Source organism: Pongo pygmaeus, chromosome 3, assembly GCF_028885625.2.
Source record: "Pongo pygmaeus isolate AG05252 chromosome 3, NHGRI_mPonPyg2-v2.0_pri, whole genome shotgun sequence".
Lineage (NCBI taxonomy): Eukaryota > Metazoa > Chordata > Mammalia > Primates > Hominidae > Pongo > Pongo pygmaeus.
Genome location: NC_072376.2, coordinates 33,450,386 through 33,522,474, shown reverse-complemented (window position 1 = coordinate 33,522,474; position 72,089 = coordinate 33,450,386).

Below are 72,089 nucleotides of genomic sequence, written 5' to 3'. Positions count from 1 at the left end.
CATGAGGTGACCATTTTTACATTTTCCAAATTGGAAGAGTTTTGAGTATAAAAGGGTACATTGTCAACAGTTACACTGGCCCAATTGTGACTATTAACTATCCTACCTTTATTGTGAGATGTCACCATGGGGTTAAGTCTCTCTCTCCAAATATATTTGTTAAAACAAAAATATGATACATGTAAGGACCACCTATGACATGATTTGGCTGTGTCCCCACACAAATCTCACACTGAGTTGTGATAATCCCCCTATGTCAGGGGTGGTTCCAGGTGGAGATAATTGAATCATGTGACTGGTTTCCCCCATACTGTTCATGTGGTAGTAAATACGTCTCACAAGATCTGATGGTTCTATACATTGGATTGTCCCTGCACAGGCCCTCTTGTCTGCCCATGTAAGATGTACCTTTGCTCTTCTTTCATCTTCTGCTACGGTTGTGAGGCCTTCCAGCCATGTGAGTCCATTAAACCTCTTTCTTTTATAAATTGCCCAGTCTCAGGTGTGTCTTTATTAGCAGCCTGAGGACAGACTAAAGCAATGTAATTAGCTCACTTGTTTGTATAACTCATTAGATTGAATCATCAATGAGTAGGACTTGAAAGAACCAAACTATGGAATGAGTAAGACTTAGTCTGGAGGAGAGGGATTTGATGAAAATAAAAGTGGTGATGTCGGAAGATGGTAAATTCATGTAAAATGTTTATGTGAGAGATTCTGAAATAAAGGCAGCAGCCAGGGATTATGATAAGGAAGAGGAGGTGAGGGAATAATCGTGAAATAAGAGAGCCTGAAATCAGCCTTGAACCACTACACATTTTAGCCTAGGGAAGATCCTGGTTTTGGTGGACAACTCTGACCAAGATCTTTCCCTGGGGCAGGGCCTCACCCTCAGGACACTTCCAAATACATGCATCTCAGACTCAATGTTTGAATGAGTTCTTTCCTAAGTGGGTTAACTCATTTGTATTTTATATAATACATTTTAGGTCAGGTCTGAGGAACTCAAATTGCTTTCCTCATTTAAACTGACTTCAGGCATGTACTCATCTGTATTTCCTGATAAATTGTACACATCCCATAGCCTTATTTAAGGATCAATTTTTTAAAAATAACTTGGTTTAAAATAATGATGAATTAAAAAGATAGAGTTTTTTTTCACATATTTTACTTGAAACTGAAATGAGACAATCTGAATGCTAATTCCAAATCAGGAAAAAAAAGTAAAGTAGCATAATAGAAATTAGAAACAGTGTAGGAATGGTGATAGAATTTTGTATATTTTTGGACTATAGACCTTGTATCTCTGAAGAACGCTCTAAGAAAGATTATACCTCACTAGTTAAATGGGAAAGGAAGGTTTTATTTATATTACTGTAAATGGAGAGAGAGATTAACTTCAAAGATTAAATTCAACTCCACTGAAACAAAAGGCAGGATGATTTTTAAACACTGAGTGAGTTCATAAAAAAGGGCTGCATTATGGTAGGGCAAGTTTGTTTAATATAATTAGGCCATTAGTCTCCTACATTTCTACAGAGACCAGGAGATAGGGGCCCTATCATTATTACATTTCAAAGAGACAGCTCTTGGGGCCTTGAGAAAGATATTTCTGAGTTTTGAAATATTTACATCTCAAAGAGACAGGAAAGGAATTTTTAATTGGAAGTTTTCTAAAGAAAATGATCTAAGAAAAAGGAGATCAGGAACATTAGCCAGGAACTAGGGAAATTTTAAGTTGGCTTTAGTCAGTCTGTAGCGTGTTGAAACAGTAAACTGTCTGTAGACCAATGTCGCCTCCCCTTTCCTCTCTGATGAAGTAGAAAAGTAAAAGGATGAGGCAGGGACAACACATGTAAATAATCCTCTAGTCACATGCTCAATTAAGGAATTGTTAGCATTTTTATACTATTTTAACTCTGTCCACATTTTGTGGCCATCTTCTAGAAAAGCCTTCCTAAACAAGCTCCTAAATCAGTCTCTTCCTCACCCTACTTGTATCCCCAATTTCAGTTGTATTCCTTTCTCTTTATTAGCAAGGCTTCTGTGCTTATGAATGAATAAGAAAAATAAAGACACATTACAGTGAGTCACATAATAAAGCTATTTGTTTGTCAGAAAAAGCAGACAAACATATATAATTAAAGTGAAAGGAATAGTACTACTACAGAAAAGGAGCCTAGCATAGATATTCACAAAGGGATTACAAAGATAAATTTGCATATTGTTCAGACTTTGAAGACTATAATAAATACTTAATTCTTTAATGCCCAGACACTGATGAACATCCAAAAGCATCAAGACCATTCAGGAAAACGTGATCTCACTAAATAAGTTACCAGGGCCCAATCCTAGAGAGACAGAGATATGTGATATCTTAGATAATTCAAAATAGCTATTTTGAGGAAGCTCAGTGAAATCCCAGATAATACAGAGAAAGAATTTAAAACGCTATCAGATAAATGTAACAAAGAGATTAAAATAATTTTTAAAAATCAGTCAGAAATTCTGGAGCTAAGGCTGGACACGGTGCCTCATGCCTGTAATCCCAGCACTTTGGGAGGTCAAGGCGGATGAAATACCTGAGGTTAGCAGTTCAAGACCAGCCTGACTAACATGGTGAAAGCTCATCTCTACTAAAAATACAAAAATTAGCCAGGCATGGTGGCATGCAACTGCAATCCCAGCTACTCGAGAGGCTGAGGCAGGAGAATCACTTGAACCTGGGAAGCAGAGGTTGCAGTGAGTCAAGATTGCATCACTGCATGCCAACCTGGTGAGATGCTGAAGAAAGAAAGAAAGAGAAAGAGAAAGAGAAAGAAAGAAAAAGAAAGAAAGAAGAAAAGAAAGAAAAAAGGAAGGAAGGAAGGAAGGAAGAAAAGAGAGACAAAGAAAGAAAGGGAAGAAGGGAAGAAAGAAAGAAAGAAGAAAGAAAGAAAGGGAAACGGAAAGAAGAAATTCTGGAGTTGAGAAATGCAATTGACATACTGAAGAATGCATCAGAGTGCCTTAACGATATAATTGGTCAAGCAGGATAAAGAAATAGTGAACTTGAAGATGGTCTGTTTGAAAATACATAGAGGTGACAAAAGGAAAAAGAATTTAAAAAATGAGACTTGCCTGCGGGATCTAAAAAACAAGTGTCAAAGGGGAAATCAAAGAGTTATCGTCCTTAAAGAAGAGGTAGAAAGAGAGAGATGGGGACAGGAGTTTGTTTAAAGGGATAGTAACAGAGAACTTTCCAAACCTAGAGAAAGATAACAATATTCAAGTAGAAGAAAGTTATAAAATACCAAGCAGATTTGATCCAAATAAGACCACCTCAAAATATTTAATAATGGAACTTTCTAAAAGTAATGGATAAAGAAAGGATCCTTCCTTTAGGATTCTAAAGGTGCAAGAGAAAACCAGCAAGAAAAAAGAAACAAAAAGCACATAAACGAGCTCCAATATATCTGGTGGCACATTTTTTAGTGGAAACCTACTGTATTCATTTTCACACTGCTATAAAGAACTACCTGGCCGGGCGTGGTGGCTCACGCCTGTAATCCCAGCACTTTGGGAGGCCGAGGCTGGCGGATCACGAGGTCAGGAGATCGAGACCATCCTGGCTAACACGGTGAAACCCCGTCTCTACTAAAAATACAAGAAATTAGCCGGGCGCGGTGGTGGGCGCCTGTAGTCCTAGCTACTCAGGAGGCTGAGGCAGGAGAATGGCGTGAACCCGGGAGGCGGAGCTTGCAGTGAGCCAAGATAGCACCACTGCACTCCGGCCCGGGTGAAAGAGCGAGACTCCGTCTCCAAAAAAAGAAAAAAAAAAAAAAAACTACCTTAGACTTGGTAATTTGTAAAGAAAAGAGGTTTAATTGACTCACATTTCCGCATGGCTGGGAAAGTCTCAGGAAACTTACAATCATGATGGAAGGTAAAGATGAAGCAAAGCACATCTTACTTGATGACAGGAGAAAGAGTGGAATTGCCATACACTTCTAAACCATCAGAACTCGTGAGAACTCACTCACTATCATGAGAAGAGCATGGGGGAACCACCCCCATGATCTAATCACTTCCCACCACGTCCCTCCCATGACACATAGGACTTGCAATTCAAGGTGATATTTGGTGGGAAAACAGAGCCAAACCATATTATTCTGCCCTTGACTCCCCTGAATTTCCTTCTAACATTACAAAACAAAATCATATCTTCCCAACAGTCCCCCCAAATCTTAACTCATTCTAGCATTAATCCAAAACTCCAAGTCCAAAGCCTTATCTGAGACAAGGCAAGTTCCTTTTGCCTATGAGCCTGTAACATCAAAAGCAAGTTAGTTAGTTCCAAGTTACAATGGGGGTACAGGCATTGGGTACATGCTTTCATTCCAAATTGGAGAAATTGGCTAAAATGAAGGGGCTACATTCCCCATGCAAGTCCAAAATCCAACAGGGCAGTCATTAAATCTGAAAGCTTCTAAATCATCTCCTTTGACTCTGTGACTCCTACCTGACAGGCAAGGAGAGTTGGGCATGACATATTTAAAGTGCTGAAAGAAAAATACTTTTATGCTAGAATAGTATATCCTATGAAAATATCTTTAAAACCTGAAGGACAAATAAGACTTTTCCAGATAGACAAAAGCTGAAGAATTTCATCAGCACCAGACCTGTCCTACAAGAAATGCTACAGGGAGTACATCAGTTGGAAAGAAAAGGGAATTAATGAGCAATAGGAAATCATTTTAGTGTAAATAAGTACATAGACATATAGAATATTATAAAACTCTAACTGTGGTGTGTAAACTACTCATACTTTGAGTAGGAAAAGCTAAAAGAGGAACCTATCGAAAAAAATAACTGGAATAACTTTTCAAGACTTAGACAGTATAATAAGATATGAATAGAAACAAAAAAAAGTTAAAGCTCAGGGGGAAGTTGTTAACAAGCACAATTTTATGAGTTTACCCTTTGTTTGTTAGCTTGTTAATTTGTTTATGCAATCAGTGTTAAGTTGTCACCAGTTTAAATTAATGGTTTATAAACTGTTATTTGCAAGCCTTAGAGTAACCTCATGTCAAAAAACATACATCAATTATACAAAAGATAAAAAGCAATAAAATAAAACATACCACCAGAGAAAATCATCTTCACTAAAAGGAAAACAGGAAGGAAGGAAAGAAGGAGAGAAAACCAGAAAACAAGTAACAAAACAGCGGGAGTAAGTTCTTATTTGTCAATAATAACATTGAATGAAAATGAACTAACCTCTGTATTCAAAAGATATACCATGGCTAAATGGATAAAAATAAGATCCAATGATCTCTTGCCTGCAGGAAATAGACCTCACTCATAAACACACACATAGACTGATGATAAAGGGACGGAAAAAGATAGTCCATGTTAGTGGGAACCAAAACAGAGCAGGAGTAGCTATACTTCTGTCAGACAAATAGATTTCAAGATAAAAACTATAAAAAAGGCAAAGAAGTTCATTAAACGATGAAAAAGTAGTCAATACATCACAAGGATGTAACATTTATAAATATATACTTACTGAACACTAGTGTGCTTAGATATATAAAGCAAATAATATTGGAGCTAGAGAGAGATAGATCCCAACATAATAATATTTGAAGATTTCAACACCCCGCTTTCAACATTGGACATATTATGCACACAGAAAATCAACAAGGAATATCAGACTTAATCTGCACTATAGACTCAACAGAACTAACAGACCATTACATCCAGTGGCTGTGGAATACACATACTTTTCCTCAGTACCTGAATCATTCTCAAGGATTGATTATATGTAAAGCCAGAAAACAAGTCTTTAAATATTCAAAAATAATTAAAATAATATCAAGCATCTTCTCTGACCACAAATGAATTAAACTAGAAATGAATAACAAGAGGAGTTTTGGAAACTATGCAAACACATGAAAAGGAAACAATATGCTCTTAAATAAGCAAAGGGTTAAGAAATTATGAAGAAAATTTAAAAATGTATTGAAACAAATGAAAATGGAAACACAACACATTAAAACCTTTGGGATATAAGAAAGCAGTAATAATAGGAAAGTTTACATCAATAAAAGCCTACATCAAAAAATTAGAAAAAATTCAAATAAACAACCTAAATATGCATCTCAACTAGAAAAGCAAGAACAAATCAAACCCAAAATTACTAGAAAAAAAGAAATAATAAATATGAGAGCAAATAAATGAAACAAAAATTTGTGCTTTTGAAAATATAAGCCAAATCAACATTTAGTCCATATAACTAAGAAAAAATGAACACCCGAATAAATAAAATCAGAAATGAAAAGGAGACACTTCAACTGATACTACAAAAATTCAAAAAATCATTAGAGGTTACTAGGAGCAACTATAAGTCAATAAATTTAAAAACCTAGAAGAAATCGGTAAATTCCTAAACACATAAAACCTAACAAGATTAAACTATGAAGAAAATCAAAACTTGAAAATATTAATAACAAATAATGAGAATAAAGTTGTAATGAAAAGTCTCCAGGTTGAAAAAAAAAAAAAAAAAAAAAAAGCTTGGATCCGTTGCATCCAGCGGCTTCACTGTTTAATTTTACCAGATATTTAAAGGAAAAATACAATTTTATTCAAACTATTTGGAAAAATAGAGGAGGAGAGAATACTTCCAAGCTTTCTCTACAAGGCCATTATTACCCTGATATGCAAAACAGAAAAGGACACATCTAAAAAAAGATAAGAAAACTAAAGGCCAATATTCCTGATGAACATGATGCAAGGACATTTAACAAAATGCTAGAAAACCAAATTTGACATTGTGTTAAAAAGATCCTTCATTGTGTTCAAGTTGAATTTATACCAGGGATGCAAAGATGTTTCAACATATGCAAATCAATCAATGTGATACTTCGTATCAATAGAATGAAGGATAAAAATCATATGATCATTTCTATTAATACTAAGAACAAATTTCATAAAATTCAACATCCTTTCAGGATAAAATCCCTCAAAAATAGATATGGAAGGAATATACCTCAGTACAATTAAGCCATATATGACAGATCCACAGCTAATACCATACTGAAAAGAGAAAAACTGAAAATCTTTTCTCTAAGATCTGGAACAATACAAGGATGCCCACTTTCACCATTGTTATTCAACATATTACTAATGGTCCTAGCTAAGGCAATCAGACTAGAGAAAGAAACAAAAGACATCCAAATTGGAAAGGAAGAAGTCTTATTACCCTTGTTTGCAAATGATGTGAGCATATGTTTGAAAAAAAACCCTGAAGACTTAACCCAAAAATTATTAGAAATGATAAACTAAATTCAGTAAACTTGCAAGATATAAAATCAACATACAAATATTAGTAGCATTTCTATCTACTAACAATGAACAATCTGAAAAAGAAATCAAGAAAGTAATTCCATTTATATTAGTCACAGATAAAATTAAATGCCTAGGAATAAACTTAACCAGACAAATGAAAATTCTCTACAACAAAAACTAGACGCACACACACACACACACACACAAACACAAACACACACAAAGGAAATATTTTCCATGTTCATTGATTGGAAGAATCAGTGTTAAAATATCCATACTATACAAAGCAATCTTTAAATTCAATGCAATCCCTATTGAAATATCAATGACATTCTTAACAGAATTAGAAAAAAAAATCATAAAATGTATATAGAAACACAAAAGAACCAAAGCCATCCTGAACAAATAGAACAAAACTGAAGGAATCACATTATCTAACTTCATTCGCACTACACTACAGAGCTATTGTTACCAAAGTGGCATGGTGCTCTAATAAAAAAAATACATATAGACCAATAGAATGGAATATAGAACTCAGAGATAAATCCATACGTCTACAGTGAACTCATTTTCAACAAAGGTGCTGTGTTAGTCCATTTACACACTGCCAGTAAAGACATACTTGAAACTGGAAAGAAAAAGAGGTTTAATTGAACGTACAGTTCCAAATGGCTGAGAAGACCTCAGAAGAATGGCAGGAGGCTAATGGCACTTTTTACATGGCATTGGCAAGAGAAAATGAGGAAGATGCAAAAGTGGAAATCCCTGATAAAACCACCAGATCTTGTGAGAGTTATTCACTACCATGAGAACAGTATGGGGGAAACCACCCCCATGATTCAAATTACCTCCCACAGGGTCTCTCCCACAGAACACGGGAATTGTGGGAGTGCAACTCAAGATGAGATTTGGGTGGGAACACAGAGCCAGACCATATCACTCTGCCCCAGGCCCCTCCAAATTTCATGTCCTCACATTTCAAAACCAATCATGCCTTCCCAACAGTACCCCAAAGTCTTAACTCATTTCAGCATTAACCCAAAAGTCCACTGTCCAAAGTCTTATCGGAGACAAGGCAAGTCCCTTCTACTTATGAGCCTGTAAAATCAAAAGCAAGTTGGTTACTTCCTAAATACATTGGCGGTACAGGCATTGAGTAAATATAGTCATTCCAAATGGGAGAAATTGGCCAAAACAAAGTGGTTACAGGGCCCATGCAAGTCTCAAATCCAGTGAGGCAGTCAAATTTTAAAGCTCCAAAATGGTCTCCTTTTACTCCAGTTCTCACATCCAGGTCACACTGATGTAAGAGGTGGGTTCTCATGGTCTTGGGCAGCTCTGCCCCTATGGCTTTGCAGGGTCCAACCTCCCTCCCAGCTGCTTTCATGGGCTGCCATTGAGGGTGCAGCTTCTCCAGGAGAATGGTGCAAGCTGTCAGTAGATCTACCATTCTGGGGTCTGGAGGACGTTGGTGCTCTTCTCACAGCTCCATTAAGTGGTGTCCCAGTAGGGACCCTGTGTTGGAGCTCTGACCCCACATTTCCCTTCTGCACTGTCCTAGCAGAGGTTCTCCATGAGCTCCCTGTCCCTGCAACAAACTTCTGCCTGGGCATCCAGGTGTTTCCATACATATTCTGAAATCTAAGCAAGGTTCCCAAACCTCAAATATTGATGTGTGTGCACTTGTAGGATCAACACCACATGGAAGCTGCCAAGGCTTGGGGCTTGCACCCCCTGAAGCCATGGCCTGAACTCTGCATTAGCCCCTTTCAGCCATGGCGGGAGCCACTTCCATGCAGGGCACCAAGTCCCTAGGCTGCACACTGCACAGGGACCCTGGAACCAGCCCAAGAAACCATTTTCTCCTAGGCATCTGGGCCTGTGATGGGAGAGGCTGCCTTGAATGTCTCTGACATGCCCTGGAGATATTTTCCCCATTGTCTTGGGGATTAACATTCAGCTCCTCATTTCTTTTTTTTTTTTTTTTTAATATGTCGCAAATTTTATTTATTTTATTTTTTTTTCTTATTATTATTATTATTATTATTATTATTATACTTTAGGCTCTATGGTACATGTGTGCAACGTGCAGGTAAGTTACATATGTATACATGTGCCATGCTGGTGCGCTGCACCCACCAACTCGTCATCTAGCATTAGGTGTATCTCCCAATGCTATCCCTCCCCCCTCCCCCCACCCCACAACAGTCCCCGAAGTGTGATGTTCCCCTTCCTGTGTCCATGTGTTCTCATTGTTCAATTCCCACCTATGAGTGAGAATATGCGGTGTTTGGTTTTTTGTTCTTGCGATAGTTTACTGAGAATGATGATTTCCAATTTCATCCATGTCCCTACAAAGGACGTGAACTCATCATTTTTTATGGCTGTGTAGTATTCCATGGTGTATATGTGCCACATTTTCTTAATCCAGTCTATCATTGTTGGACATTTGGATTGGTTCCAAGTCTTTGCTATTGTGAATAATGCCGCAATAAACATACGTGTGCATGTGTCTTTATAGCAGCATGATTTATAGTCCTTTGGGTATATACCCAGTAATGGGATGGCTGGGTCAAATGGAATTTCTAGTTCTAGATCCCTGAGGAATCGCCACACTGACTTCCACAAGGGTTGAACTAGTTTACAGTCCCACCAACAGTGTAAAAGTGATCCTGTTTCTCCACATCCTCTCCAGCACCTGTTGTTTCCTGACTTTTTAATGAATGCCATTCTAACTGGTGTGAGATGGTATCTCATTGTGGTTTTGATTTGCATTTCTCTGATGGCCAGTGATGGTGAGCATTTTTTCATGTGTTTTTTGGCTGCATAAATGTCTTCTTTTGAGATGTGTCTGTTCATGTCCTTCGCCCACTTTTTGATGGGGTTGTTTGTTTTTTTCTTGTAAATTTGTTGGAGTTCATTGTAGATTCTGGATATTAGTCCTTTGTCAGATGAGTAGGTTGCGAAAATTTTCTCCTCATTTCTTATCTAAATTTCTGCAGCTGGTTTGAATTTCTCCTCAGAAAATGGGTTTTTCTTTTCTGTCATATTGTCAGGCTGCAAATTTTCCAAATTTTTATGTTCTGCTTCCCTTATAAAACTGAATGCCATTAACAGCACCCAAGTCACCTCTTGAATGCTTTCCTGCTTAGAAATTTCTTCTGCTGGCTGGGTGCAGTGGCTCATGCCTGTAATCCCAGCATTTTAGGAGACCAAGGCGGGCAGATCACAAGGTCAGGAGATCGAGACCATCCTGGCTAAGACAGTGAAACCCTGTCTCTACTAAAAATACAAAAAATTAGCCAGGCATGGTAGCAGGCACCTATAGTCCCAGCTACTCGGGAGGCTGAGGAAGGAGAATGGCATGAACCCAGGAGGCAGAGCTTGCAGTGAACCGAGATCACGCCACTGCACTCCAGCCTGGGTGACAAAGCGAGACTCCATCTCAAAAAAAAAAAAGAAAAAAAAGAAAAGAAATTTCTTCTGCCAAATACCATAAATCATCTCTCTGAAGTTCAAAGTTCCACAAATCCCTAGGGCAGGGGCAAAAGGCTGCTAATCTCTTTACTAAAACAAAGAAAGAGTTACCTTTGCTCCAGTTTCCAACAAGTTCCTCATCTCCATCTGAGACCACCACAGCCTGCACCTTATTGTCCATATCGTTATCAGGCTTTTTGTCAAAGCCATACAATGAGTCTCTAGGAAGTTCCAAACTTTCCCACATTTTTCTTTCTTCTTCTGGGCCCTCCAAACTGTTCCAACATCTGCCTGTTACCCAGTTCCAAAGTCGCTTCCACATTTTCAAGTATCTTTTCAGCAATGCCTCACTCTACAGATACCAATTTATTGTATTAGTCTAGTTTCATGCTGCTTGTAAAGATATACCCGAGACTGGGAAGAAGAGGTTTAATTGGACTTACAGTTCCACATGGCTGGGGAGGCCTCAGAATCATGGTGGGTGGTGAAAGGTACTTCTTACATGGTGGCCGCAAAGAAAATGAGGAAGATGAGAAAGCAGAAACCCCTGAAAAAACCACCAGATCTCGTGAGACTTATTCACTACCATGAGAACAGTATGGGGGAAACTGCCCACGTGATTCAAGTTATCTCCCACCAAGTCCCTCCTACAACACATGGGAATTATGGGAGTACAATTCAAGATGAGATTTGGGTGGGGACACAGAGCCAAACCATATCATTACAATAACATACATTGGAAAAAGGCTAGCCTCTTAAATAAATGGTGCTGGGAAAACTGGATATCTGTATGCAGAGAGATAGAAACTAGACCCCTATCTCTCACCATATACAAACATTAAATTATAATGAATTAAAGACTTAGGTCTGGGACTTTAAACTATTAAGTAGTAAAATAAGACATTGGAAAAACTCTCCAGGATATTGGATTGGGCAAAGATTTCTTGAGTAATACCCCACAAACAAAGGCAACCCAAGCAAATGTAGACAAATTGGATCACATCAAGTTAAAAAGCTTTGCACAGCAAAGCAAACAATCAGCAGAGTGAAGAGACAACTGATATAATGGGAGAAAATATTTTTGCAAGCTACCCATCTGACAAGGGACTAATAACCAGAATATATAAGGAGCTCAAACAACTCTATAGGAAAAAGTTTAATAATTCAATTTAAAAATGGGCAAAATATTTGAATAGACATTTCTCAAAAGAAGAGATATAAATGGCAAACATGTATATGAAAAGGTACTCAATAACATTGATCAACAAGGAAATGAAAATCAAAACTACATTCAAATATTATCCTACCCTAGTTAAAAATGGCTTTTACCCAAAAGACAGACAATAGCAAATGCTGGGCAGGATGTGCAGAAAAATGTACTCTCATACACTGTTGGTGGGAATCTAAATTACTGAGAACAGTTTGGAGGTTCCTCAGAAAACTACAAATAGAACTGCCAGATGACCCAGCAGTCCCATTGCTAGGCATATATCCAATAGAAATTAACTCAGTATATTGAAGAGGTATCTGCACTCTCATGATTATTGCACCACTATTCCCAATAGTCAATATTTGGAATCAACCTAAGTTTCCATTAATAGATGAATGAATAAAGAAAATATAGTAAATCTATATAATGAATGCTATTCAGCCATAGAAAGAATAAGATTTTGTCATTTGCAACGGCATGGATGGATCTATAAGTCATTATGTTAAGTGAAATAAGCCAGGCATGAAAAGACAAACTTCACATGTTCTCACTCATTTGTAAGAGCTAAAAATTAAAACAATTGAATTCATGGAAGGACAGTAGAAGGATGGAACCCAATGCTTGGAAGTGTAGTGGAGATTGGGGAATGGGGATGGTTAATGAGTACATAAATATATTTAGATAGAATGAATAGGAGCTAGTATTTGACAGCAGAATAGAGAGGCTATAGTCCATAATAATTTATTGTACAATTAAAATATGCAAAAGAGTAGTATAATTGGATTGTTTGTGATACAAAGAAAGGATAAATGCTTGAGGTAATGGCTACCCCATTTACCTTGATGTGATTATTAAGCATTGTATGCCTTTATCAAAATATCTCATGTGCCCCATAAATATATACACCTACTCTGTACCCACACAAATTAAAAATAAAAACAAAAAAATAATTGAAACCATATAACTTCTGAGATAGGTTCTGGCAGGAATGAGGCTGGAGAAAAAGATAGAAAGCATGCTATTCATATCCCCATGTGTCAAATTAAGGAGTAACTTTCAGTTTAGGATCTGCCAGAGAAGGATAAACCAATAAAACAGTAAGAAGCCTAAATAATCCATTCTCAGGTGACTAATTTTCAATTACATCCCTAAAGTGGGGAAAGCCTTCTACAACACGACTGAGATATAGATTCTTTTGTTATCACTATCATGAAGTTTCCGCCGGGTATAGATGAAAAGGATAGGAGTAAGGATCAATGGTTAATGAATCAGGGCTGAATAAATCAGGGAAGTTAGGCAGCCAGACTAAGATACTAAATAATAAATAGAGGAAAGGGGAGATGGTGCTTCCCTTTCCTTAGTGGTGGAAGTTACAAGATAGAAGGTGAGGTTAGGACTAACCTCAGTCTCCCAAGAGTGCTTCAATGATTTAATGATCAGGAACTAATAATATTTGAGTCACAGAGGATGCTAAATGCCAGAATGAGGGACTTTGTTACAAATACCTTTGAATGGAAAATACGAAGTCAGATTTTAAAGGACATTAAAAGAATAGATAAACACAATCACAAGAGCTAAATTTATTTAATATTTATTACAGGACATACATTCCTTTAATTTTTATGCATATTGAATTCTTTTATTCCTGCCATCATGCTAGGGAATAGGTAGTATTATTTCTTTCATTTTACTGTTTAGGGAATTTGGTACAGAGCCGATGAGCAACTTGCCCACGGTCATACAGGTAGCATGTTTTAGAGCTAGGATTTGAACACAAAGAGTTACATTAAAAACAATGTAGTTTTAAACATTATTTCTTGATTCACATGGAAAAAATTTTGAACTACCTTTGTCTTTGTTAATAGAAACTCAAAAATATTAAAATTTAAAAATGACTTCACTCCCTTCAGTTAAAACAAAAGGATTTTTCTCCCTAAAATTGAAACCTGAAATATACATTCAATTTACCATGTGAGCCCTATACCTTGCAAAACTCTTTTACTCTCATCGTGTTCTAAGCATCTAGATATACGTTCAAAATCATACATGCAGAAAATCTTTGTTTGCTTCTTGTTAAAATGAACATTGCAATAATGATAGTTGCTAGTGGAAAATTTCAGAGTAGGAATGGAGGGCTGCTTACTAAACCATGCTCTCACATACACAACGGGATATACTGTGTTTTAGGAATTTACTCTCCTCTGTCACATATAGCAGTTTCTTGGGGTTATGTCAGTATATTATTAACGACGTTGCTGCAATAGCTGTAAGCATGAAGTGCACCTTGCTTTGCAATAAATTTTCTACACTCTGTGAGGTAGTGAGCAGTATAGTTGAACTGAGACTGATGGCAAAAAGACTGGCTTTGTCAACTGTGACTGTGACAGGCAATAAAACTAGAGCAAAGCTGCAGCTCATGGTACATGACATTTTCTAAAACAAAGAAAACCAAAAAAGATACAGTATCCAAAGACAACATTGAAAATGACATCTGGTGTACTTTGCAACCTCAGAGATTATCTTTGTTTCCTTTTTTTCCCCCTCTTCTTCCTCTTATTTTCCTATTTTTATTCGCTTTTTAAATATGGTGCTTAAATCATCAGTTCATGTTTGAACACTATGTTATGAAACCCAAAGAACACACATATATTCCATACTTAAGATTTTTAAATATAAAATTGACATAATTTTGACAGATTTTGTCAGGTTTCTTCATCATAATTAATAGATTGTCAAATAATCCATCTTTTAGATTCTTGCTCAACATTCAAGCACTTTCTAAATCATGACTCATGTTTTCCTTTGTGATTTATTAATTAAGAGACGGCGAATTCTTCTAAACTGAAAAAAGTCTATCTTTATCATCCATTGACATTGATTGTACTAAACAATGTTAATTTGGGAAAATAATGAATAGAACAATAAGCGTTAGTCACTTTTAAAATAAGATAGCTTCTTACAGGTCAGTTTTAACTTTAGAAAAATATATGGTCTTTTTATGAGGGGTAAAATAAAGGCTAATACTTAAAATGTCCCTTTTAACGGAGGAAATATGCAAGAAAGAAGCCTGAATAGTCCCACTCTTTCTCTTTGAAGAAGAGATATATAATTAAAAATTTCATAACCCTATTATATTGTCTTTGCCATCCCAGTTATGAAAATAATGTGAATACTTTTTTTTTTACTTATATACTGGTATTTGTATTTTTATAAAAGAGTGTCCAACGTGTAATTTCTGAGTCAACATACAGGGATGCATCTGTTAAATGCCATTGTTACTCTGCCAGTTGTTAATCTGAAGCTATTTGATTTCTTCTGTGGAATGGTAGAGTCATGGAACTTCTAGGAGCAACTGTTCATAAGAGTTGACTTTCTTTGTTCTAAGAGAATATTTTGTAATGCTCTTTTCCTGCCAACATTTAAAACATTTCAAACATACAGCAAAGTTGAAAGAATTTTACAATGAACATCCATAAACCCACCACCTTGATTCTACCTATCATTAACATTTTATTATACTTGTTTTATGACATATCTGTGCATCTATCTAAACCTCCAATCATCCATCAAACCAGCCACATTAGTTTCCTAGTGCTGCTGTAACAAAGTACCATAAATTGGGTAAAATTTATGGTACTTTGTTATAAATTGGGTAGATTAAACAACAGACATTTATTGTCTCATTTCTAGAGGCTAGAAGTCCAAATTTAAGAGGCCAGCAGTGTTGGTCTCTTCTGAGGGTTATAAGACAAGAGCTGTTCCAGCATCTCCCACTGGCTGTAGATGGCTGCCTTTTCCCTGTGTCTCTTCACACAGTATTCTCTCTGTTTGTCTCTGTGTCCAAATTTCTTCTTTTAACAAGGACACTAGTCACATTGGGTTTGAGCTTATCCTAATGATGTCATTTTAACTTGATTACCTTGGTAAAGACCATATCTCCAAACAGTCACTTCTGAGGTACTAGAGGTTATAACTTCATCATATGGCAGGAGGTGTGGTGGGAGACAATTCAACCCATAAATCCAACTTCTTTTGTGATACCTTTCAGGATAATTTTTTAATTTTTATTTTTTCAATAAGTTACTGGGGTACAGGCGGTATTTGGTTGCATGAGTAAGTTCTTTAGTGGTAATTTGTGAGATTTTGCCTCACCAGTAACCTGAGCAGTATACACTGAACCTTATTTGTAGTCTCTTATCCCTTCCCCCCTCCCACACTTCCTCCCAGGTCCCCAAAGTCCATTGTATCATTCTTATGCTTTTGCGTCCTCATAGCTTAGTTTCCACATATCAGTGAGAACATAGGATGTTTGGTTTTCCATTCCTGAGTTTCTTCACTTGGAGTAATAGTCTCCAATTTCATCCGGGTCACTGCAAATGCTGTTAATTCTTTCCTTTTTAGGGCTGCATAGTATTCCATTATATGTGTGTGTGTGTGTGTGTGTGTGTGTGTGTGTGTATAATGGTATATATATATAATGGTGTATATATATATAATGATATATATATAATGTTATATATACACATATATAATGGTATATATATACATATATAATGGTATATATAAATATATATATAATGGCATCTATATATATATATATACACCAGTTTCTTTATCCACTTGTTGTTTGATGGGCATTTGATTTGATTCCAAGATTTTGCAATTGTGAATTGTGCTGCTATAAACATGTAAGTGCAAATATTTTTTTCAAATAATGACTTCTTTTCTTCTGGGTAGATACCCAGTAGTGGGATTGCTGGATCAGTGGTAGTTCTACTTTTAGTTCTTTAAGGAATCTCCACACTGTTTTCCATAGCAGCTCTACTAGTTTACACTTCCACCAGCAGTGAAGAAGTGTTCCTTGTTCACCACATCCATGCCAACATCAACTGTTTTTTGATTTTTTGATTATGGCCAGTCTTGAAGGAGTGAGGTGGTATTGCATTGCAGTTTTCATTTGCATTTCCCTGGTCATTAGTGATGTTGAGCATTTTTTCATATGTTTGTTGGCCATTTGTATATCTTCTTTGAGAATCGTCTATTCTTGTCCTTAGCCCACTTTTTGGTGGGATTTTTTTTTTCTTACCAATTTGTTTGAGTTTGTTGTAGATTCTGGATATTTGTCCTTTGTCAGATGTATACATTGCGAAGATTGTCTCCCACTCTATGAGCTGTCTGTTTATTCTGCTGACTGTTCCTTTTGTCATGCAAATGCTCTTTAGTTTAATTAGGTATCAGCTATTTATCTTTGTTTTTTATTGCATTTGTTTTTCGGTTCTTGGTCATGAAATCCTTGCCTAAGCCAATGTCTAGAAAAGTTTTTCCAAAGTTATCTTCTAGAATTTTTATAATTTCAGGTCTTAGGTTTAAGTCCTTAACCCATCTTGAGTTGGTTTTTTTTAAGTCAGTAAGAGATAAGGATCCAGTTTCATTCTCCTACACATGGCTAGCCAATTATCCCAGCATCATTTGTTGAAATGGGTGTCCTTTTCCCACTTTATGTTTCTGTTTGCTTTGTCAAAGATCAGTTGGCTATAAGTATTTGGGTTTATTTCTGGGTTCTCTATTCTGTTCCATTGGTCTATGTGCCTATTTTTATACCAGTACCACACTGTTTTGGTGACTATGGCTTTATAGTATAGTTTGAAATCAGGCAGTGTTTTGCCTCCAGGTTTGTTCTTTTTGCTTAAAAGTCTTGCTTTGGCTTTGTGGGCTATTTTTTGGTTCCACATGAATTTTAAAATTGTTTTTTCTACTCCTATGAAGAATGATGGTGGTATTTTCATGGGGATTGCATTGAATTTGTGGATTGCTTTTCGCAGTATTGTCATTTCCACAATATTGGTTCTACCCATCCATGAGCATAGGATGTGTTTCCATTTGTTTGTGTCATCTATAATTTCTTTCAGCAGCGTTTTGTAGTTTTCCTTGTAGAGGTCTTTTGACTCTTTGGTTAGGTATATTCCTAAGTATTTTTTTTTTTTGGCAGTTATTTAAAAAGAGGTTGAGTTCTTGATTTGATTCTCCACTTGGTCTCTGTTGGTGTATAAAAGAGCTGCTGATTTGTGTACATTAATCTTGTATCCAGAAACTTTGCTGAATTCTTTTAGCAGTTCTAGGAGCTTTCTGGAGTAGTCCTCAGGGTTTTCATGGTAAATAATCATATCATCAGCAAACAGTGATAGTTTGACTTCCTCTTTACTGATTTAGATGCCCTTTATTTTTTTCTTGTCTGACTGCTCTGGCTAAGACTTCCAGTACTATGTTGAAGAGGAGTAGTGAGAGTGGGCATCCTTGTCTTGTTCTAATTTTTAGAAGAAACACTTTCAACTTTTCCCCATTCAGTATTACGTTGGCTGTGGTTTTGTCAGAGATGGTTTTTATTATATTAAGGTATGTCCCTCGTATGCCAATTTTGCTGAGAGTTTTAATTATATAATGATGCTGGATTTTGTTGAATGCTTTTCTGCATCTATTGAAATGATCATGTGATTTATGTTTTTAATTCTGTTTATGTGGTGTATCACATTTATTGACTTTCATATGTTAAACTATCCTTGCATCACTGATATGAAACCCACGTGATCATCGTGGATTATCTTTTCGATATGTTGTTGGATTTGGTTAGCTAGTATTATGTTAAGGATTTTATCATCTATGTTCATCAAGGATATCTGTCTGTAGTTTTTTATTTTGGTTATGTCCTTTCCTGGTTTTGGTATTAGGGTGATGCTGGCTTAAAGATCAGATCAGAACTAAATGAATTTGAAACAAACAAACAGAAAAACACAAAAGGCAAATGAAATGAAAAACTGGGTCTTTGAAAAGATAAATAAAATTGACAGACCATTGGCAAGATTACCCAAGAAAAGAAGAGAGAAAATCCAAATAACCTCATAGAGAAATGAAACAGGAGGTATTACACCTGCACCACTGAAATACAGAAGATCATTCAAGGCTATGAACTCCTTTATGCACATAAAGTAGAAAACTTAGAAGAGATGGATAAATTCCTGGAAAAATACAACCCTCTTAGCTTAAATCAGGATGAATTAGATACCCCAAACAGAGCAATAACAAGCAGCGAGATTGAAATGGTAATTTAAAAATTACCAACAATAAAAAAGTCTAGGACCAGATGGATTCACAGCAGAATTCTACCAGACATTCAAAGAAGAATTGGTACCAATCTTTTTGACACTATTACACAAGATAGACAAAGAAGGAACTTCCCTAATTCATTCTATGCATACACTTTAAAGTTTACTTGGGTTACATATGCAGTATTTAATGCTGCTCACTAATAATCCCAATCCACTTTTCCTTCTGTGCAATAGGGGATATTTCATTTCATCATATCTTTGATGTAAAGATTTCTACATAATCCCTTTCATCAATGAAGTCTGCACACAAGTTACAGCTGTCTTTTGTAGGGGTTATGGTAGTGTATCTGGACAGGGAGTTGCCATAAGGTTAAAGCAGTCCAGAATCGTACACCATAAAATGGGAGTCAACTGTCCTAGAGAGTCACTCAAGCTTGCTGTGGCATAGCAGAGCAAGAAATAACATTGTTTGCATTGCCACTGAAATTCTGGTGTTGCTTCTTCTATAAGCCATAGCACAGACTATTCTTAGATACAAAACAAACCATTTCCAATTAAATGAAATATATAAAAATCTAAAGCATACTATATCCATTTTTTTTTCTTCCTTGAGATGGAGTTTTGCTCTTGTTGCCCAGGCTGGAGTGCAATGGCACGATCTCGGCTCACTGAAACCTCCACCTCCTGGGTTCAAGCAATTCTCCTGCCTCAGCCTCCCAAGTAGCTGGGACTACAGGCATGTACCACCATGCCCGGCTAATTTTGTATTTTCAGTAGAGACGGATTTCTCCATGTTGATCAGGCTGTTCTCGAACTCCCGACCTCAGGTGATTCACTTGCCTCAGCCTCCCAAAGTGCTGGGATTACAGGCGTGAGCCACCGCACCTGGCAATAGCTACATTTCTTAAGGCAGTTGTAAATGATTGGCATCAAGAACTGGGCTAATTAAAAATTATATACATATGCATACTTGAGAAATGCTGGAAGATACAATCAATAACAATTTACATAATTTATGAACAAAACTATAGCACCAAATTGTACTTATTTGATATTAATGAAGTAAACAGACACGCACAGAAACATTACCCATAGGAGGAATAGTTGGATGTAGCATGGAGGTGCTAGGCATTTGTGATTACAACTACCCACCTACTACTATTTTTTCATAGAGTAATGGTTGCTGCCTTGCTTCTATTTCTCAAATTACTAAGTATGTCTACAGGCCAGAGTTCACCATGGTCCCTATTCAAGGAAGAAAATTTTAGGAAACAGAATTCCAGGCTAACCAAATTGGCAATGTAAGGTTCTAGCACAGTCAAACTAAGATACCAAAGCATGGGAACACTCCACTGGGTTTTAGTTAGGAAATGACTTTCTTAATTCCTCTTTATGTAGAGATGTAGCAAGCTAAGTTAGATTTCAAGGAATTAAGACAGAGCGATTTATTATATATTATTGTAACTAAGTAGAGATTTTGTAGTGATAAAAGAGATGAAAAACTTTCCAGAGGATCGTTTGAGCCCAGGAGGTTAGGGCTGCAGTGAGCTATGATTGCACCACTGCACTCCAGCCTGGGAGACAGACTGATACCCTGCTAAAAAATAAAAAATACAAAAAAAAAAAAAAAAAAAAAAAAAGAGGCCAGGGCGTGGTGGCTCACAACTGTAATCCTAGCACTTTGGGAGGCCAAAATGGGTGGATCACTTGAGGTCAGGAGTTCGAAAACAGTTTGGCCATCACAGTGAAACCCCATCTCTACTAAAAATACAAAAAAATTAGCTAGGCATGGTGGTGAGCGCCTGTAATCCCAGCTACTTGGGAGATTAAGGCAGGAAAACTACTTGAACCTGGGAGGTGGAGGTGGCAGTGAGCCGAGATCGTGCCACCGCACTCCAGCCTGGGCAACAGAGCGAGACTTCATCTCAAAAGAAAAATAAATAAATAAATTAATTAATTAATAAACAGAGAGAGTGCAAGCAATGAGTAAGATGATTAGTTCAATGTGGTAGCAGTGTCTAGGCAAACTAATGTTTGTGTTGAGAGAGGAGGCATTTATATATAAAAGAAAAGGTAATAAACCCAAAAGGAAACAAATTCTCATCACTTTTAAAAAAAGCCATGGTATAACAATGAAGTGCATGCACTTCAGAGTTAGGTAAATTTCAGATGAATTATATGAATTCTATTAACTTTACCCTTCTAATATTTAAAGTGGTAATAATCATAGTGTCCCTTCATGTGTTCATACTGAGGTAAATAAAATTTTATATATATAAATAAATATAATGTGTATACATATATCATTAGACTTAGAACATAAGAATACTAAATGGTCGACAATATTTATATTGTTGCTGATATTAATTCCAGAGTTTTTACATTCAAGTTGATGAGAAGCTGATATTTGTGGTTAGTAAGTGTCAAAGAAATTATTTATTGCAATGCCACTTAGATTTGCTATATCAGCAATGGATTATTATCTTTTCATCAATCTCCTCTAAATAAATTCCTACTTGTTGATATTCATGTTCTGTTTTGTTGTAACTTGGACTCTTTCAGATTCCAAAAAAGACATGTGATCTGTATTTGTATATGGTGACCTGCAAAATAATGAAGTTGGACCTTTTTCTTACACTATGCACAAAAAAATTACCTAAAATTAGTCATATATTAAAATGTAAGTGATACATTTTAAGAGTGTTCCTATTTCTCCTCGCCAGCATCTGTTGTTTCTTGACTTTTTAATAATTGCCATTCTGACTGGTGTGAGATGGTATCTCATTGTGAATTTAATTGGCATTTCTCTAATGATCAGTGATGTTGAGATATTTTCATGTTTGTTGGCTGCATGAATATCTTCTTTTGAGAAGTATCTGTTCTTGTCCTTTGCCTACTTTTTAATGAGATTGTTCTTTTTTGTTGTTGTAAATTTGTTTGAGTTTCTTGTAGATTCTGGATATTAGACTTTTGTCAGATGGATAGATTGCAAAAATTTTCTCCCACTCTGTAGATTGCCTGCTTACTCTGATGATAGTTTATTTTGCTGTGCAGAATCTCTTTAGTTTAATTAGATCCCATTTGTCAATTCTGGCTTTTGTTGCAATTGCTTTTGGAGGTTTCATCATGAAATATTTGCCAATGCCTATGAACTGAATGGTATCGCCTAGATTTTCTTCTACAGATAATAGTTTTGGGTTTTATATTTCAGTCTTTAATCCATCTTGAGTTAATTTTTGTACAAGATTTGATGAAAGGATCTAGTTTCAATTTTCTGCATATGGACAGCTGGTTCTCCCAGCACCATTTATTACATAGGGAACCCTTTCACCATTGTTTTCTCATGTCAGGTTTGTCAAAGGTCAGATTAGTTCAATCATTGTGGAAGACAGTGTGGCAATTCCTCAAAGATCTAGAACCAGAAATACCATTGACCCAGCAGTCCCATTACTGGATATACACCCCCCAAAATATAAATCATTCTATTACAAAGATACATGCACATGTATGTTCATTACAGCACTATTCACAATAACAAAGATATGGAATCAACCAAAATGTCCATGAATGATAGACTGGATAAAGAAAATGTGGTACATATAAACCATGGAATACTATGAAGCCATAAAAAGGAATGAGACCACGTTCTTTGTAGTGACATGGGTGAAGCTGGAAGCCATTATCCTAGCAAACTAACACGGGAACAGAAAACCAAACACTACATGTTCTCACTTATAAGTGGGAGCTGAACAAAGAGAACAAATGGACACAGAGAGGGGAATAACCCATGCTGTGGCCAGTTGGGGGATGGGGTTGGGGGAGGGAGGGCATTAGGAAAAATAGCTAATATATGTTCAGCTTAATACTTAGGTGATGGGTTGATAAGTACAGCAAACCACCACAGCACACATTTGCTTATGTAACAAATCTGCATATCTTACCCATGTAACCCAGAAATAATAATAAAATTTAAAAGGAAAAAAAAATGCAAGTGCTAAAGCTATGACATTCTTCAAAGAAAACTCAGGAATGTGTCTTCATGTCCTTGAATTAGACAATGGTTTCTTCAATAAGATATCAAAAGGACAAGCAGCAAAACAAAAAAAGAGGTAATTTGGACTTTATCAAAGTTAACATCAAAGGACATCATTAAGAAAGTAAAAAAAAAAAAAGATAGAATGGGAATTTTTTTTTTTTTGCAAATCACATGTCTAGTAAAGGACCTAACGTTGAGAATTTATAAAGACCTCTTAGAACTCAACAAAAAGACAACCCAATTTAAAAATTAGAACATTATTTAAGTATAATTTTTCTAGAAGGAAGGTATATATACATTGCCAATAAGCACCTGAATAGATGTTCAACATCATTAGTCATTAAGTAAATGCAAATCAAAACCATAATGACATAGCATTTTTCATTCATTACAATGGCTATAATCAAAAATGCAGACAATAGCAAGTTTTGCAAACCTCAGAAATTGTTGAGTGAATTTAAAATGGTTCATTGACTTTGAAAATGTTTGACATTCACTCAAAATGCTAAACTTGGAGATAGTCACCTTATGACTCAGAAAATAAATTTCTAGTTACCAAAGAGAAATGAAAACATATGTCTACAAAGAAATGCATGTGAATGTTTATAACAGCATTATTCATAATAGCCAAAATAGAAGATAACCTATCAATGTTTATCAACTAGTGAATGGATAACAATATTTAGTACATAAATATAATGGAACATTTTTAGACAACAAAAAACAAAGTGTCAGTGCATTCTACCTCATGGGTAAACCTTCAAATATTATGCTAAGTGAAAGAAGCCAGTCACAAAAAAATTCATCATGCATTAATCCATTTGTGTGAAATTTCTAAAATAGGCAAATGTACAGAGAAAGAAAGTAGATGAGTGTTTTCCAAGAGCTGGTGGTGGGTAAAAGGAAAGGTTGGAATGTGGTTGAGGGTGAGGAATGACTGCTAATCTGCTAAGAATTTCTTTTGAGGCTGTTTAAATAATCTAAAATTAGATTTTAGTGATGGCTGAGCAACTATGAAGATACTGAAAACCATTGATCTATCTGTGCACTTTACATGGGTAAATTTTATGGTATATAAAATATATCTCAATAATGCTATACAATATTATTCTGTTTTTGATTATTAAAAATTATAAATGGTCCATCTTTGTTGCTTTTTATCTCTTTATCACTTTCTTCCTTCAATACATATGTATTTATGCATGTATAGAATGACATTTACATTTAACTGACTTGGTTATTTGCACCTTACTATTAATCGCTGTCTTTAACACTGTCCCTTCTAAACATTTTCAATATGGTCCTTCAGACTTCTTAGAGTGAAATATTTCTGCTTAATTATTTATTTTATTTTTATAAGTAGTCGCATTCTTTTAAAACTAGTAGTCATATGAAAATTGAAGGGCATACAAAAAAATACAGTCTTCATTAGGTTATTATAATTTGCTTTGACTTTCCATGTATACCTTCTATGACCATGTGGCCTGGATATTTTGAAGACCAGCATCTCTGATCAAGGTCAAAATGTACATAATAATAATATTCAAGTGAAGTTCACTTTGTAATATGTGAACCCAGATTAAAGTTAGTGCTGGAAGTGTTAAAACATTATTTGTAACAAAATATCACATACAGCATTGTCTAGCTGACAGAAGTAGAAGACAAAATTTAGAGAAGCTCTATTTAACAAGTTATAATTTATGAAGAGATACCCATTAATATTAAAATATTGAGCTTATTAGTTAGTTACAAGCCTTTATGAATGATTCAGAATAAAACATCATAGTGTTATCTCTATCTGCACATATAGATATTTACAAAGCCAACTGAGTTGACTTATTACTTTTTTTTTAATTTCTAATTAACACATAATCATAGATATTTTGGGGGTACAAGGTGATGTTTCAGTGCATGTATACTTAGTATAATGATAAATCGGAATAATTACCATATTCATCACTCTAAATATTTATCATTTTTTGTGATGACAACATTCAAAATATCTTTTATACTTAGTAAGTTTCTCAGCTGTAAGTTCACTACAATATCTAAAATAGAATAGTTAACCTAGCATCCTATCAATAACATTCCTTATTTAACTATTTATTTTCTTGTCTTCAATTTCCTTTCATTTTCTCAGTTAATCAGACCTTACTATTTTTTTTAATTCATTTTGAATGGCCTAGCATTTAGAGCTTAAACATAATTTATAACCTTTCCAAAGAAGCCATCTTACAATCATGTGGTGGCAATTAATCAGCAGATTATTAATGACCCTGGATGCATATAACCTTAATTAAAAATCTTCTTTGGCATAGAGAAATGAGGTAATAAGAGACAGTAGAATTTCAATGAAGCTTAAAAAAAAAACGAGTATTTTGGACTGCTTACAATGGTCTCTTCATTAAAATAAAGAGAAAAATCTAGAAAAAATCTAAATAACAATATTGTAATATATATTATATAGATATATACATACATATATTAGTCAGGGCTCCCTAGAGGGACAGAACTAATAGGATACATATGTGTGTGTGTATATATATATACATATATATATATATGACTTTATTAAGGAGTGTTGACTCACACAGTCACAAGGTGAAATCTCACAATAGGCCATCTGCAAGCTGAGGAGAAAGGAAGCCAGTCTGAGTCCCAAAAACTCAGAAATAGGGAAGCTGGCAGTGCAGCCTTCAGTCTGTGGTCAAAGGCCCAAGGGCACCTGGCAAATCACTGGTGGATGTTCAAGAGCCCAAAAGTTGAAGAACCTGGAGTCAGATGTAGAAGAGCAGGAAGCATCCAGCACAGAAGAAAGATGAAGGCTGGAAGTCTCAGTGAGTCTGCTCATTCCACTTTCTTCTGCCTGCTATACTCCAGTGGTGCAGGCAGCTGATTAGATGATGCCCACCCAGATTGAGTGTGGGTCTGCCTCTCCCAGTCCACTGACTCAAATGTTAATATCTTTTGGTAACGCCCTGACATACACACCTAGGAACAATGCTTTGCATCCTTCAATCCAATCAAGGTGACATTCAGTATTAACCATGGCAATACACATATACACATATGCATTTGTATAAAGCAAAAAGTTACGTTGCAACATTTTAGTGTTATAAAAGAAAGGAATGCATGCCTGGGAGTAAGTAGGCTTTCTTCTAAAACACACCTGGAGATGGGCAGATCACGAGGTCAAGAGATCGAGATCATCCTGGTCAACTGGCCAACGTGGTGAAACCCCGACTCTTCTAAAAATACAAAAATTAGCTGGGCGTGGTGGCGCGTGCTTGTAGTCCCAGCTACTCAGGCGGCTGAAGCAGGAGAATCACTTCAACTCGGGAGGCGGAGGTTGCAGTGAGCCAAGTTGGAGACACTGCACTCCAGCCTGACGACAGAGCGCGACTCCATCTCAAAAACAAGCAAACAAACAAACAAACAAACACCTCAATCCCTCAAAAAAGGGTGAGCTACTAAGAGCGCATCTTTAAAATGAACTGTGTGGTTTGCTTTGGTAAAACTTATTTGCAGTTGCATTAGACTTTCCTACTGTGTCCACCTTTTTGAACAAAGAGCATAAAATATTTTTAGAAGTCAAGTAAAGCTATGCTGGTTAAATCCTTGCTATGGAATTAGATAAGTCCTAGATTATTTATTAAGTCTATGAGGAGGTGAAAACAAGCTACATTCTTAAAAAGACCTTGTAATTTTATAGAAAGCTACCCAAAATATACGCATGAGAATGAATCAGGAGGAAAAATTCTAAATGGATCTGGCTCTATAAGGGGTCTATTTTCTCTTTGGTATTTCAAGTTTTGAAATACCAAAGTAGCTTATTTTTCCTGCAGTTACTGAAACACAATAACTGAATGAATAATAATAATAAAAAACTTTAAAAAATGGAAATATTTACTACATTTAAGTAGGCACTTAAAAAAATAAAATCTAGGGTAAAGGTATGATTAAAATTCTAATAACATAATTTTGCATATAGTAGTATTTAAATATTTTGCATTACAATTTAGTCAGGGCCATTTTTTCTTAATACTGCCCTAGAAAAGCAAGCACAAAAAACAAAAGTTAAGACTAGAAGATGGTAGTCAATCTCTTACTTTAAAAAGGGCTGATAATATTTAAATATTTTGTATTTTATAAAAGAATACCCTACATAGTTTTAGAGATGACATCTATAATGTCATCAAACAGTAATAAACATAAGTTCTTATTTAACATTGGTGCTACTGACATGTACTCGTTGTGATAATTACAAATAGAATAAATTGTGATATTGCAAGCTATAACGTTTTATCTTTCCAAGACCAGCATTTTAACAGAATGTTCAAATTGAATCTTAATATGTTTACAAATCCCATTACTTAGATAGTGGATCTGAGAGAACAACTGAAATAAATGATGGAAGTACCCTTATTTCCAAATCACTTATCCATATGAATATATTTATGAGGCCAGCTTTGTTATTACATTAAACAACAAAATCATTGAATTTCTTGGCATGCTAAGCGTCTCTTCCTTTTATTGGCAGAAGAGCTAAGGTAAATATTTAATTTACCTACCAGATTTTGTAGATATTTTTATTATCTTTCAGTTGCAGAGCAGTAAGAGGAACAAACCCTTACTTAAATTATTTTTATCTGTATTATCAGTTTTGTTATCAGATTATGATTCTTTAATGTTACTATTCACCAGCATGATTGACAAGCATGCTTAGAATGTAAACTTCCCCTTTTCCCACTGTCTGCTTAATTTCTACCGACTTTCTGTATGTGCATGTGTGTGTGTGTGTATGTGTGGGTGTGTACATGCACCTGTATGTATGTGTATGGTGGAGGTATTGTCCTTTTTATCCTAATATGTCAACCCTTCATAGCAATCTGGTTTATTTTCCTCTTCTTGTTTTTTACCTTCCGGTTAAATTCTGTGTCAAGAATCCAAAAACAGCAGTCTTCTTCAGAAACTTTGGAATTTTTAACAAATTTACAAAGTCTGTTTTGATAAGAGTACCCGATTCACAAAGAAAACAGCATCTCCTTAGGAAGATGACTAATTAGCACTGAAGATTCATTAGCATTGACTTCTACTAGGACAATATACTTCTATAGAAAAGCCTCTTTATGTATTTTTATTAGTCCATTCTCATGCTACTATAAGGGCATACTTGAGACTAGAAGATTTATAAAGGAAAGAGGTTTAGTTGACTCACAATTCCACATGGCTGCAGAGGCCTCAGGAAACTTACAATCATGGCGAAAGGTACCTCTTCACAGGACAGCAGGAGACAGAATGAATGCCAGCAGGGAAATGTCAGAGTCTCATAAAACCATTAGATCTTGTGAGAACTCACTATCATGAGACCAGCATGGGGATATCTGCCCCATGGTTCAATTACCTCTCAATGGCTCCCTCCCACAACACATGGGATTATGGGAACTATAATTCAAGATGCGAGTTGGGTGGGACACAGCCAAACCATATCATTCCACCCCTGGATTCTTCCAAATCTCATGTCCTCACGTTTCAAAACATAATCATGCCTTTCGAACAGTCTTCCAAAGTCTTAACTCATTCCAGCATTGACCCAAAAGTCCAAATCCAAAGTCTCGTCTAAGACAAGACAAGTCCCTTCCACCTGGGAGCCTATATAATCAAATTCAAGTTAGTTACTTCCTAGATACAATGGGGGTACAGGCACTGGATAAATATACCATTCCAAATTGGAGAAACTGGCCAAAACAAAGGGGCTACAGGCCCCAGGCAAGTCCAAAATCCAATAGGGCCATAATTCAAACTTAAGGTTCGAAAATGATCCCCTTTGACTCCATGTCTCACATCCAGGTCATGCTGATGCAAGAGATGAGCTCCTAAAACCTCAGGAAGCTCCACGCCTGTGGTTTTGCAGGGTACAGCCTTCCTCCCAGCTGCTTTCACAGGCTAGCCTTTAGTGTCTGCAACTTTTCCAGGCACACGGCAAGCTGTTGATGGATCTAACCATTCTGGGGTCTGGAGGATAGTGGCCCTCTTCTCACAGCTCCACTAGGCAGTGCCCTAATGGGGACTCTGTGTGGGGGCTCTGACCCCACATTTCCCTTTTGCACGGTGCTAGCAGAGGTTCTCCATGAGGGCTCTGCCCCTGTAGCAAAGTTCTGCCTGGACACCCAGGCATGGCAATATATAATCTGAAATCCAGGCGGAGCTTCCTGAACCTAATTCTTGACTTCTGTGCACCCACATACTGAACACCATGTGGAAGCCACCAAGACTTGGGGATTGCACACTCTAAAGCAATGGCCGGAGCTGTACCTTGGCCCTTCCAGTCATGGCTGAAGCTGAAGCTGCTGGACAAAGGGCACTGTGTCCTGAGGCTTCACAGAGCAGGGGGCCTTGGGCCTGGCCCAGGTAGCAATTTTTTCCTCTTAGGCCTCTGGGGCTATGATGGGACGGGTATCCCCGAAAGTCTCTAACATGCCCTGGAGACATTTTTCCCATTGTCTTGGTGATTAACATTCTGCTCCTCATTGTTTAAGCAATTTTCTAAAGCAGGCTTGAATTTCTCCCCAGAAAAATGGGTTTTCTTTTCTATTGCATCACCAGGCTGCAAATTTTTCAAACTTTTATGCTCTGCTTCCTCTTGGATGCTTTTTTGCTTAAAAATTTCTTCCACCAGATACCCTAAATCATTTCTCTCAAGTTCAAAGTTCCACAGATCTCTGGGGCAGCAGCAAAATGCTGCAGTCTTTTTGCTAAAGCATAGCAAGAATCACCTTTATTTCAGTTCACAACAAGCTCCTCATCTCTATCTGGGCTCACATCAGCCTGGACTTCATTGTCCATATCAATATCAGCATTTAGGGCAAAGCCATTCAACAAGTCTGTAGGAAGTTCCTAACTTACTCACATCTTCCTGTCTTCTGAGCCTTCCAAGTCTCTAGAAAATTCCAAACTTTCCCACATTTTCATGTCTTCTGAGCTCTGCAAACTTTTCCAATCTCTGCCTGTTACCCAGTTCCAAAGTCACCTCCAACTTTTCAGGTATCATTATAACAGCACTTCATTCCTGGTACCAATTTAGTGTATTAGTCTGTTCTTGTGCTGCTATAAGAACATACCCGAGACTGGTAATTTATAAAGGAAAGAGGTTTAACTGACTCACAGTTCCACAGGGTTGGGGAGGCCTCAGGAAACTTAGAATTATTGCAGAGGGCGCCACTTCACAGGGTGGCAGGAGAGAGAATGAATGCCATCAGGGGAAATGCCAGACATTTATAAAACCGTCAGATCTCATGAGAACTCACTCACTATCATGAGAATAGCATGGGGGTAACTGCCCCCATGATTCAGTTACCTCCCACTGGGTCCCTCTCACAACATGTGGGGATTATGGGAACTACAATTCAAGGTGAGATTTGGGTAATAACACAGCCAAACCATGTAAATATTCATTAATGTATTTGTTAAATTCACTTTGGAAACTGATATTTTAAAATATTTTCATTTGTCAGACATAGTTGAATTACAACGGAATATGGCCAGTAGGGTTTTTTCCCTTTCCAGGAGATTTGATGGAGAAACCTTTTAACAGGTGTCTCATGAAATTTGGTTCAGTTAGCCTGAGGTCTCTCAAGAGCCTACAGTATTAATAGAAAGGAGAATACTTACGGAGGAGGAAGGGAGGGGAGAACAAGAAAGAGAACTGGTTCTTATATGCCTGTCAACTCTCACACTAGAAATAACAGCTTGACAGTACATGTGATCAGACAGAGCATTTAGGACTACTGTGGATCTTTAATTTAGTTCTTTTAATTGAGGTGTTTTGCATTATAATTCATTCACAGAAAGTAAAATAAGAAAAATAAAAACAGGCAGGTGCTATCCTCTTTATTTAAGTAGAATAGAGGACTTCCTCTCCCTCCACACCCCTTCCCCTGTGTATAATTATTTCATTAAATGGTTCATATGTATTTCCACCCTTAGGGAAGATCCACTTTTGTGAAATAATATTCATCCTGACCCACTCAGTAGAAATTAAATTTTACTCTACTACCATTCACATTTTAAAGATGCAAGAACTAAAGAGCATTAAGTCAAGCAGCTCACACATAACTCCTAGATGCATGACTAGAAATCAGGTCATCTTATCATGATACAGAACTTGGAGTTACAAAGAGACAATATGTAGCATAAATACTCATAATATATTATAGATATATAAATATGCTAATTAGCCATGTGAACTGAATATTTTGAAGTGGAACCATAAGGCAAACTTATAAAGGCACATGGTGTGAAGTTATGCATTCATCGTAGCTCATCACAGCAGATCTTCAGAGCTGGATTGGGGAAGAGCTGCTTTGCAAACCTTCAGTTGTACTGCTTCCTTAAGATGGGAAAACGAATCTTTGTGAGACAGTAGTTACTTTTCTTTTCTTGCTAGATGTCTAGTGCCTAAACCAATACTTTTTCTATAATTGGCACTCAATACATAATGGTTAAACAAATGAATAAGGGGCATGGAGTGTAAGTCCACTCTGATTTGTTCTTGCTGGAGTAACCAAGCAACAGAATAAAAAGCATGATAAATTGTTCTTACCTTTTTTCAGCAGTATCTCCCGCTCTTTCCCTGCAGTACTTTTCTCAACACACTGCCTCTTCCTCATCTAGCCCAGGGTTGTGTTTGAATACTAGATTTGACTCCCAAATGCAAGCTAAGCAAGTAATCAGGCATAATTTCCTGTATTTTTACCACCCACTTCCACCAACTCATACACACTACACACGTTAACTTACCCCTAAAGGTATCGTTAGAAGAGAAAGAGGAAAGCAGATACCATGCAGGAATCCACTTTTTTTTCAATAAAATCTGCATATAGCTGATACATAGGAGTAAAAACAATAAATGTTAATAATATCAATAATTGGTATTCATAACCCAGATCATAAAAAATGTTTAATAATAAATAGTCACACCACATTTATTTGTGGGAAGATTATTTTGTCCCATAATAACAGCAAAAACAACAGCAAAAGTACAGAAAAAGCCTTTAAGAACAAAATAAAGCTTATGTTAAGCAATCTAAATTATGAATGAATATCTAAAAATGTATCATAAAGTTATGCTCTTTTTTGGAATTTCATTATTGCTCTATAATTTATAGTATCTTTTTATAATATTTTAATGTTACTTTCAAAAAGATATATGACAGCTCATTAAATATAATAATGACCACATATCTAGAGTTAGCTTTTTGAAAAAACTTTTAGTGGTCCTTATATTAATACTTCACATATATTGTCTTTCAATAGCCTTGAACATTAAATAGAATAAACAAACATTTTAAGACATTTTTCTCTCCGAAGGCATATCCTATTTGCCCTGGTCAGAAAAATCACATACTGATGCAATTAAGCCAGGCAATTGTTACCTGACTAAATAGCTGAAACACATACCAATGCGAAATGAACTTTGTAAAACAGGTGGCCCAGTTTAACCAGCTTCAAGAGTTCATCCAGAATCTTTTGCCAGTCTTATCATTATCTGTCTTCACAATCTGCATTGTTTTGATACGGTACTAAAAGCAGACTCTTGGGTAGTGAAGTTCATTAAAATTTTGCAAGTTTTTAATCAGGAGGCTAAATTTTGGAAATGTTTCTCAGTACTAGAATTCTATTAGAGTAATTTGCAAAAGAAAAAGGCACAGGCTGAGTGTCCCATTTAGATATGATAGAATGAATACAATAAGAATTAAGAAATTGTGATACAATTTTAAATTGATCGAAGGTAGGTGGAAAACTGAAGATATAAAAATAGAAAATTTAAAGGAACAGGTATGAAATAATGTTGGACAGAGTGGTAATCAGGTTCATGACAATAGCATGAAACACAATGTGGTGACTAATGAAATAATGAAAGCTGGACTTTCCTGTCTCCGTGCCTCTTCTGACTTGCATACCTGCTGCTAGTATCCTTACCTATCAGAGGTGGAGCTCTGCTCAGTTTCTAAGCCGTTACTCTTGACCTGGGCAGTGAATGCTTTAATGGCATCAGTCAAATCACATTACCATTTCCATCTCAACACAATTTCGTGGATGTGGTCCATAAGGGCTGCACTGGGTTACTTTTCAGACGTTCCTAGGCCATGAATGCACAGATTTTTCTAATACAATTTGTCTTCTGTTTTGGTTAATGGGGCATGCTAGTTCTAGTGAATATGGGACCCTAGGTATTTATTATTTCACTTATTTGGTAACGTAATGAGAAAATATTAATAAACAACAAATATGTGGCAAGCTCTGTGCTAGATACTGGGAGATAATAATGAACAAGACACAGAGCCAGCCTTTAGGGAGATTAGAAATGTAGATGTCATGAAACAGGCATTTATACTGCAGTCAGAATAACTACAGTCAGGCTAGGTATAAAAATCTGTGTAAGCTGTGTAAAGAAAAAAAAAAACCAGACATCTAATTCAATCACATGCATCAGAGGACTCTTTCTAAAGTATGTAAGTTGAGGACTGCAGTAGAAGAAATTTTCCAGGAGAAAAAGGAGAAATGAATTGAGGACATTCCAGGCAGAGTTCTAGAATGTGCAGTAATAGGTCAGACCTTCACGTAAGAATTTTATTCTTGGATTTACCATTTCTTTAGGATAACTACAGATAACAGCAAAAAGGCAAGGGAGACAAAAGAATGGGAGGAGAAGGAAAGAATGAGGCAGACCCGTCACTGGGACTGTCAAAAACAAATCCAGATGTAGGCGATGATTTACCCCAAAAGACTTGCAATAGGGAGGAAACGCTAATCTTAGGATGTGCAAATATCTTATCCAAAAACAGAAAAAGCTTTCTTTTATAGGGAAGGATAAGCAAAGATAGCAGGAACTTGAGAAGAACCTGGACATCTAGGTGGGGATCTGCAGACAGCATGATTGGGGTGGTTCAACCGGAAATGTTTCTCTTTGTGTGGTAGTTGTTGGAATGAGCTGTTAATGGGGCAAGTTCTGTACCTTAGTGCTTGCTTAGAGTTAGGGTTGAACCAAGTTTAGGTTCAAGGGTCCGTAAGGAGAGGAGAAGCATGATTAAAGTTTGCTCAAGCCAAGTCACTGTGTACTCAATGAACAATTGGATTGGACAGGACTTAAGCAATCTGCCTGCTGAGTATTTGCCAGCAAATTCTTCTTGTAAGTGAGTTCTGTTCTCTAGCTTTGTAATAAGCCAGGCAACTCTGAATAGACTGATTCCTTGGGCCCACAGTGCCACCACCCATAGGACTTTGATCTCTTGCATCCAAGCTCTACAACAATTGATTTGACAAGTTTGCATGCCCTTGTAACACTGTGCACTGGTAAATGTTATGCCCTCAGTGGTAACTTTCCTTCCATACACTACCTGGCTTGACATCATCTTGCTTCAGCTCTCAGCCAACCTTTGCTGCTAAATTACCAGCCTGACTCCAGTCATGCCAGCGACATGCTTCTCTGCAGTTCTCTATTAACATATCACTTTATCGTGAGTAGTTTTGGGAGGCCCTAGAAATCCTCTTCCTTGCTGCCAGAATTATTTCAGGATTAGCAATTATAATGGCAGAAATCATACTGTATGTACTGAAATGTGATTTCATATTTATATATGTTGTTTGCATATTGGTCTGGATTATAGCTGAAAAGAAGATTCAGGAAAATGTATGCTAATCCAGACTCAAATTTTTTTATATTATCTATTTAAGGTAAAAGTACATTTAAATCTTAATTATTCAGACTAGATTTGCATTTTGAAGTCACATTTTATCTAAACCTCAAGCTATTCCTCAGGCCAAGATAATCAAACTTTGGGTAAATACTCAACAAAACTTATAAATTGCAATTTCACTCTGAATTTTTTAAAGAATTTTTTTAAAGAAATAGCACTCTGCAAAAACTAAGGTAATTTTTTAAAGTCTTATTTATTTTTAATAATTCTAGTAAAGTTTTTTCTTAGTAGGAAAATGATGACTGAATAATATACCATATTTTGAAAAAATTCAGTTTCATTAATGCACACTCTGACTAAACTAGGTTAACAAAATGTTGCCTAACAGAGGAAAACTGTTTTAATGATCAAATAAGAAAGGGTTGTAATTAGCTCTGAAAAACTTTTACGTTATTAATTTGCTTGGCAAACCATTTCTTCCTAGGGAAAAATTATTTTCAGTCTTTCAGACTCCTTTTCTCTGGAATTAGTAATTTTAGATATTATGCCAATTCACTTTAGCCTGATACACTTATGTATTAGACAAATCAAGATGGGCAAACTAAATATCAATTTGCTGCAGTTATGAATAAGAATGGCTATTTTTTTGTTTTGTTTTGCCTTTTAATTAGAACCTGGCTTAAGGTAAAAAGTAAAACCAAGTTTATCTAATTTCTATACTTGAAGTTGAGGAAGCAGTTGTTACAGAACCTCCAGAATGAAGAATCATTTGAGGATAGAAGCCAGGACAGAGCCATCACTTCTGAAGGCAGAGACAAAGAGAAGGCCAGCTGCCAAGGGAGGGCAGGGCAGGGAAAGACCCATAAAAGAGGAGCAGAAAAGGCTTCTGCCTACATCTCCACCGTAGCTGCTGTCTTCAAAACTTCATTGTCAGTGATAGAATGATAGGAGGGATGAAGAAACATGACTGGAGGTGCTGTTAATATCCTTTCAAATTACAGTATAACATAAAAGGGACTCATATCTGACCTAATCCTTACAGACCCATAGCTACAAGGTTTCAGTTATTCAGGATGAATGAGTTCTGAGGATCAAATGCACAGCATGGTGATGATAGTTAACAATACTGTATTGTATACTTGAGATTTGTTAAGAGGGTAGATCTTAAGTCTTCTCACCACAAGTAAATAAATCGTAACTATGGCAGATGATATGCTAATAAGCTTGACTGTAATATTCATTTCACAACATATATGTCTATCAAAACATCAAGTTCTACAGCTTAAATATATGCAATTTTTATTTTTCAATCATTCCTCAACAAGGATGAGAAAAAAAACAACCAAAATTTAATGCAAGCCGCATAAGTAACTTCATGTTTTCTAGTAGCTATAATAAAAAAGTTAAAAAAAGAAACCTAAGAAATTAATTTTAATCATGTTATGTTTAATTCAATAAATCTCAATATTATCTTTTCAGCATGTAACACAAAGTATTAACAAGAGAGTTTACATTCCTTTTTTTTTTTTTTTTTGGTATAATATGTCTTCAAAAGTTGGTGTGTGTTTTATACCTGAGGCACATCTCAGTGTAGACTAGCCATATGTCTTTGCCCAGTAAGCCACATTTAGCCAGTGGCTCTCCTACTGGAAACTAAACAGAGATTATGGCAAGATTTCCCCATGGCTATGCACTACATTGTGGTTCATTTGCAGAATACTGTTTCTACAACTGCTAAGAAACAAAGCCAAGATGGGACTGAAATTTGCAAAGAAGTTACTAATTAGCAAATTAATTAGCTGACCACAAATTATTTGGAGTACTCTACATTGTTTGATGACTGCTTTTTTTGTTTGTTTTCTATTTTAACTAAGAACATGTCTCGTATTTGCAAAGAAGCACTTTTCAAACTCTTTTATTTTTGCTCCCAGTAGATTGATGTTCCTTAGGTTCTCTTAATGTTCTCAAGTTTCTTTTTCTGCTAAAATATTTTAAAATATTTTAACATTATCTTTGCAGTTGTTAGATATTTCATGAGGAAAATAATATATTCATATTAATTTTTACAGAGTGGTGGGATTATTAGGATTGTTCAAAATATATGAAAAACTTCATAAATTATGATTTCTCTAATTGGTTATACTATAAGAATTTAATAATATGAAAGAATATTATGGCTGAAGGTATCACAGAATGAATCTCTCCCTAAAAAGTTCTGTGCCTATTTTCAAGAAGAGAATGCAGCTTCCAGAGAGAGTATAAACACATAACAGGAATGTAGAGTTGTTTTGGTCTTCTTTCTTTCACCTAAAATATTGTCTATAATCCACCTGAAAAGTACAGTGGCTTGTAGGGAGAGAGAGAGAGAATGAGAGATGGATTGATTCTTGGATATCAGAGTAGAAGTACTAAATCAGAATCTCTTGAGATGGGGCTCTGCAATTCTGCAATTTGCATTTTAAATAAGATTTTCGATTGATTCTTATGTGCTTTAATGTTTGAGAACTTCTAGTTAAAGAGAATATTCATAGACATCATTTAGCTATATTTTTGGAGGTCCAGAGAGGGGGTTTAATTTAAGTAGGCAGCTGTAATTTGCAGAACATGTTCTGAGTTAACAAAGACTGATAATTGATTCTGTACTTATAGTACTTTAAGCACTTGCATAATCAAAGACTAAAGAATTAAATGGAGATGCCATGTGGTGTCTTACTGCGAGAAGTTTAGTCATCATGATATCTCTTATAGATAGATAGATAGATAGATAGATAGATAGATCTATAAATAAATAGATATATTTACTTCCTCCCATCCCTCATCTTTCACATTTATTAGTAACCAGAAAGAAGATCGTAATGTATAAATAAAAAATTGTGCTTGTTCAATAAATACTTTCTGGCTTGAGAGAACAGCGTTTCTTCTCTTCAAGGAGTGCTATATGGGAGGCCTGGAAAGTTAAAATACATTCCATTTAAAGTCATTCAATGATACCTATTGCCTGTAGCATTTAAAACAAAGTGTTCTAACATTGACACATATTTCATAGGATAAGGACCCAAACAGTCTTTCTGAATTTTCTTCTTATTATTTCTTTCATAAACCCTGTGTCTACTTAGCTGCAATGGGCTTGACTAGTTCTTAATTTAAAGTCTACTCTTTTTTTTTAATTTAGGATACATTTATCAATAGTGTAAATGCACAATTTTAAAGAATCAAATGATTATACAAGGATTTAATTGAAAAAAGCAATCCTTCATGAGCCTTCCCCCGTTTCCTGATCACCAGAAGCAAATGCTTTGAACAATTTAGATTTCTTCTTTTTATTATGTTACATCTCTAGTTTACAGTAACATACTTATTTGTTCTTTACTTTTATAATGATGTAGCACTCACTGCTTCACCACCTGCATTCTGCTGCCATCACCATTCACCATACTACTGTTCACCTATTTCCACAGAATTAGTTGTATCGTAATTTATGATTATATATTCTCTGTATTATGACTGTTCACGTAAGAGGCATGTATAACAGTTTATCCACAAGTAACACTACATCGCATCCCAGCACTTCATAATCCCACTCCAGAAATAAAATCAAAACCATCAAGAAATACCACTTTTGTAACATTTTATCATTATTGGTTTTGTAAGCTTAAAGGCATCTCTAGAACTTTCTGGCCTGCAGGACAGGCTGCTCTCTCCGTTTCTTGCACAACTCTCAAGGTTTAAACTCCCTATATTAACTTGGAGATTGCTCCCGCTGGCCTTGTGTATTTCATCCCCTGATTTCATAACCCATGTAGTTTCTTTTAATACTGTCTCATTTTGTTGCATATATCCTTCTGTACCTTCCTAAAATGGAAAATATTTTGATATCTATGCCTGAAATGTCTTCATCTGACCCCTATTATTACATGGATGGCTTAGGTGGGTACAGTTCTGGAAATCATTTTCTCTGTGAATTTTGAACGCATTGCGCCACTTTCAACTCCTCACTCATTTCCTTTATCAATGTGATTCCTCCCATCTCAGGTATTCTAGCGTTCCGAATACAAAGTCCCACCAATGTATCCTTTCTAGAAAATATATTTCAATCTTCTTCAATATGGGAAAGATCAATTATCTAGCTGAGAATGGGGCAGGGTATCTGGCATTTTGATGCTTTTAAAACGCTTTTGTCTTGCCTCCTGTTTTGAGCATTACCCTTCTACACTGTCACAGACAAAAGTTCAGCATGCCTTATCTGCAGACCCAAAAGTTAATGGTTTTTTATTTGTTTGTTTTCTTTGTTTGTTTTTATAATGAGTTTGGAAAGAAACTATGACCTTACTATTCTATATATAGTTTTGCTTTTTCTTCACTATGAATTATTTATATGTTTCATTGCAGTATTAATGTGTGTTACATGTTACATAGCATACGCACCATATTACCTTTCTAAAATCCAAAAATTCTGAATTTTGAAACTCTTCTGTTGCCAAGGAATTGGAAGAGATGTGGATCTGAACCTAGTGCTATAAAACTTTGAACATTTGTGGTTCTTATGAAAGAAATAAGTTGTGTCTTGAATTCCTACCCAGAGGGCTTGTGTTTCAAATGTCGTATATTGCTATATCAGTGATTGTTTATGTCTCTGTTTTTCACTTCTTTAATTTTGATTGTTTTCCCCTACCATTTTTTAATGTGTGTATATATACACACTTATTGATATAAAAGGAAAACATTTCAATGTCATTGTAGTAAATATTCTGAAGGAAGACTGGTTTAAAATATTTCAAAGCAAACAAGAATGTTTTCTCTACAATAGAAGAAAAGTTAGCAACTGTTGGATAGTTTTTAAGATGAAAGCTCTGAATGTATGTATTAATAAATTTTGACAAGTCTAGATAGATAGATCAATAGATGTTATAGACATGAGCTCATATTCCATTTTTTTCTTCAAAATTAAAAAATATCAGTAGAAATCACAAGTTAAAGCAAAATTTCTTCTAATTTTCATTAAATATTTATATGTAGACTGAGTATTTCTGTTATGACAATTGGACTAATATTCTGTTGCTGAGATAGAGAAGACAATTAAGTAAATAGTATCCAAATAAATTCTGCCTCATCTTAGCTTATGCCTTTTTATGCAATATTTTATATTAAAAGCACACAATAGCCAGGCTGTGTACCTAAAACTTAAGAATACAGAGTAGTTTATTGTAGCACCTATGTGTACCACTACAGAGGACAATCTATTAATGATTTTACTAGCAAAATATTATGATAAATGTTTTGTTGAGTATGCATACTTCTAACAGCTAAACTGTGGTTGGAATAGTCAGCAGTGTCTTCTTGCTCCCATTTCATACGTAAAAGTTTTTCAGTCATTATTTAACTTGTTACCTATGTTACAAAACAAACTTTTGTTGTAAAAGGCAATATATATTCTAGGTTATGCATAAATATTACTATCTCACAAAGAAATCAGTGATCATTCTTAAGCTATGTGACCATGAGTCAAGCCCCGCCTTAGGTGTTTCACAGCCATTTATGCTTAGTCAACTCTTTTGATATCCTGTAACATTTTCCCTACCATATTCTATAGTTTACTCCATAATCTATTGCTAAATAATTCCATAGTTATCCCATACTATAATTATTCCATAGTGATTGCTAAAACTCTTATCATTTACATACTTTGTAACTGTATATTCTTTGCTTATATTATTGCTCAAAGATGATTTTAGCATATTTTTGATTATGACTTGTATAAAATTGTACTTTCTCCAATATTTTTATTGTGACTCTCAGGACTAGAATAGAATATTTTCTTGTTATTTTTACATTGTTTCTTAGTATTAATCTTCAAGATAATGTCCATATTACAGCTGTTTCTTTCCTTTCTATGTTGCTACCTATATGCAGGGTTTGAATGATAACAAGGACATTTCTTTTACATACTTGTAGCTAGATTTCTTGAGGCAATATAGGGTCAGCTAATGAGATGCACTTGAACAGAACCAGGAGGGTTGACCATTCTTCCTATAGCAATGAAGGCAAATAGACAGGCTTCCACAGGCACAAATATTTATTTCGAGGTGGTAGAACTTATACTCCATTGTCTAGCTGTCAATGTATGAAGAATAGCCTGGTTGTGATGGCAAGAACAATGATAGCAATGACAACACCATTCTCCTGATCTTATAGATTGCAGTCACTGGATTAAGGAATGAACAACCAGGAATAGTCCCCTGAAGACATGCATTATTAGGAAGACAAATAGTAAAGTGGAAAATAAAGTCAAATGATAAAGTAGAAAGAAAGTAGAAAGTGAAGTAGTAAAGCACAAAAATGAAAACAAAGATTGTTGAATACTAGTGCTGGCTGGCCTACAACATTCCTTAGTAATAAGTAAATACCCTATATCCTCTGAGCTTTAACAATTCACAATATACAAAATCTTTCCCTTTAATTATTTTTAAGCTTTTCTACTTAAATTTACCAGATAGCGTAGCACTTCTCCAAATGGAGCGAAGTGGTGCTATGTCTGTGGTCTTACCCAAAGTGTAAAGGATATTTTCCAACTCATGTTTTTTACATTAAAATGAATTTATTTTAAATCATACATTTTTCACCATGATGTTCTGGGGTTTCCTTTGTATGAAATGTGATTCTAATTATACATAATTCAAAACACCTCCATATTACAGGAACATTTGCTCCCAAAAAACATGGCATCATTTCCCCATGGGGCTGTGTATGTCATGCCATACTATCCCATATCCCTGGTAGAAAACATTGAAGAGCCTGGTACTAGACAGTCTTAAATGTTTTCTTTAAAAAAATCCTATTCAAAGATAATATACATACTAACTGCTACTGAAAGTTAGATTTTTTAAAAATAAGTTTTGTTATTGTTACTATAACTATACTTCATATCATACATTTGTAAGAAATATAGTTAAATGTCTTTTTTTATTGTCAGTATTATCAGAGGAATATTTTAACAATTAGTTATAAGAATCATATCATACTGTAAAACAAAATATGGAAATGTTATTTCTTTGTTATTCATTTTATTCATATTTCATATTAAAGAAACCAAGAGTGTCATATAAAGAGCAACCATATATATATATATGGTGTATATATAGTTTATACCAGGTACACACAAAAAAATAGATAACAGAATGTCTCAGAGCAAGATTCTGGATCAGAGTAATAGAATTTATCTCCTGGACCCACTATGCAGGAGCTGTCTGATCTTGGACAAACTGTTTACTGCTCTGATGCTCAGTTTCCTCACCTGTAAAATGGAAATAATAGGAATCAGTAGTTAGAATTATTTTGAGGATTAATCCATAGCACATGCTCAGAACAGTGACTGGCAGATATTAAGCTGCAAGGTATTTAACTGTTACTGGTATTACACAAACTTAGATATATTGTACAAACACTTATGTCTTTGGGGATGTGATACCAGTTTATTTGCTGTAATAATATTAAAATATTAGCACTTTTAGGAGATCATAGTTTATAAACCAAATAGTACTCATTAGGTTTTTTCAGATTTAACACTTGAATTTAATACATTTGCTTTTATAAACCAAGTTTCAATCACACATAATTGATTGCAACACAATTGTTGCTTTGGAAAATTATCTGTGACTAAGTAAATAAGCCAGATAAGATATATGAATAAAAAAGTTAACAGATTTTATTTAAACGGCTTAAATGCATATTCAATAGGCTTTTCTTAATATACATAAATATTAGAATGTAAGAAATTTCTATATAAATTAAGATGCTTAACATATATACATACAAAAAATTGTAAAGTAAAAATAATATGTATTTTTTGGTCATTTTCAATTCATTGCAATTTCTCACTTTTTAAATCACAAAAATATACTTGTGTGGTACTAACAGGATTCATCATGTCCTGGTTACCACTTCAGCTCACTGCATCTTGGTCTGTAATTTTACTGCTTGCCAGAGTCCAGTGAGATAGAACATTCACACTAGTTGGATGAAGCAAGTTTGTTGCTTACAGATATGCAGGAAGGAACAGCAGAAGCCTAGGATTCATAGAAACCCGCTCCTTCAAGGCTAAGGAAATCTGCTCAGGGTGAATGGAGTCTTGTCTGCCGGTCCCTCACTTACAACACTGCTGAGGGACCCTGAAAAGCAGCCCACCAGGGTTATATACCCCAGAATTACTGGACTCAGTGGGCTAAAATGTTGTAGGACACTCTTCTCTTGGAGGGAACAGCAACAGAGCTTACGCTATTCCAGCCAGTTCAACCTCATCTCAAGATGTTGCATTCCCGGTACAATCTATAGATATTCTCAAGAACCACAAGTGAGAGTGGGGAAAAATGTGGTCAGTTCAAGGCCTGCCAGAGATCTATTCTTCGTGTAGCTTTGTAGCCCAACAAATATATATGGTTAGCTTTTGAGATCTGATTTTTGAGTTTTGAGGCTAGGTTCTATGCTTATAATTTTCATCAATGTTACATTCTAGAGACTGAAGAAAAACAGATTTAATTACAGCAGGAAGAGATAGACTAATGGAATGTTAAACCTTACAACAAAGTTAGAGATAATTTAAATCATGTGCTGCATTTTACAGATACCAAAACAATATAGAGAAAAGGTGATGAATATCCAAGAGGTTATATTACAATTTTAATGGAAATGGGCTGGGCACCATGACTCATGTCTGTAATTTCAGGACTTTGGGAAGCCAAGGCAGGAGAATTGCTTGAGGCCAGGAGTTTGAGACCAGCCTAGGCAAACAGCTAGAACTGGCCTCTACAAAAGATAATAATAATAAAAAAAGTAGCTAGGCATGGTGGTGTGCACTGTATTAGTCTCTTCTCACACAGCTATAAAGAAATACCTGAGATTAGGTAATTATAAAGAAAATAAATTTAGTAGGCTCATGGTTTTGCAGGCTGTATGGAAGCATAGCAGGTTTCACTTCTGGGGAGGACTCAGGAAACTTACGATCATGGTGAAAGGTGAAGGGGAAGCAGGAATGTCTTACATGGCTGGAGCAGGAGCAAAAGAGAGAGAAGCAGAAGGTGTTACATACCTTTAAACAACCAGATATCATGATCACTATCATGAGAACAGAACTGAGGGGATGCTACTTAACTATTCATAAAGGATCCAACTTCATGATTCAATCACCTCCCACCAGGCCCCACCTCCAGCACTGGGGATTACAATTTGACATAAGATTTGGTTGGCGACAGACCCAAACCATTTCATTTTTACCCTGCCCCTTCCTGAATTTTATGTCCTTCTCACATTTCAAAATAAAATCATGCCTTCACAACAGTCCCCCAAAGTCTTAACTCATTTCAGCATTAACTCCAAAGTCCAAAGTCTGATACAAGGCTAGTCCCTTCCACCTATGATACTGTAAAATCAAAAGCAAATTAGTTACTTCCAAAATACAATGGGGGTATAGGCAGTGGGTAAGTACTCCCATTCCAAAAGAGAGATATCAGCCAAAAGGAAGGGGCAATAGGCTCCATACGAGTCTGAAACCCAGGAGGATGGTCATTAAATCTTAAAGCTCCAAAATAATCTCCTCTGACTGCATTTTTCACATCCAGGGCATTCTAGTGTGAGGGTTGAGCTCCCAAGGCCTTCAACAGCTCTGCTCCTGTGGCTTTGCAGGGCTCAGCCACCACAGTTGTTCTCAAGGGCTGGCACTGCAGCTTTTCCAGGCATGTGGCACAAGCTGTGGCTGTCTCTCTACCATTTTGTGGTCTGGATGATGGTGGCTCTCTTCTCACAGCTTCACTTTGCAGTACCCAGTGAGGACTCTGTGTGGGAACTCCAACACCACATTTCCCCTCTGAACTGCCCTAGTAAAGGTTCTTCATGAGGGCTCTGCCCCTGCAACAGGCTTCTCTTCTGCCTGAACTTTCAGGCTTTTCTATACATTCTCTGAAATCAAGGTAGAGGCTCCGAAGCCTCAATTCTCACACTCTGTGTACCCACAGGCTTAACATCATCTGGAAGCCACCAAGGCTTATGGCTTGTACCCTCTGAAACAGCAGCTTGAGGTTTACCTGGGCTCCCTTGAGCCACGTCTGGAGCTGGAGTGACCAGCATCCAGGGAACAGGGGCCCAAGGCTGTGCAGGGCAGTGGAGCCTGGGCCTGGCCTGCAAAACCAGTCTTTCCTCCTAGGTATATGTGCCTGTGATGAGAAGGGCTGCAGCAAAGTTCTCTGAAATACCTTCAAGGCCTTTTCCTCATTCTCTTGGCTATTATGACTTGGCTCCTTTTTACTTATGTAAATTTCTGCAGTATGCTTGAATCCTTGCCCCAAAAATGGGTTTTTTTTTCTACCCTATGGTCAGGCTGCACATTTTCCAGACTCTTATGCTCCGCTTCCCCTTTAAATATAAGTTCTAGTTTTACATCTTTTATTTGCTCATGCATATGACCATATGCTGTTCGAAGCAGCCAGGTAAATTCCTGAATGCTTTGCTGCTTAGAAATTTCTTCCTCCAATTACCTTAAATCATCACTCCCAAGTTCAAAGTTCCACAGATCTCTAGGGCAGAGAGGCACAATGCCTCCAAGTTCTTTGCTAATGCATAGCAAAAGTGACCTTTACTCCAGTTCCCAATAAGTTCCTCATTTCCATCTGAGACCTCCTCATCCTGGACTTCATTGTCCATATCACTATCAGCATTTCGATCACAACCATTTAACAAGTTTCTAGAAAGTTCCAAACTTTTCCTCATCTTCCTGTCTTCTTATCAGCCTTCTAAACTGTTCCAACCTGTGCTTGTTACCTAATTCCAAAGCTACTTCGACATATTCAAGTATCTTTATAATAAGCACTGCCTCACTCCTGGGTACCAGTTTTTTGTATTAGTTTGTTCCTGCACTGCTATGAAGAAATACCTGAGACTGGGTAATTTATAAAGAAATGAGGTTTAACTGGCTTACAGTTCTGCAGGTTGTAGAGGAAGCATATCAGCCTCTGCTCCTGGGGTGGCCTCAGGAAAATTACAATTATAATGAAAGGTAAAGGGAAAGCAGTCATCTTACATGGCCAGAGCAGGAGCAAAAGAGGGAGGTGGTGCTACACACTTTTAAACAACCAGATCTTGTGACAACTCACTTACTCATAAAGAGAATAGCACTGAGGGGATGGTGCTAAACCATTTATGAAGGATCCACTCCCAGTCACCTCCCACCAGGCCCCACTTCAACATTGAGGATGACAATTTGATACGAGATTTAGGCAGGGACATAGATCCAAACCATATCAGTGTTTGTAGTCCCAGCTACTTGGGAGGCTGAGGGAGGAGGATTGCTTGAGCCAGGGATGCTGAGCTGCAGTGAGTCATGATGGTGCCACTGAACCCCAGCCCGGGTGACAGAGTGAGACTCATACTCTGAAAAATAATAATAATAGAATAAAATATGATTTTAATGGAAATTCTGAAGCATACATACAGTTACTTGCATAGTATTAAATAATTGAAAACAGCTAGGTTTTTGTTGTACACTATTACACATTACCATTTCTAGAAATGTCTTCTAAGCAAATAAATGAAAATTTCTTGTGTGGATTAATGCTCACAGTCAAGATTTTTTTGTGTGTGTGTGAGACAACTGAAAAAATTATGTAGGCACATGTGAAATACTCAGCAGCCTCAAAAGTCAGGCTTCATGGTAAATTGGACCATTTCAAAAACATGTCTGGATTTAATACCAACTCATGTAAAACGTTCAACATTCTTTGAAGTTATTGTCAGTTTAGCATTATTGTTAACTTACTGTTCTACCAGATACAGCATCTAATGCTATCTAATCATGTTTGTGACTTAGGTTTTTCTCTCTCTTACCTTTATGCATACTGTCTCTTCTACTCTTCCTAGTGTTTTTGTTCCCTCTTTGTGCCTTCTTCTTTACAGACCCCTGAGTAAGGATCCAGAAATTCTACCACTATTTAATTACCATTTTATGCAGAATTCTCATATCTGCCACCTTAGTTTATTTATACCCTAGCAATGGAGTGGAGCACAGTCTCAAATGTGACATGAATTATAAATAATTTACACTACAAAACATCAATGGCTGCTTCTCATGGAAAAGGCAATAGGCATGAGAAATACTTACAGTGTCATGAACAATCTGAATCAGTGTATTATGCACCTGACACAATATATTATGCACCTTCTCTTGCACAAACGTTGTCCCTCCAAAAGAGTCTCTTGGTAGTCTCATCAGCTTTACAAAACTATTGTTTTCTTTGTTGATATTGCAAAAGTGTTCAGAATATGGGACCCAAGATAACATTGTCTGAATTTCAATATTTGTGATACGCCATGCTAGCTAAGTTATATTTTCAAATTACTTGGTTTTTCAAAGTCTTGTATCACTTATTAAATAAGGAAAATAATAGCATCTACCAGATAAGATTGCTATGATTATTAATTGCAATAATACAGGGAAATATTTAGTGGGGATATAGTAAGCACTCAATAAATACTAGTTATTAGTATTATTTGATTTTCTATAATGTTCACTTCACTTCACATGCCTGATACCCATATAAATAAGTAAAAGATCACTTGTCTCTTAAAAATAATTTTAAATCATCAATTTGAAATAAGTATGGAATTATAAATAATAAAACATAAAGTCAGAGAGGCAGTATAGCATACCTTAGCATGAATTTCAGTAATACTTCAAGTCCTGGATATTCCACTTGTGATTAGTGTGACAAGTGACATTCTTTATGATTGTGCTACAGGAAATATATAAAGGGTTCATAGTATTCATTCAGTGATTAGTAACTACTATAGATAGCTAAGAGACATATACACACATAATCAATGAGAGAGGGTAAATAAAAAGCCTGGGAGAGTAGAGTCCTAAAGACCACTCTAATGGGCCTTTTTAAATTGAGTATGGAGTAATGCCAGGGTAGGCAAACCCACTGAGCTTGTGGCAAAATACAACTGCAGTCTGTTTTTCTAAATAAAGTATTACTGGAACACAGATTCATTCACATAACTTCTACAGCTGCTTTCTCGCTGCAACAGCAGAATTGAGCAGTGGTGACAAGGACCACGTGGTCCGCAGATCTTACTCTTTAGCTCTTTATGGAAGAAGTTTGCCAACTCTGAAATAAAAGAAAATACGTTGAGCCTGATTTTGCTCATGTTGAGAATAGGATACAGGAAGAGCATAAAGGGAACTGTTGTCTCTAGTTGAATGGAGTAGAGAAATGAAGTTGAATGAGAACTGAGGTAATGTCATTATGTTTGACAATGGGCTAACTGCAATTTCACTATTGGTTGTAGAAGGCAATCTTGTTAATAAATAAAGCAAATAAATATAGAATTTATGATTATGGATGTTGAAATCAGACTGCCTTGGTTTAATCCTAATTGTAACCTACTATGAAACCTTGGTCAAATAAATTAAGTCCCTTTCCTGAGGTTCTTCATTTGTAAAATTGGAATAATAATAGCATCTCTCACAAGTTGTTTGTGAGAATTACATGAGTTTATATAAGCAAAGCAAAAACCTCTGGCAAACTTATTATACCATCAATTTCTAGCTTCATTTATATAAGCACATTTAATGTTATTCAGTGATAATGACCCTATTATTATATTAATGACATTTTAGTGATATTTAGTAATAAGAAGTCTCATTTAAGAGAATCAATGATAATAAAGCTTTTCAGCAGGAACAGAAACCTAATGCATAGTTGTCCCTCTGTATCCACAAGGAATTCATTCCAGAACCCCTGAGGATACCAAAATTCTCAATGCTCAAGTCCCTTATACAAATGTAATATTATTTGCATATAACCTATGCACATCGTCACGTGTACTTTAAACTATCTCTAGATTTCTTACAATAGCTAACACAATATCAGTGTTATGTAAATAGTTGTTATATATTTTTATTTGTATTATTTTTAACTGTATTGTTATTTTTATTGTTTTTTCCAAAATATTTTAAATTCATGGTTGGTTGAATATGCAGATGCAGAACTTGTGGATATGAGGACACCAACTATATTTAGAAGTTTAGGTTCAACCTGAGAATGAGTCACTGAAGCTTTTTTCTAAGTTCATATAGTACTTTAACATTTAAATCGTACTATTATTCTTACAAACATCTTAAGGAAAGAGAGAGATGAGAAAGACAATTGCTGATAGTTACTTTGTTTCCTTATGATGACAGGGGACAGGTTGAGGATGGACTAGTCCCCATAAATGTCAGTCTGAAGTCTTGACTGAAGTACAATTGTGGGAAAAATTGTTTGCGGAAGAAAACAAGTTATTTTTATTCAGAAAACAGGAAGTGACAAAAAGACGCTGTTCTTTTTACCATTGTTATTAACTGTTTAAAGTGACCTAAAAATGACTCAGAAGTGTATTTTAAAGATAATATTCAGAGCAACAGATTTAATAGTGAAATGATGACACTTGTTTAAAAATAGAAATGTATGACAATGTAGGCTTGATTTGATGAATTCATTTGACATTCAAAATCATTTTATTAAATATCTGCCATGTGGTAGTAATTATACAAAGCAATGAGTCTAGTCTGTTATTTACAATGAATTACTATAGAAAGACTAAAATGACATATAAAGAGACACCTGCTTCAGGTGGGAATGTAGAAAGTCACAAGAAATCATTAATCATTTCACCATATAACTGATACCAATAAGGTGAATGAGAGAGAAATTTATATTTTTTAAATTTTTATCCTATAATGGAACTGAAGATATAACAAAAAATAACAAGAAGTTAACGAAATGAAAACAAGTCCAGAAAGTGACACATGCTTACTAGGAGAGAGAACACCAATAGTTGCTTTCATTACTGATCAAGGGGTGGAAGGAGAAGAAAACTAGTGTAAATAACTGATGAAGAAGCCAGCCACACCATTAAGAAATCTTTAGCCGTACTTTATATATAGGCGGTTATGATGGTTTGGAAACTTACGGAGTCCAGCCACAAGGTTTGCATGCCCTTGTGGACTATTTTTTGAGTCTGCTTGGTGGGTGGCAGTAGCATGCAGAGGTCAGTCAGAGTGTGGGAAGGGGATCTGAGGGACCCCTCCTACGGTCGCACAGCATTTTCAAGTGGAAGATAGTGGCCTGTTGAAGGCTTAGGGGACAGGACAGAGAGAGGAGACAAATTCACACAAGGAAATAGAGGCTTAAAAGAGAGCAAAGAAGCTGCTGTAAAATGCTGGGAGCGGGACAGGAGAAATGAGGGAAAGCTTTCTCAGGCATGATGGTCTTTAACTGCTAAAGCCTGGGGAAGGCCCAGAACACATGAGAGAAATTCTTTTTTCTGTTGTTTGTAAACAGTTTTATTGAACTTGAAGGGCATTATGCTAAATGAAATAAACCAGTCACAGAAGGACAAATGCTGTGTGATTCCACTTATATGAAGTATCTAAAATAGTCAAACTTACAGAAGAAGAGTCTAGAATGGTGTTGACAATGAGCTGGGAGAAGAGGGAAATGGGGAGTTTTCAACTGGTATAAAGTTTCAGCTTATGCAAGATGAATTAATTCTAGAGATCTTTTTAGAGCACAGTGCCTAAAGTCAACAATTCTACATTATGCATTTGAAAATTTGTTAAGTGAATAGATCTGCTGTAAAGTGTACTTACCACAAAGGCAAGCAAACAAAACAAAGAGCAACAACGACAACTAAGGGACACAAGGAAACTTTTAGACATGATGAATATATCTATTACCTTCATTGTGGTGGTGGTATCATGGGTGTATGCCTATCTCCAAATTCATCAAATTTATACATTAAATATGTGCAGTTTTTGTATATTGGTTATATCTCAATAAAGCTCTTCTTAAAAAGAGAGAGAGATTCAACTTCTTCCTGGTTTAGTCTTGGGAGGGTGTATGTGTCCAGGAATTTGTCCATTTCTTCTAGATTTTCTAGTTTATTTGCATAGAGGTGTTTATAGTATTCTCTGATAGTAGTTTGTATTTCTGTGGGATCAGTGGTGATATCCCCTTTATTAGTTTTTATTGCGTCTATTTGATTCTTCTCTCTTTTCTTCTTTATTAGTCTTGCTAGCGGTCTATCAATTTTGTTGATCTTGTCAAAACAACAGCTCCTGGATTCATTAATTTTTTTGAAGGGTTTTTTGTGTCTCTATCTCCTTCAGTTCTGCTCTGATTTTAGTTATTTCTTGCCTTCTGCTAGCTTTTGAATGTGTTTGCTCTTGCTTCTCTAGTTCTTTTAATTGTGATGTTAGGGTGTCAATTTTAGATCTTTCCTGCTTTCTCTTGTGGGCATTTAGTGCTATAAATTTCCCTCTACACACTGCTTTGAATGTGTCCCAGAGATTCTGGTATGTTGTGTCTTTGTTCTCATTGGTTTCAAAGCACATCTTTATTTCTGCCTTCATTTCGTTATGTACCCAGTAGTCATTCAGGAGCGGGTTGTTCAGTTTCCATGTAGTTGAGAGGTTTTGAGTGAGTTTCTTAATCCTGAGTTCTAGTTTGATTGCACTGTGGTCTGAGAGATAGTTTGTTATAATTTCTGTTCTTTTACTTGTGCTGAGGACTGCTTTACTTCCAATTATTTGGTCAATTTTGGAATAAGTATGGTGTGGTGCTGAGAAGAATGTATATTCTGTTGATTTGGGGTGAAGAGTTCTGTAGATGTCTATTGGGTCTGCTTGGTGCAGAGCTGAGTTCAATTCCTGGATATCCTTGTTAACTTTCTGTCTCCTTGTGTGGGGGGAGAGGGGAGGGATAGCATTTGGAGATATACCTAATGTTAAATGACGAGTTACTGGGTGCAGCACACCAACATGGCACATGTATACATATGGAACTAACCTGCATGTTGTGCACATGTACCCTACAACTTAAAGTATAATAAAAAAAAAAGAAAGAATGTGTTTCCAGCTGTACTGGTGTTCTATTACAAAGTGGCAGCTACTGAAACCTAGTGCAAGGTAGCAAAGCTCAATTATATTCCTACAAGGCACCTCAGTGTGTCTTCACTGAAGGCAAACAATGACTACTCAAGCAGAAAAAAATGAAATAAGTTCTATTTTATTTCCACTCATTTTCCTCTTTGGAATCTAGTAAAACACAATGAAGGCAGCATTACCACTTCCTCTCCAGCAGAGCTTGGGACATGAGCATGGAAAGGGCTCTGGACAGCTGTGATTTATACCCCTGACACCAGCATCAGAATGAGGAATTCCCTTTGCTCTTCTGCTGTACTCACATCTTTTGGTGCCTCAGGCAATCTCTCTCCCCATTGCCTTGACCAACCTGTATCAGTCCTTTACTGAGCACTAGATGAAACCTAAAGTATCGCAGAGGACATTTTAAACTGTCTTCTGAAGGCGTTTAATCTAGAAAAATTTCCATAAAGCTATTCATAGCATCTTTATTCGTAACAACCCAAAACAGTAATACCCAAACTTCATCAGCAGTAGAATAGGATAAACAAATTGTGGCATGTTGATACACTGAATATTATTTAATAAAAAGCACACAATTGCCATATGCCACCGCATGAATAAATCTCTAAAATATCATTTTGAGCAGAAGAATCCAGAGACAAAAGAATACATCACATATTATGACTGTATTTATGTTAAGCTTAGGAAAAATAAAAAAAAAAAATCAAAACAGTGACCATAGTGGTGCTGGTAGTGGTGGTGGTACGAAGAGAAAAGGCGCAGGGAAGCATTCTTTCCTGTAATAGAACAGTCGCATCTTTTAATAGTGTTTACATCGGTGTATACAATTGTTAAAAATGTATCACACGGAACATTTATGTTCTCTACATTTTATTATAAATTGCTGACTCAGACAGCACCTTGAAGTTCACATCATAAATGATAATTGTGAAAGCAAACATTCTGATAGGCAAATTGCAGGTGTTCATGATAAAAAAGAATGGTTCTGTAGAATCAAAAGCCTCCAAAGTAATATTGCATCGATGTAATAGTGCCCAAAGTATTTCATAAGGCCTATAGACCCAACCCTAAGGCAATCCAGATAAAGGAGGAGTTAGATATGACATGACTTGGAGGATTGATGAGGGGAAACACATGCAGACAAAGCATAAACAAACTGCCTAGAACATGCCAAGAACATAAAAGAAGACTTAAATGTAGTGACACATATATTCATAAGTCTTGCCTATTGTTCTTAAATCATTTACAGGAATAGTTTCTTCCCTGACCCAGGGTTATTTATCTTGATGGGGATTTATTATAGAATACTGATATGGTTTGGCTGTGTCCCCACCCAATTCTCATGTTGAATTGTAGCTCCCATAATTCTGACATGTTGTGGGAGGGACCTGGTGGGAAATAATTGAATCACGGGGGCGGTTTTCCCCATGCTGTTCTCATGGTAGTGAATAAGTCTCATGAGATCTGCTATGTTTATAAGGGGTTTCTCCATTTACTTGGCTCTCATTCTGTCTTGCCTGCCACCATGGAAGACGTGACTTTTGCCTTCCGTCTTGATTGTGAGTCCTCCCCAGCCACATGGGACTGTGGGTCTGCTAAACCTCTTTTTTTTTTTTTAATATATAGATTACCCAGTCTTGGGTATGTCTTTATGAGCAGCACAAAAACAGACTAATACAGATGCTGATGACCTTTCAAAATATTTAGAATGACTAGCAACAGACCTTAGGCTGACCTTCTCCCGTTAATGACTTTCAAAACTCACAGTACACATTCAGGATGCTGAGACAGCCAGTGCTTCTGCTACAGTCAGGAAACAGCCTGCCAAATCTGAAAGTTACTGCAACACTGGCCAGATCCTAAGTCTACCACCTCTGCTTTTCTCTGAAGCAGCCAATATTTCCCAGAAGTGAAATGAATGATGTAAACCAAAATCACATCTAGATATGTCAAGAGAACCTGGAAAACTGTGTGTGGGCTTGCTTTTGTTTTTGTTTTTGTTTTTGTTTTTTTAGCTTTTTAGCCTCTGCAATATAAGAAAGTACACAATAAGCAGGTTTGAATGGATGTTGAGCAAGCCAGTCCAAATATATCATCCCTCACACATATTTTCTTCCCATTCTTAAGCCTCCAAACAGCAATAAGAAACAAACAAAAAATGCTCCTGTGTAACACAACCTGGCGATCCTAACATAAACAACTGCTCACCCTCACGTAAAAGGAAGAACAAAGCTCTTAAGTACTGCCTCCATTTCTGAGTAATGTTCACTCCTCCTCAATTACAATCCATCTTGACATTGTGCAATTAATGACAATGAATTTTCATTTTAATAGCCATCAACCTTCTATTGTAAAAGAGTGAGAACAGAGAAGAAAAAAACAGGAAATTGAGTACTTATAAACATATAGAAACAAAACAAAAAGTTAATAAGAGTAGCCAAGGAAATCCTTATTCTTACTACTGAACAATGATTCATAATCAATATTTGAAACTTAACATTTAAAGATGTTGACACCATGGAGTTTGCTATTCACAATTGACATAATTAAATTTTGCATTTGGTTTTTGATAGTATCAGCCCTATGACCCTAATAAATAATATAGTATTTTAGGACTGTTATGAAATCTCTCTGGTTTAGACATGAGTTGACGTCTAAATTCCTGAGCTTATCATTTATTTCTGTAAGCGTTCCAAGTCACTCAGGAAATTCTGGCCACAGCATAGTCTTTGTAGTCACTTTCTGTACATTAAATTGTGGCAGCCATTGAGTGTCCATGGGACTTGATTCAGTCAGCACTTGATCACGATCAAGCACAGATGATGTCTTGATTAACTGGTATGCCACTACATGCCATAGATTACTTAGCACTCTGTTTCCTTTTGGCAAAGGTCTCACCAATATGCTCAAGCCCAAGGGCATGAGTAAACCAATGTCCAAATACCATCTTTTCAGATCTTTCTCCAGGAACCACTCTACTTCCTCATACCACAACTGTTATTAGTCAACATTCAACCAAGAGACAGAAACCACAGAATAATCTGAACACAGGAAGTTTAATACAAGGAATTATAAGCTCTCATAGGGGATTAGCTATCATGGGAAAGAGACAACTCCAAAGAATTCAGGAATAGCATATGGAGTAAGCAGCCACAAAGTTTGAGGCTGAGGCAGACCTTCTAAAGAAGGAACAGATGTGGAAGAACCCCCTACCTGTGGCCCACCAGAGTATGAAGTTACCTTAGATTCTGTGTAGAGGAAACAGCTTGAAAGCGTTCTCCAAATATACTGGAAGAAACTGCCTCCTGAGAAGTAGATTATATTTTAGGCAGTCTTTCACTGCTGGCTGTGATATACTGTTGGTTGTCACGCACTAGAAGAGCATGTCCAGAGATGTGTCCTGGAGTGAAGAAGAGTAGACCCTTTCATCCACAGTGTCCCTGCAGAGTCCTCTATTGACAAGTTTAACATCATGCCACCTGGAAAAAAAGAAATGTTTACCAGGTTTAACTCAATTATACATTAGGAAATGAAGGGTGGTTAGAAAGAAAAACTACCTTTCCAATGAACTACTTGAAATGTAAAGCTTGTATTATTAATTACAGAAAAAACACAAATGAAGTATAAGTTCATATACTACTTCTAATTTTTTTTTGTAAAAAATATTTCAATGACAAAAACTCCCAAATTAGAATATGAGAACTTTGATTCTGGCAATCCTTTAATGACGATGTAGTAGAAAAAGAAATGAGGCAAGAGCTTTAAGTCCAGGTGTCATATTTTTCTGTCTATAAATAAGTTGTTATGGTTTATTTTGAACAACATAGAGTATAATTAGATGGTTCCTACCTTTTCTAGGAAATTTCTGGAAAAATAACATTCTCAAATTAAAATATGACAACTAAAATGATACAAAAAATAAAACTTTTAGGTTGCTTTATCAAAGAGGCATGATAAACTCAGAATATAATAATGAGTTTGAATGATCATATTTTAAATAATTGCATTAAAATAGATTGGTATCAGGTGCCTTCAATTCAATAAGCCTTGAGCTGTTTGTCACAATTTTTTCTCAGTATTGAGTTAAAGAGTGGATATTATGCAAAACCTATCTACTGCTAATGTAGAAAAGGAGTAACTGACTTCATAAGTTATCTTTGTTTCCATTCATTTGAAAGAATGTCCAACATTACTTATAAGTTTTCTATAAACCTTCAGTGAATGTTAATAATTGTTGGCATTTTTTGAACAAATATTATGTTCCATAGTATATTCATGTATTCCTAGAGCTTTATACAATTAATGTATTTAATATTCATAAATACCCAGTAAGACTATTTATGAAATGCTAAAATAAATTATCATTGTCATTTTACAGATGGAGAAATTTACCAAAACCTGACTTTTAAAAGTCAAAGAGCTATGTAATGAGACAGCAATTCCACAAAATCTGGTTCCAGAATTCAATATTTATGCTATTACTATTTCCATGATGAAAAAAAAACTGAAGACATAAAAAATTTGGAAGTATATTTCTATTTTGACTATAAATTCTTTCTTCTAAGCACCACATGGTTAGAAGGGCAAAGTTTTGCCACCTATGATGGTATGTTTTAGGTGTATAAAATAATCCACTTTTGTCTATTGGTAACTATTTTGACAATTAAATTTTGTGTGTAATAACTGGGGCAAAATCTATGATTAGCATTTGCAGCATCAATAAATTGCCTAATTGCAAAGTCTTGTTTTAGCTATTGCTGATTCTGTTTAAATTTTTAAAATTCCTGCATATTGAAGAATATATGCAGTCTGAGTCATTTAAAGTGGGATTCAAGTAACCAATGTTTGGATTTCATGAAATCAATAAAAGCATATTTTTATTTCCCTTTGCATTTTGAAACAGATTGAAAATAAAGATTCCCTAATAACAGTGAGTATATATAAAATATCAGAGGGTCAATGCAGTCTGACTGAGAGTACTCAGATATGCTGAACCAAGCATGTTCTATTTACTCTCCCATCCTCACCATGGGAACCTCTCACTTCTCCTCTTCTTTGTTGGAGCAACTGAAGTATTAGAGTAGATATTGAACAGCTCTCACAATACCTTTCCCCATCGAGTATGAATTTTCTTCCCTCAATAGAAATAGGATTGTCAGGCTATGAACATTTTTTCAAAATTCTAACTCTCACTTTCAGATTTCTGATGTTCTTCCAAAAATGAGCTAGTACTGACAACTTTTGAAGCACAGGTAAGGGGTGCCCTTTTAAGTAAGGACAGACTTCATATAAATATATAAAGATGTATCTATTACATGTTATTTGATACCTATCTATCTATCTATCTATCTATCTATCTATCCTCAGCAGAGAGCTAAGGCAAATTATAGGGAATGGTGGCTGGCTACAATAGCTGCCAATAATATCAGAATTTATTGCAAATCAGTCTTCAGTCATCGGGTCAATTGTCCCTTTCCTACCAGATTCATGTACAGTAAATTGGAGCTATTTCACTGCAACAGATTTATATAATTGAGAGATAGATATTTATATACAATTATATTTAAAACTATATAAACCTGTTGCAGTGAAATAGCTCTAATAGGAGAGAACATATTCTTCACAGAGGTGTGATGCAAAGTTTGGGTTGTTTCTAAGGAAGAAATTCTTGCATATTCAGTAATCATCACCCGAGCCAAAATGGAATAAAGAGTTTCCCAGTGAGCTAATCCAGAGCCACACGCATCCGAAGGGGAGAACTCCCTGTTTGTCACCCAGACAGTCAATTTTTATTGTGGCTGTGTAAAAAATAATGTGTCATTAATAAAGTGCAGTACTGAGGAATGGCAATGTCCAGTTTGAGGAGAACTAAGCTGGTTGGTGTATTCAAGAATGTCTTTGGTCAGTGAGGAAACAATAAAACACAATAAAAACTAAATATTTTATGGCACAAAATAATAGATGTGTCCAGTCCAAATGTAAGATCTATGCACATTCCACCTAAAGAGTAAAGCGGCCCACATGATAGTTTACTTGGGTTATATTCAAAATTTCAAATTAAATGGCATACCTAGACTTTTTGTCCTTGGAACCCAATAGCCAGAGCTTAGGATAAGTCACTCATGCAAGATCAGAACAAATAACAGAATTACTTAAGAATATTGGGAACAAATGAGAATTCCTGCTAGAATTTACTCAAATTAAATGTGAGATCTTGAATGTCACCAACCTCAGGATATATTCCACATAACTATAGTATTGCAATGAAAACCTGCCCCTTAGCATCCACAAGAGAACAGAGCTGAATATGTTGGCAACTGTTTCTCCAGTGCAGAAAGGACCAGTACAGAAAGGGGTGAAGAACTTCTAATTCACATCTATAATATTATGAAGACATACATTATAGGTTTTTCTCATTATTTCATTGCATTGCAACCTATTAAGTTAGATGATGCAACTTATTTGAATGACATATTTGTTTTAGTGGTAAAATACTATTTCTTTTCATCACAATTGTTTTTAGTTAACTCTGTGGTTTTACCATCACACTGCATGAATAAAGAGAATACTTTTAATGTGGTAATTAGAATTTTCAAGAAGAATTTATAAAGTAGAAATTGGATATTTGTCATAATTGTCAAAATACATACATATATGTGTAGAAATATAATTTGAGCTTTTTCTTCCTCCCGTCTTCCTACATGGAAGATTACTAATTAGTCTCCTTTCAAGAGCTCCTTTCCTGGTCACACTAACTTTAACTTGTTTCCTTTGCTCTCAGGTGTATGCCCTTATTAATCTCTAAGAGAGTGAAAAACAAAAAAAAAAAAGATAATTGCAGACATGATGATGTTTGTCTAAAGCATTCATTTTGATTAGAGCCTGGGCTCCTGAATAGTGATAGCAATTAATACCTAAGTCTAATGTGACCATTGTTGGACAAGAGTTCTAGTACTCCAGGTTTTCTAGTATACTTGGGTTCTTCCAGGGCAAATTTCCTTTTTCATATTACCAGTGTGATATTCAGGCATGATAGAGTAATAAATAAGTTATTTTATTTTGAAGATACTAAGCAAACAGATGAAAATTGTGTAGGAACAGGCACTAATTAGAGCAACATGAGGGGAGTGTGAAGTCGAAATCTATGATAAAAGACAGACAATATTGCTCATCCCTAGGGAACAATTTTATTCTTATTTTATTTTATTTATTTTTATTTAACTTCTATCTAGGTTCAGGGTACATGTGCAGGTTTGTTATGTAGGTAAATTGTATGTCACTAGGGTGTGGTGTACAGATTATATTGCCATCCAGGTGATAAGCATAGTACTCTAGAGATGGTTTCTCAATCCTCACCCTTCCCTCACCCTCCACCCTCAAGTAGGCCCCAGTGTCTGTTGTTCCCTTCTGTGTGTCCATGAAGTCAATGTTTAGCTCCCAGTTAGAAGTGAGAACATGCAGTATTTGGTTTTCTGTTCCTGTGTTAGTTCACTTAGGATAGAGGTCTCCAGCTCTGTCCCTGTTGCTGCAAAGGACAAAATCTCATCATTTTTTATGGCTGTATAGTATTCCATTGTGCATGTTTACTACATTTTTTTTTTTTATCCAGTCTACTGTTGATGGGCATTTAGGTTGATTCCACATCTTTGTTATTATGAAGAGTGCTGCAGTGAACATACATGTGCATGTGTCTTTATGACAGAATTATTTATATTCTCCTGGGTGTATATTCACTAATGGGATTGCTGGTTCAAATGGTAGTTCTGCTTTTAGCTCTTTGAAGAATCACCATATTGCTTTCCACAATAGTTGAACTAATTTACACTCCTACCAACAGTGTATAAGTGTTCCCTTTTCTCTGCAACCACACAAGTATCTTTTTTTTTTTTTTTTTTTTTACTTTGTAGTAATAGCCATAATGACTGGTGTGATATGGTCTCGATTTGCCTTTCTGTAATGATTAGTGATATTCAGCATGTTTTCATATGTTTGTTGGCCACATGTATGTGTTCTTTTGAAGTGTCGGTTCACGCACATTGCCCAATTTTAAATGGGGCTGTTTGTTTTTTGCTTGTTAATTTGTTTAAGTTCTTTCTAGATACTGATTATTAGACATTCGTCAGATGCATAGTTTGCAAATATTTTCTTACATTCCGTAAACTGTCTATTTACTCTATTGATAGTGTTTTTTTGTTTTTTGGTTTTTTTTTGTGCCATGCAGAAGCTCTTTAGTTTAATTAGGTCCCATTTATCAAGTTTTATTGTTGTTGCAATTGCTTTTGGTGTCTTCATCATAAAATCTTTGCCAGGACATATGTTCAGAATGGTATTTGCTAAGTTTTCTTCCAGAGCTTCTATAGTTTTAGGTTTTACAGTTAAGTTTTTAATCCATTTGAGTTGATTTTTGTATGTGGCCTAAGGAAGTGGTCCAGTTTCATTCTTCCACATAAAGTTAGCCAGTTATCCAAGCATAATTTGTTGAATACAGTGTCTTTTCCCTATGCTTGTTTCTTTTTTCTACTTTGTTGAAGACCAAATGGTTGAGGGGTGCAGATTTATTATGTGGCTCTATATTCTGTTGCTTTGGTCTAAGTGTCTGTGTGTGTACCAGTAGTATGCTATTTTGGTTACTATAGACTTTTATACAGTTTGAAATCAGGTAATGTAATGACTCCAGCTTTGTTCTTTTTCCTTAGGATTGCTTTTGCTATTTGGGTTCATTATAGTTCCATATTAATTTTAGAAGTTTTTTTCTCTTATTCTGTAAAAAATGTTATTGATAGTTTGATAGGAGTAGCATTGAATCTGTAATTTGGGCAGCATGGCCATTTTAACAATATTGATTGTTTCTATCCATGAACATGGAATACTTTTCATTTGTGTCATCTCTGAATTCTTTGAGCAATTTTTAAACATTCTTATTGCAGAGATCTTTCACCTCCCTGATCAGCTTTATTCCTATGTATTTTATTCTTTTTTTGGATATTTTGAATGGGGTTTTGTTCTTGATTTGGCACTCACCTTGGATGTTGTTGTCATATAGAAATGCTACCGAGTTTTGTACATTGGTTTTGTATCCTGAAACTTTGATAAAGTTGTTTATCAGGTCTAGGAGCTTTGGGACAGACACTATAGGGTTTTCTAGGTATAAAATCTTACCATCTGTAAACAGATATTTGACTTCCTCGCTTCCTACGTGGATGCCTTTTGTTTCTTTCTCTTGCCTGATTGCACTGGCTAGAACTTCCAGTACTATGCTGAATAGCAGTGGAGAGTGGATATGTTCTTGTTCCAGCTCTCAAGGTGAATACTTGCAACTTTTGCCTATTGAGTATGATGATGGCTGTGGTTTTGTTATAGATGGCTCTTACAATTTTGAAGTATGTTCCTTCTAGGTCTAATTTGTTGAAAGTTATTAACATAAAAAAATTTTGAATTTTATCAAAAGTATTTGCTGCATCTGTTTTTTGTTTTTGCTGCATATGGTTTTTGTTTTTAGTTATGTTCATGTGATACATCACATTTATTGATTTGCATATGTTGAACCAAACTTACATCCCAGGGATAAAGCCTATTTTATCATGCTGGATTTGCTTTTTCATATGCTACTGAATTTAGTATGCTAGTATTTTGTAGAAATTTTTCGAATATGTTTACTTTTGCTGCTGAATTTAGTGTACATGTATTTTGTTGAGAATTTTTACATTTATGTTCATCAAGGATATTGGCTTGATGCTTTATTTTTGTGTTGTGTCTCTGCCAGGTTTTGATATCAGGATGATGTTGGCCTCATAGAATGAGACAGGGAGGATTCCCTCTTCAATTTATCAGAATAGAAATGGTAACAGCTCTTCTTTATACATCTGGTAGTATTTGGCTGTGATTCTGGTAGAAGGCTTTTTCTGGTTGGCAGGTTTTTTATTAATAATTTAATTTTAGAACTTGATATTGGTCTGTATAGGGTTACAAATTTTCCAGGTTCAATCTTGGGAAGTTGCTTGTTTCCAGGAATTAATCCATTTTGTGTAGTTTTCTAGTTTGTTTGCATAGGGGTGTTCACAATAGTCTCTAAGGGTTTTCTGTATTTCTGTGAGGTCACTAGTAATGCTTCCTTTGCCATTTCTGATTGTGATTATTTGGATCTTCCCTCTTTTTTCTTTATCATTCTAGCTGAAAGTCTGTCAATCTTATGTATACTTTCAATGGACAAACTTACGATTTTGTGTTCTTTTGTATACTATTTTTTACATCTCAATTTTTTTTCACTTCAGCTCAACTCTATGCTGTCTTCAAGAGACCCATCTTACATACAATAAAACACCCACAGGCTCAAAGTAAAAGGAATGAAAAAAATCTACCAAGCGAACAGAAAACAAACAAAAAAAAAGCTGAGGTTACCATTCTAATTTCAGACAAAACAGAGTTTAAGCCAACAATAATCAAAAAAGATAAAGAAGAGCATTACATAATGGTAAAGGGTTCTATTCAACAAGAAGACTTAAGTATCCTAAATATATATGTACACACAACACAGGAACACCCAGATTTATAAAACAAGCTCTTAGAGACAAACAAAGAGACTTAGATAACCACACAGTAATAGTGGGATATTTCAATATCCATGGACAGTATTAAATAATTCATGGAGGCAGAAAATTACCAGTGATATTCTGGACCTAAACTCAAAACTTGACCAAATGGAACTGGCAGACAGACATCTGCAGAACTCTTCACCCAAGAACAACAAAAAATACATTCTTCTCATCCGCACATGGCACATGTCTAAAATCGACCACACAATTGGCCATAAAACAATTTTCAGCAAATTCAGAAAACCAAAAATCATACCAACCACACTCTCAGACCACAGCACAATAAAAATAGATATTAATATTAAGAATATTGCTCAAAACCGTACAATTACGTTGAAATTAAACGATCTTCTTCTGAATTACTTTCAGTTAAACAATGAAATAAAGGCAAAAATCAATAAATTCTTTGAAACTTATATAAACAAAGACATACATGTCAGAATCTCTGGAATGCAGCTAAAGCAGTATTAAGAGGAAAGTTTATACTGCCAAATGCCCACATCAAGAAGTTAGAAAGATCTCATATTAAAAACCTAACGTCACACCTAGAAGAAGTAGAAAAATAAGAGCAAACCAACCCCAAAGCCAGCAGAAGACAAGAAATAACTAAAAATAAAATAAAATAAAACAGAACTGAACTTTAAGATACTGAGTCATTGAAAATATTTTAAATGGCCACAAGCTATCATAGAAAATATTTTAAATGGCCACAAGCTATAGTACTAATAAGAAAAAACAAGTAATGTAATAATTATTTAAAAATAACGTTTGGATTTCAGGATCCCTGTCACCTTATTTTGTCAGTTTCTTTCTTTTTCCTGAGGATAAGAATATTGAAAAAATTCCAGTGATTATTAACAGATGATTAGGTACCAAGCTCAAGCAGAAAGGCAGGAATCTAAACAACATCATTTCTTTAAAGCTGATGTTGACAGCCATGAACCTATTGATACAGCTATTTTTAAAACGGAGTATTTGAAGAGAAATTTTTCAGATACATCATAGTTGAAATATGTTTACTTTCTATATTAGTTGTTGAAATTTCTGAAAATTAATATAGTGATATGCAAGAACACCAAAGACGGAGTCTACAGCTTCACAGTATAAATAGGTGTGTGGTTTAATCAGGAAGCAATCTTTCATACTAGTTTAGAATCTCTGGAATCAAATTGTCAGGACATAGACTTGACTGTTCCATTCACTAACTGTAAGATACTGGGCAAGACTGTCCATTTTCTATTCTTGAGTCTCTTCAACTCTAGACTGGGTGTTATAATGGTTCCTACTTCATGGGTAAGTTTTGAGTATTAAATGTGATGTCATATGAATAATATAACCTGGGACTGTGCTTAGCAGTCCTAGATACAGAATAACAGTGACTTAAGTGATGTAAACAAGCAAACACACAATAAAGTTCATTTATCTTTCATATGGAAACTAAAAATCATGTGGAATCTGGAAGTCCAGTGTGGATATGGCAGTTTGCTTCATAAACTACTTGTCTATCCAGGCTTTTTTGCTCAGGAACAAATCATGGTGCATACATCTACTCCTTCTGCCTCTGTGTCTACACATCAGGTTACAGGAAGGGGGTAAGGGACAGGGAAACAGGACAAAGGATCGACAACTACTGTCTCTTAAGAAGGGTTCCTGAAAAGGTTCACATGACTGCCCAACTTCACATACCCCAGTGTCCAAAATTTGGTCACATAATACACTTCTCTACAAGAAAGCTGGACCATGTGATGTCTATTGGTTTGCTTATGTGCCCAGCTAACAATTGGGAGTTTAAATTCCATAGACTACAAAGGAAATAGATATTTAGGGAATACCACTCTCTGTCATACAATAGTTTTCAGCACAAACTAAGCACTCAATTAGATGCTTGTAAAATAAGTATAAATTACCTAGTCACATTATGCTAGACTAATAGGTAGTGAGTTAACTCTTTGAATGAGTCCATTTTTGTTAATTACATTAGTTAAACTTGCTAAAGAGTGAAAAGAAAGTGCCTAATTTTCATTCTTTCTTTTTTGCCTTAGAAATATTAAAAAAGAGCAGTTACCTTCTGTCTTTAATGATGAACACATACTTAAGTTCAGTATTAACAAGAAGTTGTGGAGGGTAATCTCTGTTAAAGTAATAAACAGATGTAGATGTGGGAACTACATTGCTCTCTGGAATTCAGATTCCAAAGGGGAATTCGTTTAGGAAAAAGAACTAAAAGCATATTCAATCAGACTTTTCAAAGAGATCATCATGAGCAGAACTGTATCTTTGTTAAAAAAAAAAAAAGTAGTCATGATTGCAGAAAGTTGAGTTTAGAAGAATAGTCAATTAAAATGGATACTGATTTCCCCAGGTGTATATAATATATGTTATATTTTGATGTATCCTTGTATGTGTGACTATGTTTTGTAGCCTAAAATAATATAATACTCTTCCATCAGAGGGCTATCTTTTTCACAAGAATTTGATAATCACATTTTATTATCCAAAATATTTGGCCTTTATATTTCACATTGTGGAATCAGATGACTGGCCCTCACTTGATGATTCTTTATTATCCTTAACCACTGCAGAGGAGGACAGAAAGAGGGATGTGATTAATGCTTTAGTCAATGAAATGTCACATAGCAGAAGACAAGCACAGTGATTGCAAAGCAAACTGTTATTTCTATCTTAGGCTTTCTATTCATTATTTATGTAAGATATAGGTACTCTATTGGCTTATTATTACTCAAAATTATTAAATGTTAATAGTGAAAGACAATGAAACAAAGCTATGGTATCTATGATATAATTGTGTATATTCATACATAATTCATTATAGATGCATCTCATACTGTGGAGTGAATGGTATAAAGAATAAAAACAGAAGGAAAGCAGTAAAATAGAAAACAAAGAGCTTGCTAGCTTGGACTAATTTCCAAAATTCAAATTTGAAAGAGAAAGGCTTTTATTCCAAAAGTTTAGCAACCAAGTCATCTGCTGCTAGAAAATGGAAGAATCGGTGTGTTTCTAAAAAGACACCACAAAAAATTAGATGCTTTTTATATGAAAAGAAAAAAAAGAAGTGGCAGATTTCTGCATCTCTACATAGTACCACTCAAACTTTCAAGGACGCATTTTGGGCAAAAATCTGTTTCCTTAATTAAGGGCAGATACAGCATGTGAATAAATGATAACACTCTCAAACTATGGGAAAAATAAAGTTAACCAGCTGTATTTAACCTAATCTTAAAAGGACAAAAGAGATGAACATCTGCTAGGACATGAGTTAAAGTCTAGATTCCAGCTATGGTGATTTTATTAGGCAAGCAAGATCAAAGATGACTAAATCTAAGCAATATTCTAAATGAAGCTGCCCACAGATGCTCTAAATTAATCAAAATATCCTGTGTTCATTTTTGTGAAACCAAATGCTTACCCACATAAAAATAAAAGAGAAACCAACAGTACATTCATAACATATATTTGCTCAAGAAAAAAATGTTTTTAAACCATCAGGACAAATGATGTAAATTTTCAATGTAATTTCACATTATGCTTATGTAGTACAAGTGTGTCTTTAAACAACTGAATTGAGATCATTGTGAATAATACATATATTTTAAAATTACTAATCTCCAACTCAGACCAAAGGAATCATATTTTTTAGAACATAGGCCATTGAATGCAGATTTTAATAAGTTTTCCAAGAGATTCTCATTCTCATCAAAGTCTGAGAACCACTTTTTACACTATAGTATATTCTATTACCTGATATTATATAATTTTAATTAAATTGCTACTCTTCATAACAAATCATTGTCATGCACAGTTGTTACATGTATTAGAGAGCTATTGCTGCAATAATACTGCATAACAAATGACCCCAAATTTCAGTGGCTGTACCAAAACAAACCTTCATTTTATATTTTCGTATAGGTGTATTTGGGACTGAGGCATATTTGTTTTAAGATCTGGACTGGCTGGTCTTGGTTCCAGCCTTCAAGTCCAGTTGAAGTCTTTTTCATGTACCCACTCTGGGGTCCAAATATGTCTTTCCAGAGAGCACAGGCACACAAAAATAAGTGTGCATGCACATACACATTGAGTGTCTCCTCTTGCTTCACAAATTGGTTTTCTTGTTTGTTCCATCAGACTGCATCTGTTGGTCTAATTGCCTGCTATCATCCACACGGGGATTTTTCCTGTTGTCTCTCTCTTTTCTTTCCAATTCTTATGCAAAATTTTCTCTCTTCAGATATGTCTCTATCTTCACCCGTTCCAATTTACTCCTTAGCCTATCTTCTAATTCTGTTTTCTTCTTATGACTTATAATTACTTGAATGTTTTGTTTATTTATTCATTGTTTTATTTTAAAGCTAATAGTTTATTGAGATGTAATTTACATCCATTAAAATAAACAAATCCTAAAGACATACATCATTTAATTTTGAAATTGTAAAATTGTAAAAATTGTAAAAACACATGTATCAATTACATGGATGAAGACAGGTAACATTTCTATGATCTCAGAAAGTTACTTGTGCCTCTCTCTAAGCAATGCACACTACAATAGGTCTGTACTCATCTGATTGCTATTACTATAGATAAATTTTTTCTGTTCTTTAAATTCATATAATTGAAATCATACAGTGTGTATTATTATTATTATTGTTATTTTTTTTGAAACGGAGTCTCGCTTTGTCTCACAGGCTGGAGTGCAGTGGCACAATCTCGGCTCACTGCAACCTCTGCCACCTAGGTCCAAGCAATTCTCCTGCCTCAGCCTCCTGAGTAGCTGGGATTACAGGCACCCGCCACCGCGCTCGGCTAATTTTTGTGTTTTTAGTAGAGACAGGGTTTCACCATCTTGGCCAGGCTGGTCTTGAACTCCTGACCTCATGATCCACCCACATCAGCCTCCCAAAGTGCTGGGATTATAGGCATGAGCCACCGCACCTGGTCCATTATGTATTATTTTGCATTTCATTTCTTTCACTATCATGATTTTGAAATTCACAGGTGTTGTTATTTGCATCAATTCTTTTTTCCTTGTTAACTCATTGAATAGATATATCATAGTCTGTTCATTTATCTTCTAACAGATAGCGATTTTTTTCTTCTAGTTTCTGAATATTATGAACAAAGCTGCTATGAACAGTTTAAGTTACAGCTTTAAGTTTAAAGCTGCTATGGGTTTACAGGCCTGAGCCACCGCACCTGGGTCTAGATTTAGTTTTCAAAATTTTATCTATCATCCATTTTAAGTTAAAATTTCTGCACATGGTGACTTGGGGTTGGGAAAAGATTATCGGGTTTTTTAAGTATATATATTGAGGTTATTAAGCATAATTTTTTGAAAAGATGTACTTTTCCCATAAAATTGCTTTGATTCCTTCATTGAAAATTAATTATCCATTAGTTTGTGGATCTACTCTTGCCTCTATTTGTTTTTGTTGATCTGTTCACCTATTCTTACATAAGTGTTAAACTCTCTGAATTACTATAGTTTTGTAGTAACCATTGTAGTCAACTCTGTTCTCCTTCATTATTCCCTTGAATATTCTAAACATTTGGTATTTAAAAAAATATGCTTTATACTCCATTTGTCAATTACTACGTATATTTTTAGCAGAAATACGTTGTCTCTGTAGTTAATTTAGAAAGAAAATTATAAATTGACAATATTGGGTATTCTTAACCATAAAAATTTAACGAAGTCTTCTTTAGTTTAACTCAGTAATGATGTTTTATTTGTTACATCTTTTGTTACATTTCTAAAGATTTCATGATTTTTATGCCATAGAACATATTTAAACATTTTTTACCACTGTTTTTAGTACCTAAATATAAAGTTAGTTTTATATATTTACCTTTACTTTCTGCTAAATTTATCTACTATTTCTATAAGTTTTTGCATTTTTAATTTTTTGTTACTGTTTATACCAATAGTGAATTAGGGAAGTTTAATTTCTTTTCCAACTTTTATGTCTTATATATTTTTTTATTTTCTTATTGTACTAGCCAAGATGTACAGCACAAGGTTTATATAAATATGTAAAGGAAATATTCTACATTTAGACTTAAAAGTAGAGTAAAACACTAACTGTTTTATTATGCAATATGATGTACTAAAATAAATTATATACTCTATAACAGATCTTATAAATGAATATTAATTTTTATCAAATCCTGTTTCTTCATCTGTTAAGACAATTATATATTTTATTTATTTTGCTAACATGCTGAGTTAATCTACTTTTTAATATTACTTCAATCTAACATTACTACTGGGATAAATCTCACTTGGTCATGATGTATAAATCTTTTTATATATTGTTTTATAGGATTTGCTGATATTTTATTTTTATAATTTTTCTGTCTATGTTTTGATAAAAGTTGCTCTGAAATTTGCTCTTCATATAATATTGTTTTTAGATTTTAATATAAGAATATTTTAGTCTTTTAAGACTGCCATAACAAAACACCACATCGTGGGTGGCTTAAACTACAGAAACTCATTTCTTACAATTCCGGAGGTAAACATCCAAGATCAAAGTGTTGGCAGAGTTGGTTTTTCCTGAGTCCTCTTTGGCTTGCTAATTGTCACCTTTTCACTCTGTCCTCACATGGCTTTTATCTGTGCATGCGTACACCTGGTGTCTCTTCATCTTATAAAGACAACAGTCCCAATTGGATTAGGGCTTCACCTTTATTGACCACATTTAACATTAAGTACCTCTTTAAAGGTTTACAATATTACCTCATTGTCCTAACAAATTTTACAGCACCTGGAATAATATCTCCTTTTGCATTCCTGAAATTGGTCATTTGTATATACTGTCTCATCTTCTCAGTAAATCATATTATGAATTTATTAAATTTGGTAACTTTTTCAAATACAGTCTTTTGGATCTATGATTTTTTCATCTGTTTTTCTGTTCTAATAGTTTATTTATTTATGTTCGTATCTTTTTCTTTTTCCTTTTAAGTTTTTATTTGCTTTTCTTTTTTCAGCTTCTCATGCCAAGGTATGGATGATTGATTTTAAAACTGTTTTCCCCAACATCCAATTAATGAGTTTGAGGTTTAAAAATTCCTTCTAATCACTACTTTAATTACATACAAACATTTTGTTAGGTTTTGTATTCACTATCATTTAGAAAAAATATTTTCTCATTTTCACTCATTCCTTTTTCACCCATACGTATTTAGAATGGGGTTTTGTATTTCCAACTTTTGATGGATTTCTAATAATTTGAAATAGTTTTTCAGTTTGTTTTTATTCATTCAGGTTATGATATCTATATAACTTTAATTCTTTGGAACTCATTTTATGCTCCATCTTGTAGTGTATTTTGGTGAATATTCCTTGAGTGCTTTAAAATAATGTGGATTATTCCATTGTTGAATGTAATACTCCATATCGGTAAATGTGAACGTGGTCACGTTAGATGATGTAATCCTTCTACATCTTTAATGACATTTTGTCTACTCGTTCAAGAAATTACTGAGAAATTAAAATTAGTGATATTATTATTATTATTTTAAGAGACATGGTGTCCCTCTCTTGCCCAGGCTAGAGGGCACTGGCACGATCACAGCCTACTGCAATGTGGAAGTCCTGGGCTCAATCCTCCCACTTCAGCCTCCTGAGTAGCTATAATTACAGGCACACACCACCCAACCTGGCTAGTTTTTACATTTTTTGTAGAGAGGGGATCTCACTATGTTGCACAGGCTAGTTTCAAACTTCCAGTCTCAAGTGATCCTCCCACCTCTGCCTCCCAAAGCACTTGGATTACAGACGTGAGCCACTGCACCTGGCCAAAATCTTAAATTTAGTTATTTTTCTTTTAGAACATTTAATTATTCTCTTATGCATTTTAAACCTATGCTATGAGATGCATACATATATAAGACAGTTATGCCTTCCTGATGAATTGACCCGTCTGTCAAAAAATCTCTTTCTCTCTCTGATAATATGTACTTTTTAGATATCTACATAGGATTCTCTCTATAGCTTTCTTATCATTACTGTTTGCATTACATATTGTTTTTCATCCTTTAACCTTCGATTTCCTGGTATCCTTATAATTAAATTTTGCCTCTTGTAAACACCATATGGTTGGATGTTGTTTTTTCATCCAGTCTGGCAGCCTTTGGCTTTCAAATGTAGTGTTTAGTGCCTTTGAATTTAATGTAGTTAGTGAAATGATTGATATTGTGTATAATTTTGTAATTTATTCCTCTATATTTCCTCCAGTCTTGTATTTTTCCTGACTTTGCTTGAATTAATCAAGTATTTATTCACTTATTGAATACTCTCATTTTATTTTCAAATTAATTTTTAATTTTTGTGGGTACATATTAGGTGTAGATATCTATAGGGTACTTGAGATATTTCCATGATAATATGCATCATGGAAAATTGGGTATCCATCCCCTCAAGCATTTATTTTTTGTGATACAGACAATCCAATTATATCTTTCGGTTAGTTAAAAATTTACAGTGAAATTATTATTGTCTATTAACCTTAAATACTAAGTCTTATTCATTCACTTTGTATATTTTTTGTACATATTAACCATCCCACCTCTCTCCTGCCCCCTCACAACCACTCTCAGCCTCTGGCAAGTAACATTCTGTTTTCCATATCCACGGTTTTAATTGTTTTGATTTTCAGATACCACAAATGAGTGAGAATACGTGATGTTTGACTTTTTGTACCTGACTTATTTTACATAACATAATGGCTTATGGTTCCATCCATGTTGCAAAAGACTGAATCTCTTTTTTTTTTATTGTTGAATAGTACTCCATTGTGTATAAGTACCCACATTTTCTTTATCCATTCCTCTGTTAAGTCTTTAATCCATATTAATTTAATTTTTGTATATGGTAAGAGATAGGAATGCAGTTTCATTCTTCTGCATTTGAGTGTCCAGTTTTCCTAGAACCATTTATTGAAGACCATCTTTTCCCCCAATGAATGTTCTTGGCACCTTTATCAAAAATGAGTTTATGTAGAGTTTGGATTTTCCCTATGTTCTTTATTCTGTTTCGTTGGTCTATATGTCTGTTTTTGTGTCAGTACCATAATATTTTAGTTACTATATCTCTGTAGAATAATTTGAAGTTGGGTAAATTACTTCCTCCAGTTTTGTTCTTTTTGCTTAAAATAGCTTTGGCTATTCTTGGTCTTTTGTAGTTCCATATAAATTTTAGAAGTGTTTTGTTTCTATTTCTGTAAAGAATATCATTGGTATTTTGTTAGGTATTGCATTGAATCTATAGATTTATTTGAGTGGTATGGATATTTGAATAATGTTGATTTTTCCAATCCGTGAAGACCTTTCCATTTTTTGTCTGTCTTCTTCAATTTCTTTAATCAGTGTTTTATAGTTTTCATCATAGAGATCGTCCATTTCTTTGGTTAAGTTAATTGCTAGCTATTTAACTTTATTTGTAGCTATTGTAAATGAGATTCCTTTATTGATTTTTTATCACATTGTTCATTGTTGGCATATAGAAATTCTATTGTTTTTTGTATGTCGATTTTGTATCCTGCAAGATTACTGAATGTCTTTATTGTTTCTAATAGTTTTTTAGTGGAGTTTTTAGTTTTTTTCAAATATAAAATCATATCATCTGTCTACAAGGATACTTTCTTCTG